General features: G+C 44.2%; 1 protein-coding gene across 10 annotated transcripts; it reads right to left on the bottom strand.

Annotated features, from left to right (window-relative positions):
- Positions 1 to 16,830: 16,830 nt before the first annotated feature.
- On the bottom strand, positions 16,831 to 51,622 carry LOC115553604 (trafficking kinesin-binding protein 1). Of its 10 annotated transcripts, none has more exons than XM_030369996.1 (17): positions 46,174 to 46,797; positions 45,213 to 45,407; positions 34,789 to 34,865; positions 32,748 to 32,864; positions 32,067 to 32,167; positions 31,352 to 31,460; positions 30,847 to 30,925; positions 30,406 to 30,536; positions 30,140 to 30,214; positions 29,514 to 29,651; positions 29,020 to 29,096; positions 28,038 to 28,283; positions 26,551 to 26,891; positions 24,182 to 24,715; positions 23,871 to 23,991; positions 22,112 to 22,223; positions 20,116 to 20,565 (listed from the first exon to the last, which is right to left on the bottom strand). In XM_030369996.1, the coding sequence occupies exons 1-17, from the start codon at positions 46,187 to 46,189 to the stop codon at positions 20,260 to 20,262; spliced, it is 2,775 nt and encodes a 924-aa protein (XP_030225856.1). In that variant the 5' UTR covers positions 46,190 to 46,797; the 3' UTR covers positions 20,116 to 20,259. The 10 variants fall into 10 exon arrangements, with proteins under 10 accessions (XP_030225855.1, XP_030225852.1, XP_030225850.1 ...); XM_030369997.1 differs by having other exon boundaries at positions 22,112 to 22,214; positions 46,174 to 46,794; XM_030369998.1 differs by lacking the exon at positions 23,871 to 23,991 and adding an exon at positions 21,538 to 21,637 and having other exon boundaries at positions 20,337 to 20,565; positions 22,112 to 22,214; positions 46,174 to 46,790.
- Positions 51,623 to 72,089: the final 20,467 nt, after the last annotated feature.

Here is a 72,089-nt window from a genome sequence, read left to right as displayed (position 1 = left end):
GAACCGGAAACAGGATAAAAATCATTCATCTTATGTATCAAATCGTGAGTGAGCGAGCGATTGAATGGGTGAGATACAACAGCGTGAGTCAGCAGCAAATATATGCACCAAGCAAGAGGCGAGTGCCAGCCCTATCTCCAACCACAGGCCTGGGTTTGGACGCTGGTCCGCCAGCCTCGGGAGGAACAGTTGGGGGAATTAGGAGTGCATCTTTGAAGTGATTGATTTTCACACAGTGCTAAAAATCCTTCTCAGACTTTGCATTGGAAGCAACTCGCCTGCAGCTGAGATCCAGTTCCTAAAGCTAGGAAGAGAGTGAATAAAACATTGCTGGTGCTGGGTTTGCAGTCGCCTTCATAGATCGCTGGCTGGTACGGGCAGCTAGGGAAGAACACGCTTTAAGGGTCATACAAATTTCCTCAGGGAAATATATGTATTTATATAATATAATATACATGTATTATGGATGATATTCATAAAACCTTCCAGACAGGAGAAGTATATTCTCCGTCATATACTTTGCTTCACATTGTGCTTGGAGTCAAGGTGCAAGTCAAGTTTCTTTTAGGCCTACATTATGCTTTTGGGTGTTTCAAAGAATATTTCATTTTCATCTGAATGGGAAGATTTGATTTTGTTGGTTTGTTGAAGTTTCCGAATGTATAATACTTGTGTATCTCATTCTCAATATCAAAATATTTGCACCACTACAAATCCCTTTTAGGTATTTTATCGGATAAAGTGTATTAGCCCCCCTTTGAATGTAATGCAACTTGAAAATGTTATGCCAAAAGATTAGCTCTATATCCAACTGAAAGAATTTTGTAGTACGTAGACACAAACACAAGGACACGCGCATACGCTCGATCCACAACCACACACACGGATACAAGGGCACACACACACACACACACACACACACACACACACACACACACACACACACACACACACACACACACACACACACACACACACACACACACACACACACACACACACACACACACACACACTAAAATTGATTTATATATTCCACGGGGCATTTTCTTATCCGTTTCCTACCTCGGTGACGGGGGCAAACAAGTGCCTGACATTTCCAAACAGCGCAGCGCCACCTTGTCTCCGCATGCGGCGGGGGAATCGTGCTCAATCAGACACTAAATTGGCCATCAAATAATAATCCATATTTGTCGCCATGCTCAGCAAACACGGAAAGGAGTGACCTGTCAGCAGTCCCCCGAGGGGAGAACACTTAAAAGTGTGTGATCAGTTGTTTTTACAGACCGTAAAACCCTCCCTGGATGACTTGTAAGATTTATAAATGGATGAGCTCAGTGTTTTGTAATCGCTCGCATTTACAGCTAGTATACATGGATCAATAAATGGCAGAAATATTTTAATTATTAACTTTTTATAATGGTTCCTATTAGAAATTGATTCTGACAGGTTTAATGTATTTGTGGATGCTGTAAATATGTATGTAATAAATCGATATATTTTTAGTGTTGCTGATTACATTACATGCTATAAGATAGGATAGAACATGTTATTAACCTCATACGAGGCCATACAAAACGAATAAATACCAAATGAATCAATACATTGCTCATCAACTAGATGAGTGGAATACAATAACGTGAACTACAGCGTCTGTTGTTGTGTCTTTTTGTCTCTGTACTGTCCATGTCTCCAGTCGGTTTCAATAATGACATCCATTCATAATATGAGCAGCCGACCTGTGACAAACACACACACACACACACACACACACACACACACACACACACACACACACACACACACACACACACACACACACACACACACGCACACACGCACACACACACACACACACACACACACACACACACACACACACACACACATTCACACACACATACACACACACGAACACACACACATACACACACACACACACACACACACACACACACACACACACACACACACACACACACACACACACACACACACACACACACACACGCACACAAACATGCACCCAGGGCACGCACATTGATTGCACTAGCTAATGTGGAAATCACACACGTACACACAAAAACGTGCACACGCATGCTGCAACCTCATGCACACACACACACACACACACACACATCATATAAACATCAATATTATTACTGTCACCCGTAATATAAATAATCACATATCGAATATAAATACACACACGTATAATATTCATATTAATGTCCATGCTGTCACAGAGATACAAACTCTAATATAAATACACACATACATAGTATAAATACACACACTCCAACACGTACACAGAAATACACACAAACACACACACATTCATACTCGCACAAACGGCACATGATATTACCTGCCCTGCTGATTAGTGCCTTAATGACTTCCTGTTGGAGCACAGAGGGGACTCTTGGTAATGGCCATTAGCTGGCTACAGGTGAGTGATGCCATAAATCATCTTTAACCCTGACATGGTTTATTAGGCAGAAAAAAACGGCACTTTGTGTATCACAGCAATGCGCCTGAAGCTAATCCTCTCAGGAATAACTGGGAATGGCAGGATGAAGAATAGACATGGGGCTTTAATACCTGTAGGCAGGGGCATTCGATAAATGAAATAATCGTTTGTTTGAGAATTAGTTTCCGCCGAGTCCCGACGTATTTGGTCGAATGTCCACCGAAGAATCATTTGAGCGAGGGACGTCAGCGACGAGTCCCTTCCCAATTCAGTCATCCCTTCCAAGGGATGACTGAAGTGTCCCTTGTGATCAACTTGATTGATTGATACAACTCTACAGCTCTCCGGCCCCCCCTGCCTTCTCATTGGTCCTAATGAACGACTCACAACGCAGCCTTGAACACAAACAAGAGGTCTCATGCCGACTCAAATATAACCCCTGTTTGGATAAACCTGGGTTGACTTGCCGAAGGTCCAATATAGATTTGGGTTCAGTTCTGTTTGAGGGGAAGCAGGGAGGAAATCTGAAAAAGGAGCGAGGAGGTAGCTTGAGTAACTGCAGAAATGTGGATTATTTTAAACTCTTGAAACTCAGATTTCTGCAATCTCATATAAAATGATGTAAAATTCTGATTACATTGTGTGTGTGCGAGTGTGTGTGTGTGACATCACTTTTGTGGTTATTACTCTTCTAAGGAGCTAAGATCAATTCAAAGACTGGAGACATACCCCCAATTCCTTCATTAGTTCTAAATTAGCTCCTTTCTCACAACCAGGAGGAAATCGAAACCAACTGTCATTTGGGAAATATCAGCTTCTCAAAGAGCAGGTTCAACAGTCAGTACTTCCTGTAGCAGTGGGGAAAAAGCTTTGTGGTACTTTAACATAGATGTAAGGATGAATGGGGTGGTGAGTGAATTCCATAGGCTTCTGCAGTGAGCCAGACGAATATGCAAAACTCCTGTTTTTCTTTTTTTATAAACACACACACACACACACACACACACACACAGACCCACACACACACACACACACACACACACACACACACACACACACACACACACACACACACACACACACACACACACACACACACACACACACCCACGCACACACATACACACACACAAATACAAACATATCGATCTGGACAAATAATTTCTAGAAAGAAACACACACACATACCCATATATATATATATATATATATATATATATATATATATATATATATATATATATATATATATATATATATATATATAAATATATATATACACACAGACAACATCACACTAACACAATATTAGGTTAACACAGTTTTTCCAGCGGCGGTCTTGTGGTATTGGCTGGTTATGAATACAGGATTGGGCATGCAGGTATCTCTCAATCATAGCAGTTCACCCTTGAGAGATTCACCAGCACATAGACACACACCGCAAGCTGAAGATAAGGTATTGAGGTAGAATCTGGGGTTATAACTGTGTTATTACTGTGTTATTACTATTGCATTTAAAAGAAAAACATTTTTGTCTGACATCATGCTGTGTACCGTTGTATTATACAATTAGGTTCCAGCTTGAGAGATTTCACTTCATTGAATAATAACTACGAGTAGAAGAATGTCCTTGTTTTAAATATTTTCAAACACACACACATACAGAAACACACGTGCACACACACACACACACACATACACAAACACACACACACACGCGCACACACAAACACACACACAAACACACTCGCACACACACAATTTAATCAGAATTTTACATCATTTCATATGAATTCAGCAATTTGAAGATGATCAACTTTAATAAAAAGTAAACGCAACATTGTGTCGGTAGAAAGCTGATTTCACAATCCCTTGTATATGATTGCAGTGCAAAACGCAGGGTCCTCTAAGCTGAAACACACATAAACATACACAATTTCAAATACGCACACACACACACACACACACACACACACACACACACACACACACACACACACACACACACACACACACACACACACACACACACACACACACACACACACACACAGACACAGACGTCACCAACACACACACACAAACATACACAAACACTACCACCGTCTTGAAACACACAGGTCTGGTCGGAATTATTTTCTTCACCTTTTCCCAATCTCTGCTTCAAATAACCATCAAACCAGTACAAACATTGCCTCGGGGTTATATATGCCATTAGACAAACAGCAAACAGGGACACACACTGGCTCACCCCCAAACACACACACACACACACACACACACACACACACACACACACACACACCCATACCATCTTCAGACACAGACTCAGTAGGGTCGCAATCATGGAATAGCACCAGGGTCCAGCCGACGTTCCAAGAGAAAGACGGCAAATTGGATCAGGAGAGGGGCTGCCTCGCACTTCTAGGAAAAAGTGAATTTCAGTGTACCATTACTGCCTTACATTAACCGGGTTATGACGGGCCTTTTTAGTAAACTGGTTGCCTTCGCTCTGAGAGACTGGTTACCAGCTACAGCACCTACACCAATAACACACCATGGAACACATGTTGGGTATGTTATGCATGTGAGCTTTCGTCCGGGCTGTGTATTTCTATCTTGAGCTGTCACGCAGCACCTTGACGACAGACTGCCCCCTCTGTGTGTGCCCAGAACAGGGGACTAGAAGGACCCTTGCAGTGCCCCTCGTGGTGAGCTATTGATTCAGTCGGTGGTGTGAGGATTCATCCACACTTGAGTTCAAATGGTTGAGTTAAAATTATTTTAGGGCTTGTTAACACGTTGTGTACGGAGACAGAGATCGGAGACAGAGAGCACAGACACACAGACACACACACACACACACACACACACACACACACACACACACACACACATACACACACAAACAGACATGGGCGCGGGCACACACAAGTGGCACAATAATGTACGCACCCATGCACATCAAACACCATACAGGTGCATGCATACACACACACACACATACACACCACACAGGTCCATGAACACACACACACACACACACACACACACACACACACACACACACACACACACACACACACACACACACACACACACACACACACACACACACACACACACACACACACACACACTAACACTCACACACGTTGTGGAGCCAGGGACGCGGGAAGTGGGGGTGCTTAGGGTGCTGCAGCACCCCCCCCCCCCTGGTTTTCTTTTTATAATTTTATCATACAACATGATTTTTCATTAAAATTATTGACATCCACCCTTTTTATGATATTTATCATATTATCATTTCATTTTATTTAGAACATTGTCTGAGTAGGCTGACGTAGGCTATGACGCACAACGCAGAACTGTCGATAGCTGAATATCGTACTATGCTGATTTACATAAGCATGTTGGTGTTCAACATCTGTTGTAGTGAACATTCTAAAACCGGTGTAAAATGTTGCTGCCATATTAATAGACACGTTGAATGTTATCGTTATGATTCTGGAATCCCGCAGGTAAACTGGTTGGCAAAAAAAGAGCAAAGACGGACGGTTCACTTGACGGAGAAACCGTCACTTTCCTCATATCAGACAACTCGTAACTCTGGATGAAAATGAAGGCTTTCTTTTATTGTCACTTTCCTTTTAAACCTTTAGAAATAACCTCCTGAATCCTTGTTATAACGCGGTGTATAATCCCGGACCGCAACAGCTTGTCGGCATGTTGTTAGTGTGTGCAATTCAGCACAGTATCAGCCGAGTTGACTCTAATTTCCACATTGTTTACTTGCTAACGTTTTCGAATAACAGTGGCTAGTTGGCAGAGTTAGTATTTTTACACACCAGTAAGTGTTTATCAGAGCGGAGCCCTAAATGTGACGTCTCGTCTCTGTAAACATTGGATGTTGCGCAGCATTTATTATGACGTCATAATAAATACAGTGTTACCCTTATGTGTTTTTCATGACGACAGAAAAAAAACGACAGGTTTTTTTACGTTTCATTTGATGAAAAAACGACAGTGTTACCACTCATGTTTTTTCCCATGATGACTGATGAAAAACAACAGTGTTACCCCTTATGTTTTTTTCATGACGACCAATAAAAAAAGGAACCCCTCATGTTTCATTTGATAAAAACAACAGCGCTACCGCCTATGTTTTATTTGATAAATATCGACGGTGTTATGTTTTTGCGGGGACCCGAACATGAGCTGTTTAGAGTGTTAACCTCTGAACTTAACAATGCACCATCAAGACACCGGATAAAGTCATCATTCATGACGACCAATAAAAAACAACAGGGTTACCCCATATGTTTTTTTTTCATGACGACCAATAAAAAACAACAGTGTTACCCCTTATGTTTTCTTTCATGACGACCAATAAAAAACAGCAGTCTTACCCCTTATGTTGTTTTTCATGACGACCAATAAAAAACAACAGTGTTACCCCTTATGTTTTTTTTCATGACGACCAATAAAAAAAGGAACACTGTTACCCCTTACGGTTTTTTTCGTGACTACCAAAGAAAAACGACAGTGTCACCGCTCATGTTTCATTTGATAAAAACGACAGTGTTACCCCCTATGTTTTAATTGATAAAGATCGACAGTGTTTATTTTCTTGAAGACCAAAGAAAAACTCCACGGCACCACTGAGGCGATGACAATACACAATAATCAATCGTCAACAAAGAGGATATACCGTACATGACATTAAAATGTATGTGTGTATTTCTATTATTTCCCTCATGACGACCAATAAAAAACAACAGTGCTACCCCTTATGTTTTTTTTCATGACGACCAATAAAAAAAGGAACAGTGTTACCCCTTATGTTTTTATTCATGACGACCAATAAAAAACAACAGTGTTACCCCTTATGTTTTTTTTCATGACGACCAATAAAAAACAACAGTGTTACCCCTTATGTTTTTTTTCATGACGACCAATAAAAAAAGGAACATTGGTTTTTTTCGTGACTACCAAAGAAAAACGACAGTGTCACCCCTCATGTTTCATTTGATAAAAACGACAGTGTTACCCCCTATGTTTTAATTGATAAAGATCGACAGTGTTACCCCCTATGTTTTATTCGATACATTTCGACAGTGTTACCCTTATGTGTTTTTCATGACGACAGAAAAAAAACGACAGGTTTTTTTACGTTTCATTTGATGAAAAAACGACAGTGTTACCACTCATGTTTTTTCCATGATGACTGATGAAAAACAACAGTGTTACCCCTTATGTTTTTTTTCATGACGACCAATAAAAAAAGGAACCCCTCATGTTTCATTTGATAAAAACAACAGCACTACCGCCTATGTTTTATTTGATAAATATCGACAGTGTTATGTTTTTGCGGGGACCCGAACATGAGCTGTTTAGAGTGTTAACCTCTGAACTTAACAATGCACCATCAAGACACCGGATAAAGTCATCATTCATGACGACCAATAAAAAACAACAGGGTTACCCCATATGTTTTTTTTTCATGACGACCAATAAAAAACAACAGTGTTACCCCTTATGTTTTCTTTCATGACGACCAATAAAAAACAGCAGTCTTACCCCTTATGTTGTTTTTCATGACGACCAATAAAAAACAACAGTGTTACCCCTTATGTTTTTTTTCATGACGACCAATAGAAAAAGGAACACTGTTACCCCTTACGGTTTTTTTCGTGACTACCAAAGAAAAACGACAGTGTCACCCCTCATGTTTCATTTGATAAAAACGACAGTGTTACCCCCTATGTTTTAATTGATAAAGATCGACAGTGTTTATTTTCTTGAAGACCAAAGAAAAACCACAGTGTCACCCCCTATGTTTTATTTGATAATTATCGACAGTGATTTGTGCTTGCGGGTATCCGACCATGAGCTGTTTAGAGTGTTAACCTCTGAACTTAACAATGCACCGTCAAGACATAGGATAATATAATCACAAAGGTTACACTTGACTTTGTAATTCGCTTGAAATAGAGATAAGAGTCTTCCAACAGATGACATCAACCGGACTTAAACCGCAGTCTCCAGGGGGTTAGGCAGAGTAAACTCCACGGCACCACTGAGGCGATGACAATACACAATAATCAATCGTCAACAAAGAGGATATACCGTACATGACATTAAAATGTATGTGTGTATTTCTATTATTTCCCTCATGACGACCAATAAAAAACGACAGTGTTACCCCTTATGTTGTTTTTCATGACGACCAATGAAAAACAACAGTGCTACCCCTTATGTTTTTTTTCATGACGACCAATAAAAAAAGGAACAGTGTTACCCCTTATGTTTTTATTCATGACGACCAATAAAAAACAACAGTGTTACCCCTTATGTTTTTTTTCATGACGACCAATAAAAAACAACAGTGTTACCCCTTATGTTTTTTTTCATGACGACCAATAAAAAAAGGAACATTGGTTTTTTTCGTGACTACCAAAGAAAAACGACAGTGTCACCCCTCATGTTTCATTTGATAAAAACGACAGTGTTACCCCCTATGTTTTAATTGATAAAGATCGACAGTGTTACCCCCTGTGTTTTTTTCATGAAGACCAAAGAAAAACAACAGTGACACCCCCTATGTTCTATTAGATAAATATCGACAGTGATTTGTTTTTGCAGGGATCCGAACATGAGCTGTTTAGAGTGTTAACCTCTGAACTTAACAATGCACCATCAAGACACCCTTTTGTTTTTATTCATGACGACCAATAAAAAACAACAGACAAACGGACTTGAACCCCTGTCTCCAGGGGGGTAGACAGAGTAAACTCCACTGCACCACTGAGGCGATGACAATGCATAATAATCAATCGTCAAAAAAGAGGATATACATGACATTAAAATGTATGTGTGTATTTCTATTATTTCCCTTGTTTTTTTTCATGAAGACCAATAAAAAACAACAGTGTTACCCCTTATGTTTTTTTTCATGACGACCAATAAAAAACAACATTGTTACCCCTTATGTTTTTTTTCATGACGACTAATAAAAAATAACAGTGTTACCCCTTATGTTTTTTTTCATGACGACTAATAAAAAATAACAGTGTTACCCCTTATGTTTTCTTTCATGACGACCAATAAAAAACAGCAGTCTTACCCCTTATGTTTTTTTTCATGACGACCAATAAAAACGACAGTGTTACCCCTTATGTTTTTTTTCATGACGACCAATAAAAAATAACAGTGTTACCCCTTATGTTTTCTTTCATGACGACCAATAAAAAACAGCAGTCTTACCCCTTATGTTTTTTTTCATGACAACCAATAAAAAACGACAGTGTTACCCCTTGTAGTTTTTTTCATGATGACCAAAGAAAAACAACAGTGTTACCCCCTATGTTTTATTTGATAAATATCGACAGTGTTACCCCTTATGTTTATTTCATGACGGCCGATAAAAAACGACAGTTACCTCTCATGTTTTTTCCATGTTGACCAATAAAAAACAACAGTGGTACCCCTGTCGACGTTTATGCAGGGATCCTAACCAGGGCCCCGTTTCCCGATAACGATGGATCTTCGCTCGTACGATCATTCTCCCGATGGATCTTGCGATCCATCGATAATTTCTTTGGAGCGTTTCCCGAAACTCCTCTTAACGTGAACGCGCATTCGCTGCACTCACGACGTCGTAGGATTGTAACTGTCTACTGACACGGTGCTTAAATGGGCTCTGTAGGAGGGGGAGACGCAGGAATGTCGCAGGAAAATTGTGTTAAAAAGGGTTAAAATATATCCCCATCAAGGACAACAGCAGAGTAGCCTACGAAAAAAATAGACTGCAATTATATGAATGCTAAAGACATTAAAACACAATTGATTAGGCTTAAACCGACATATATCAGTCCTAATCCTGAATGCACTGTGCGTTTCACGGCATTTTCCCCCCTGAAATAATTCCATATGACAAAAAATTAAAAATAGCTTGTGTGACAACTACATTTATCTTAATGGGCTGATTTCTGAAACATGCTTTGCGCAGCAAAGAGAGCCGACTTAATCTGATTCCGCATAAGGGTTTCCTTGATTGATAATTTGATTGGCTATAAAAGCCCCTCCGGAAATAGGGTAAGGTATGTATTGATGAGGAATACAACGAAGCCCACCGTCTGGCCCGGTGCATCGTTGAGCGCACGATCGGGAGGTGGAAGTTGCGCTTTAGATGCCTTCACAAGTCAGGCGGAGGGCTCCAGTTTTCGCCGGCCAAGTCATGCGCCGTGATATGTGTGACGGCTATGTTGCACAACATTGCAGCTAAGGCTGGGGTGGCATTGCTTGAACCGGAGGACGCTGAGGACGATGACGACGAGGAAGATCGGTGTGAGGACGGCCTCCCTCATAACTACGCGGCTGGTTTTCATGCGCGTCGAAGAGTGATTGAGACTTTTTTTTAACCCCCTCCACCCTCCCACATGTCACTAAACATTCCCGTCAACGTGACCAATCCCCACCATATCCCAGCCTTTTGCCTGCTCCTTTGCTTGTTTTTTATAATTTATTTTATTTCTTTATTTTTAATTTTTTTAATTGTATTTTATTTTGTACATTATTTTATGCTACGTTTTATGAGTAGCCTATGTCAGTCTGCACAAATCCCCCCACTTTCTCTCACACATTTTGAGTGCCCTGCCTGCGCAAACATTTTCTGGACTGTCCCGTTTTATTTTGGCCATTTTAACATCTTTATTAATAAATTAATTAATAATCTTTATTAATTACCAAACTAAGAACATAAAGGCGCAATGCGTTTTACTAAAACGCATCCAATAGACGGAATGTCCGATGGTGTCGCCACTGAGGCTATAGCTGACGATTCTCTTAGAGTCCTACGAGTACCTACGAGCACCCCTGGAGTACTCGTTAGCTACGAGCGTTTTCAAGACGTTCGTTCCCCACGATGCTTTCGGGAAACGCGGTGAAAACTCTACGATGCCCTTTCGACGCACTTCACGATCCACTTAGGCTAACGACGCTTTCGGGAAACGGGGCCCAGAGCTGTTTAGAGTGTTAACCTCCGAACTTATCAATGCACCATCAAAACACAGAATAAAGTCAAGACAATGGTTATACTTGACTTTATAATTCGCATGAAATAGAGATGAGCCTTCCAACAGAGGTCATCAACCGGACTTGACCCCCGGTTTCCAGTGGACTAGGCAGAGTACACTCCACTGCACCACTGAGGCGATGACAATGATCAATCATCAATAAAGACGATATACATGACATTAAAATGTATGTGTGTATTTCTATTATTTCCCTTATGGTTTTTTCATGACAACTGAAAAAAAACGACAGTGTTACCCCTTATATTTTATTTGACAAAGAGAACAGTGTTACCCCTTATGTTTTTTTTCATGACGAACAATAAAAAACAACAGTGTTACCCCTTATGTTTTTTTCATGACGACCAATAAAAAACAACAGTGTTACCCAGGGACGCGGGAAGTGGGGGTGCTTAGGGTGCTGCAGCGGCCCCTGCCTTTAACTGCAAGTGAGAAAGTTTTCTGAACAAATCAATACTTTTCTTTTTTTTTGCATAATTTTATCATACAACATGATTTTTCATTAAATTATTGACATCCACCCTTTTTATGATATTTATCATATTATCGGTACTATGCTGATTTTACATAAGCATGTTGGTGTTCAACATCTGTTGTAGTGAACATTCTAAAACTGGTCACAAAATAGACACGTTGAATGTTATCGTTTTGATTCTGGAATCCCGCATGTAAACTGGCAAAAAAAGAGCAAAGACGGGCGTTTCACTTGACGGAGAAACCGTCACTTTCCTCATATCAGACAACTCGTAACTCTGGATGAAAATGAAGGCTTTCTATTATTGTCACTTTCCTTTTAAACCTTTAGAAATAACCTCCTGAATCCTTGTTATAACGCTGTGTATAATCCCGAACCGCAACAGCTTGTCGGCATGTTGTGTGTGAAATTCAGCACAGTATCAGCCAAGTTGATTCTAATTTACACATTGTTTGCTTGCTAACGTTTGTGAATAACAGTGGCTAGTTGGCAGAACTCTTTTTACACACCAGTAGAGTGTTTATCAGAGCGGATCCCTGAATGTGACGTCACCCGTCATCTCGTCTCTGTAAACAATGGATGTTGCGCACTATTTATTATGACGTCATTATATAGACTCTCTCAGCAGCACCCCCCCCCTCGGACTGACTTCCCGCGTCCCTGTGTCACTGACTTCCCCCCTCCCTATGTCAGGCCGACCTGATGGGTGTCTTGGCGTCACGATGCCGTTGACGCAGACAGGCTCCTGTTTATAGTGGGGACCAGTAGGTCTCAGCAGGAATGTCTTCATGGTCGCTGCTGCTCCTGGGCCCGCTCCCCTCCACCAACTGCTGCTGTTGGACCCGCCCCCTTCTCCTGCTGCTGTTGGCCCCGCCCCTTACCAACTCATGCTGCTGCACAACTTTCTCGTTAACTTTCTCGGAAAGTTCTTTCTTACTGATCCACGGTGCTTTAAAGACAAAGTCAAGTGCAGGAGTACAATTGTTTGGTGGACAGGTTTAGTTTACCTCTGATAGCTATAAACACAACATTCTCTACTCTTTCAATCACCTGTATGGTCATCTGGGATCCGGGCCGGCAGTCTCTAAAACATGGCTCTTAACAACAAATAGCGGTCAAACAGATGGGATAAACTCTGTGCTTAATGGATATGTTCTTTCGGGAGACTTTTATCCAGAATAACTTAAAGTAAATGATAATAGTGTATATTACAAGGACGCTAAACAGGTAAGGTGCAAGACTTTTGGGACCGACCTCCGAACCTTTCTGCTGGGAATCGAACACCCGATCCACTGTGTTACCCTGGTCCCTGCCAAGGACCACTGGGGAAGAAGCACTCTAGCATGATCATTACGATCCTCTGAATTCTGTTGGCCTCCTAGCATCCGTCGGCTCATGTTGCCGTGCCAACTGGTAGGGCTTTCCTACACAGCAAAGACTTGAAGTTCCCCACGTGACAGTGAAAGCAAGAGCACACGATTCGAATGACGATGAGGAAAGAGAATAAAATGAGGGCGCAGATATTTGTGGAAGAGAGTTGAGAAGATGGTCTCTCCTTGCCTACCGCAGTTTATAGTCCATCATTTTCTCCTTGCGGGTGCGGCTAATATTGGCTGCTATTACAGCCATAACCAGCTCTCGAGGAAAAGTGCACTGAATATTAACTGCACTCATTCCCCCTTATTCTTCCAATACAAACAACAATCATCCTGTTAATCATATCATTTATTTTTCATACTCTAACAACGTCATGTATTCCCGGGATGAAGGAAATACTTCACTAATCATCGAAAAATAATCGTTGTCCTTGTTCCTTTCCTATCCTCCCTCCGTCCCCTCATTTGGAGGGTTATTTAAGATACCTCATTAGGCCTGACTTAGTGAAAGGAAGACATGACAGAGCAGACTAAAAGGGAGGGCAAAGGGAAGAATACGTTGTCCTTCACTACGCTATAATAGTAGTGGAGTGCATGTTTGTCTGTTGCCATGTATTTTTTTAGCTCTCATGTCATGTCTAACCCATGGTGGTTTGGTTGAATGATTGTATTTGTATCTGTATTAATGGAGTCTATTGGCATCATGTTATTGTTGTTATCTGTTCCTGTGCGTAATATTTAATATGTTTTACTTTTCAGCCATCCTGTGTCCATAGCTTAATATCTTGCCAAAGGACTAAGTGGAAAATTATCCTGCTGGCTAACACTGGCACGTTTACAGAAATGTAGATTAATGTGCACTGTCCAAATAAATAAATGAAATAGGAGGCCGTTAGTCCCCAGTGCAGTGTTATGTCGTTGAATTATGATTAGACATGTTTAGATATTGAATGGATGCATACAAAATGGGAGAAAAACAGAGATCTCCTCGATGGGCAGAAGTAGTAGGCTAATGTCAATGTATCTCTTACATTTTTTGCATTGAAAAATTAATGCATTAGTATCTTATCTATAATAGCACAGTTAACATGTTAAGACACTAAGACAATTTCCCCTTCTGTTCCGGATACCGATCATCAAATAGGAATTGTCTGTAGTTTGGATTCTGCCCACCAATAAAACATAATAACTTTTTTATAAATTAAACGATAAATGATCAAATGTATTGTCTCTTACTTGAATTCCTGCCTACGTAGTACCTACGTAGATCACTGAGAAATTTGAGTGAAATACCCAGACAGGACCAGCTGTCTATCAGGTTCACACACACACACACACGCACGCACGCACGCACGCACGCACGCACGCACGCACGCACGCACGCACACACACGCACACATACATACACAAAGACACGCATACCGCACTAAATACTTTTATCTATTTCCACTGCTAGTGACTGAGCCCATCAGAATGTTTTAATTTCCCCTCTAGACCAAGCATACCAGACATCATTTAGCAAAAACACAAAATAAAAAAACAATTATGATAGCTAGTTCTGTAAAACCAGCCGAAGCTGCCTACCCTTCCTGATACGTCTCACTCTCTGACCATTCCCTAACTCTCTCCCCCACTGGCTCTTTTCACTTGTACTTCTACCATATGCTTTTTTCCATTGTGGTTCGACCAGCAAAACGTATTCCAAGAGTCGAGGACCTAGCACAGGCACGTATAGAAACAACCTCTTTCTCTCATCCAATATGCTTTCCTTCATATGTCTTTATCTGTCAAAAAACGGTGTAGGCTATAGGAGCATTAAAGTGATCTCTCTCTCTCTCTCTCTCTCTCTCTCTCTCTCTCTCTCTCTCTCTCTCTCTCTCTCTCTCCCTCCCTCCCTCCCTCCCTCCCTCCCTCCCTCTCTCTCTCTCTCTCTCTCTCTCTCTCTCTCTCTCTCTCTCTCTCTCTCTCTCTCTCTCTCTCTCTCTCTCTCTCTCTCTCTCTCTCTCTCTCTCTCTCTCTCTCTCTCTCTCTCTCTCTCTCTCTCTCTCTATCTATCTATCTATCTATCTATCAGGCATGGCATCTTCTTTAGAGGACCGGTAGTGGGAGTGGAGCCAATTTGTTTTAATGTGGATCCTTTGCTGGATCTTGCCAACATCGGGGACCACTCAGCTCATTATACCTCGTCCCTGAAATCCTTTTTGCTCCACTCTCTCCTTCTCCTCAATCTTGCCCCTATTCTAAGTGAAACGGATGGATTGCTGCATAATTTCACCACTAAAAACAAAAGCATTCAAAATTAGATTTTCAACTCATATGTTGAGTTAAGGGCACTTCCACAAGATTTGTCGTGGATAAAATGGATACATAAAAAAGGAATTTGTACCATGCGATTATGAGGTCTGCAATGAAAACAAGATTGCATCAGACATGAAGTGAATTGAAAGAGGTCTGCAATGTAAACGAGAGTGCTCAGACATGAAGAGTACCGTCTCAACACACAGGCAACCAGTAAATTATATTAAACAGTCCTTATGCAGTCTGCCACTCAGCTTCGACTTTATGGCTAGGGGTAAAGCAGATTTGTGTTCAGAGAGCTTTGCCTTGAGGGAAGCTAAAGGAACCTACAAACCAAGCTAAGTACACCTTCTATTTCAGTACTATTTTAAACACATTGTGGCCTGCCTTCATAGATCCTGACAGAAACTAGTGAGGCAGCCTAGTCCATCCATATAGTGACTTCAGTTTAAATTGTTCTTTGGATGTTTTTTACTTTTTCTGAGTATCTTTTCAAAGAGGCCAACCATGTTCATGTTGTATGCTGTTCATCTGTGACACACTGACATCTTGTGGAGAACGCAGTAACGACAGCATGTTTTATATATTTTTTAGGATTTTAGGTCATATATTCAGGCACGCAAGCCTTTCCTTGTATTAGACAAGACTCTTAAATGTGAGTGAACTAATCATGATCTGGCCACCAGGGTAGGTGTAACATATTAGTCACTAATTATTAGGGGTCATCTATTTTGCACTGGCTATAAATAATGTGAGGGACATAAATAGAGTCCTGCATAGGGCTGAGTCATTTCAGACATACGCAGAGTCCAGTTTAGTGCTGAGTCATTTCAGACAAAAACAGAATCCTGTTTAGTGCTGAGTCATTGAATACATGATACACATGACAAAGGTTTGTGTTATTAAGATTCAGTAATATTTTCTTGACCACTGTTGGAAATTAGCAACCTACGATTTGATATTGAAGTTTATTGTCACAGGAAAGCAAATCTATCGATCACTCTCTCCTGGCGTGCGGGCTGATCTGCTGCATGAAGAACTCATCTGTCCGCAATCTGGACACAATTCTGATATAATCTTGATCCTTTTATTCTGACAAACAAATGAGTCTATAGATCAATATTAATATTTTATTTACAGGCACATTCTCCCTTGAACAACAAGTTCTCTTATATTCCAGATTCAGGCTGAACAACCCATCCTAATACCACTCTTCATTATCCCGTTTTTGTTTATTTTCAAACAAAAAGTTAGGTTGTCTCTAGATTTGTTGCATACAGACCATGTCTGGCATATAGAGCAGTAATAATAATTACAATAATAACAAGCTCTGTTCAGATTCAACACACACATCGCACAAGGGCAACCAACATACACACGCATGGACCTACAGCAAACTGAAAGAGCATACATTCAGCTGATCCAGGTAGTGCAACACACACACACGCGCGCACACACAGAAACATACACAGCTATAACAAAAATCCTCATGTTGTACATTAGCCAGTGTCTGCATCAGAACCCCCCCCCCCCCCCATCCCACTAAAGCTAACAAATCCTAATACTTTTTCATTATTGCATAGCAACAGTTAGTGGCTGCTAGACAATTTGTTAGCTTGTAGTTCGCTTCACCCATTGTCCCAGACATAATGGAGTTCATAATGACACTTGAACTGGATGATGAACGATTACAGCTCCAAACAAAAACAACAACCCAAAAGAGACTCCTTCATCGAAACAAAAGTAGTGCATGATTAACTGTCTCTGTGCTTCTCCGATTAAACTAGGTATAAAAGTATAGTAGTGAGTGATCATTGATTTAAACTGCATTCGATCCTGCGACTTTTAGTCTCGAATCAGCACTGTGTGTAGTTCGCATGAAGCAAAAATAATAATTCAAGGAACAGAAAAAAGAAACCGGTGAAATCCCTTTCTTATCGTACAAAAATAAAGGTATTACCTGTGTGTAGGGCATACTCTGGCTGTTACAGTACTGTTGCATAATTGCATTTCCTTTCAATGCCCTTATATAACAGGAACACCTGGCACAACATTGGCTACACATTGATTCATTTTGCTTTGCACACTCTCTAGTCTCAATCATAAAAATCAGTCAGAAAAATGACAATTTTGTTAAAAATATGGTCTGGAAATATGGGCCTTACCAAAGCATCAGGTCAAACACAAAAAGGCTCCTTCATTATTGTATTGGCCTCATGCTCTCTCTCTCCCTCTCCCTCTCCCTCTCTCCCCCTCTCTCCCTCCCTCTCTCCCCCTCCCTCTCCCTCTCTCCCCCTCTCCCCCTCTCTCCCTCTCTCCCTCTCTCTCTCTCTCTCTCTCCTCAATGACCAATCTGATCAGCTGAGTTACTGTGCAACCGCTAATTCTATCCACCCTCATTCAGTTCTGCGTTCTCTCTGATCGGTGTTCTGTTCTCTTGAAGTGTAACTCAACCCCATTTGTGAGTTTGCTGCCCTCTAATGGTCGATTGAATAGTTAGTTACACTGACAAAAAAAACACACACATTTCTGTGGTTCTTTTTCTGTGTATGTGTTTTTTTTTAGGGGGGGTGGGTGTGTTACTCCAAATAAATTGTTTGCTTGCATAAAAAAGCAGTTAGCGTTAGTTATGACCATAACACTGACAGAATGTAAATGTCTAAAGAGCAGGAAACTCACAAAAATGGTCAAGTCTCTTAAAGGACAACACACAGGGACAGGCAAAGCAGGATTCTGAGGTTGTACTTTTTACCCATGGCCCGATTTGGTCGGAAGTGAACAAAAAGTAACAACAAAAAGCATCAGGCGGGCAAGACAAGATGGGGCGAGGAGACATCCAGCGACAGAGAGAACGAGGGACAGGTCCTTCAGTAGTCCGCGGCTAAAGTGCTAAAACGGAGTGTCAGGCGGACTGGGCCTCATTCCACGACTAAACCTAAGCTCACTTAAAAGCACCAGGGGGATGACTTTTTAATTTCCTAAAAACGGCCTTGTTGTCAAATTCAAATGCAGATTTTTTTTCCTTTTCGAACGACTTCAAAATAGCCCCCTCAAATCAAAACTCGGGGAGTTTGCATGAAAAATAATGACAAAAAACACACACACGGACAGGAGGTAAAATGATACAAGAGAAGATCTCGGAAGGTTAGTTGGCACCACATACTCTGGCTCGCTCCCACCGTCCGATAAGGCATTCAATAGAGAATTCAATAGAGCTTTGTGAGGAGCACGCGGCCCGTGTCCCCGGAAGCTACAGTAGGTTGGCCGTGTCCAGACACAGGACTGCACAACATTCAGTCATCGGCCAGAGGACAGGATTGCGGGATTGCGGGATTAAAACCACAATCACACAGCTTTGTTTTTCGAAAAATAATATACTCTTTTTTTTCTCTATCCACACACTTTTATACAGACCATTTAGAACAGCGGATGATTAACAGTGTCATGTGCACGCCCTATTTAATCCATGGTTTTAAATTAAAATACAGATTTAAAAAATAGGTGCCGGTAAAACAGCATTTCGTTGTTCCTTCCCCCTATGTCATGGAGGTACAGCATGAACCGCAGAACTTAAAGTGACGACTGCTCGATGGGCCCTGGGCTCCACAGTCGGACTTGGTTTGTGGGTGCAGAGGTAACGCTGTCGATCCCAGATCCATCGGGGGCAGGCACTCCTCTGCTTATTGTGCGGTGGAGCGGTGTTGATTGGAGGAGAACTCTCTTTGTGTGTGACGCACGTCTAGCTGGGGGCTGTGAGGACATCCAAGCGGTTGTACTGGGCAATCCGAATCGCTGATCTTGAAATGGGGAACATGGCGTGGTTTTAATCCGTACGGTTCTCGAATGCCCTCCACTCAGTCGTCCGGCCAGGGCTGTCTGTAGGAGACTATTTTTGGTACGACGGCCGCCGCCGCCGTGTGCGTCCGTTCCTCCGGAGGCCGCGTGGGAGCTACGTGCGCCGCGTCCGCGTGCTGCGTGGACAGGGCGTGGCCCAGGAACAGCTCCGCGCTGCTGGGGGGCCCTCCGGGGTCCTTCATGGCCATGCTGGCCCCCACCATGGCGGGGTAGCTGCGGTTCCTCCGGAGCCCCGCGTTCAACACGGGCCCCAGGCCCCCGCCCATGGCGGCGCTGGCCCCCCCCCGCGGAGGCCCCAGGGTGCGGAAGCGCTTGAGTTTGTCGACAAGCCGCAGATTGGTGGCCTCCAGCCGGCTCTGGTACGAGCCGGGCAGGGCGGGCTCCTTCTCGAACTCGGCCAGCACCTCCTTCAGGATGGTCTGGGCCGGCCGCGACGCCAGAAACGTCTCGTAGAACAGCGACTCGTCCGTCGGGCTGAACTGGAAGCCGGCCCCGGGGGGCGGCGGCGGCGTCGGTGCCGGTGGTGGCGCCCCCCGGGGGTGGGAGGACGACATGGACCTGGAGCGGCAGCGGCGGGTCGGCGAGTTGGGCGGCGTGGAGGGGAGGAAGAGGAGGGAGCTGGGGCGCCCCGCCTCTCCCCTGTCCTCGTCCTCCCAGAGCTCCTCCCCTTCCTCCTCAGGCTCCGCCTCCTCAGGCTCCGCCTCCAGCGCCCCCCCGGCGGCCGGAACCCCGCGGTCCCAGCTGCGCGGGTCGTAGACGGAGGCGGAGATGCCGTGCTCCACCAGGAGGCGCACCAGCCCCAGGGAGGTGCTGGTGGTACGGGTGTTGTCCCGGTGGTTGGTGGAGGACTCGGCCTGGGACAGGGAGAGGCGGCGGGGGGTGCAGCAGGGCGTGGTGTAGGAGGGCGTGGCCGGGTCGGAGAACTGGGGTAGCGGCGAAGGGACGGGCGACGCGGCCCCGCCCACGCCAGGGCTGCTCTGATAGGCCGACCTGGGGCTGGGGGGAGGGAGAGGGAGGGGATAAGGTAGGGATGAGGGTGGGTTTGGGGGATTGGGAGGCAGGGGGAAGGGAGGGGAAATGGAGAAGAGGGAATGAAAGTAGGAGAATGATGTAAACGTTAGGTACGTAGCGAAAGAACGACGGCCCAATGAATGAAGGGAAAAGGAAATGAGTGTTTATCAAACCGACCGCATTGGTGAGTTTACTGTTGTATAACATGAGCCACGATAGATGGCACTGCAAAGTAAAAAATCAATTGCTGCTGTTCAGCTCATGATAAGAAGAACAGTTCATTTTGCCTCCTTCATGGTTTTGTACATCATCACTTGCATATTTTTCCGATGGATTTGTCCTCCATGATGCAAGTACAGCTGTGATTTTCACAACTTCCTCTAGAGGGCGGGCAAACTCAAATCCATGCCTAGTGTGTCTATCACACTAGTTCAACGTTTGTTATTTCGTCCATAGCCAGGTTTGATAAGAGATGTTAGAGCACCGTTGTCTTTGTAGAACATGCACTGTTGACTATAATGGGGAGCGCATTTGTATTCTTTTGATAAAAAATATTGTTCACAAAGTATATTTCATAAATGCTTATCTTGACACATAATCTGGTATTTAATTGTAAGTGCAAGTAAATAGCAGTTTAGATTTAAATATTTCTCCTCCCTAATTTACACATATAACAGCCCTTAAAGCAGCAATTGGAGGAACAGCGAACCATAATAATTAATAGTAATAATAACAACACTAAAATAATAATACATTTAGTAGGTTAGACAAATTGCATACCTGCATCCTCCTCACTTGTTAACATAATGTGTCATTACGTTTAATAGGGTGTCTGTGCGTAAAAGTGTCCTTTAGATTAAGGGCCAGTGAGGGAGTGAGTTCAGGCAGGTTAAGCTAGCTCTGGTTAACGTGCTCTAAGCACCCTCACACACAAAGCACACTCTCATGCAGTCTCACCCACACTGCGCACTCCTGTGAGCACGCTCAGTGGGCCTGCTCTACGCCAGCCATCACTACCATGTGATAGAGGCCTCCCTCGTCTTCCTCATCATATGACCTGCCAAAGCCAATCAGACGGCAGCGTCAACAGCGAGTAACGTACAGAATCAGCGGTATTTGGTTGGCATAAGATACAACATCATATCTAATTATTATCACATTTTTAAAAAGGTTTCAATCTAAAAAATAGATTCATCCCCTCTCTTAAGCATTATTGGAACCAAAATCTAGGAGACATTAATCTATGCGGTATTTGGACGTGACTTTCTACCAAATATACCAGTCTTGAATGAAAAAAATCATCGTTATGCTTGCTTTGCTCTCATTATTAAATCAGTGAGTGGTGTCACTGATTCTGCCACTCACAGATTTTAATTTGCCCGGGTCTTCTGAATCATTTAAATTAGCAACAGATCAGACATCAGGTATCACTATATGTATTTAATTATGCGCTCCACATGACCATACCCTCCATTGATGAACAACCTGTGATCCACTACAAGCAGGCGGATGCACTTAGTGCCGTTCTTACCTGGAGGAGACGGAGGTGAGCTGGTCTGAGGGGTGGAGGATCCTGCAGGTGGTGAAGGTGTAGGTGGAGCTGGTTTGGGACATGCACTTCCCTGGGAAGATGGCTGGGGTACCGTTAGAGGGAGGGCCAAAGGGTTAGAGGTTAGTATGGAGACCACAGGCAGCACTGTGAGAACACACTCAGGCCGTGGTCACACTGGGGCTGATGACTGCAATACGTCACCAAGTTCAACTCATCATTATAATTTGCTATCACTTGCTGGATCAGCAAGTGATGATCTAGCCAACTTATGTCTTCCAAAACATGGGTTACCCATGCTGTGTCAGTCAAACAACAAATGCAGGATTGTTTGCAGTAAGCCAGGATCTATACCCAGGGTTTAATTAATTGACTGTCTATATATATATGATCAATTGCTAACCCAGTGATAATTTTTGGCCTGACCACAGCCTTTAAACACCATTAGGACAAAGAGCATTAGGCAAGTCAGAGAAGCACCCCTGTTTGTGTGGTTGTGCTTGTGCATGGTCTGTGTTTCAAGTAATTTCCCAGAGCCCAGATAGCAAGAGATTGCGGTGAGGCTTCGCGAAAGGTAATAGTTCTTGTTTTAGAAGGTAAACCACCGACCACATACAGTATATTGAATAAGCCATCTGAATTAGCGCATTAACATGATCCATTAAACCAGTGCAGGGGTGGAGCAAGATCCTGGAATTATACCATAGAATACCCCCAATATTTAGAAACCAAAAGCAGAGAGTAGACAGATATAGGGGATACATTGTGCATTCAGCCAGAGGAGGGATAGGAAACTTAAGAAAGTGATGTGTTATAACCTAGTAGAGGCTGCAACATTAATCAGATGAATTACATTGAAGAATTGATTAAATTAAACAACAAAGCCCTGTGCTTGTGTATGTGTGTGTGTGTGTGTGTGTGTGTGTGTGTGTGTGTGTGTCTGTGTGTGCGTGAGAGTGTGAAGGTGACTCTATACTTTAGCCACCCTGGGTCCTCTCTAATATTAACCAGGCATGTGATGCAATGTGACCATGTGATCCTGGCAGCTGTGATGGTGTCACCCGAGCTACACAAAAGGTGTTTAGCCCAGATATCTGCCTGTATGGCTGGTGCCTTGCCCCAGAGCAAGCACTTATTATATTCGTTTAACTGCATAACTGTTGGAGGTTTTCTGACTCTTCCACAGATTATCTCTTCCTTGGATCAAGCAAAAAAATATTTTTTTAATAAAATAAATTTGGATCCCTTTAAGAGATTTATATGCTAAACTCGCTGGTGAAGCAGATTTGGGAGGATGTGGAGAACACAGAGGAAGGGGAGGACGCAAAGCATAGGGACGGCGCAAGAGGGAATCGATTTGAAACGGAAATGATTTGCAAGGGAAATGCGAATGGAAAACGAGGTTTCTAAACCAACCCAACACTGGAGGCCGAATGCTAGCAGTATGGTGCCGAGTTGGAGGAAGTGCCAGAGTGAATGAGTGAGAGAAGTGTTTGGACGGAAAACTAGAATCACACCGCGGGGCCGGCACCACCCGCTGGTCACGGTGTTTCCACTGGGTGGAGGGAGGCTTGCCTTGAACACGTGATTTATCAGAGGTGGTGCAGATCCTGAGGGCTGATTCTAGTGTCGCATCACGAGAAGCACATGCACCTCAAAAGGATCCCGAAGGGAATGAACGAATGACAGCTGGAGAGCTGTCTTTCAGAGGTGGAGAGGAGTAATCCAAACGTTGTATTACTTTGACTTATGGCACGATGACGGTGGCAAACAGGGCCGGACAAGGAGTGGGGCGTGGAGGTAGACGTGCACCTGGACATGGAGGTACGTGCACGTGATGAGCATGGAGGTGTGCACGACAGCTGGGTGGGACGGGATTAAACAAAGAACTCAGCAGGGACGGGATTAGCGACATGTCCCCCCCCCCCTGCCTACGCCTCCCCCTCTCCCCCTCCCCGAAGTGCGTGCATGCGTCGTTGGGGGGGAAAGGGAGGCGGGCGGGGGGCGCGAGGTGTCACGAAGGCCCGAGATCCGCGTGTGAGACCCCCTCACCGGGCAAGCCGTCCGGCGCTCCGGCTGGTAGAGCCGGGAAGTCTAAGGGCTCGCCGCCGGCCTTCTCGTTGGCGCACGGCGTCGTCACGGCGACGGAGACAGGAGAGGAGCGGATGGAGCAGGGAGTGCAAGGCAGGCCGTCGAGGGCGGGTCCGTCTTTCCCTCCGAACGCCTCCCCCGATCGCGCGCCCCTCAGCGACTCCAACAGGCTATTGTCCTCGTTGTCGTTGTTGTTGTCGCGACCGCTCCGGTGGACGCCGACGCCGCCGTTGTTCGTGGCGTGGCGGAGGTCGGGCGTGGACGCCCAGGGCAGGCGGGAGACGGGGAGGTCGTCCTCACTGGAGTGGCCCGGGAACGAGCGGAGGGACTCATCGTCCTCCTCGGGTTGGTCCAGCTGCCAGTCCCCGGCCTCCGAAGGGTCCTGGTCCTGGTCCAGGGTGCGGAAGCCCTTGGTGACCACGCCCGGCCGGTGGTCCAGCAGGCCCCCCAGGTGGGGCTGGGCCAGCAGCTGCCACGCGTGGAGGGTGGCCGAGCCTGGTGGGAGGGGCATATGATCGGAGGTCAAAGGTTAAAGGATGTGGGCCATTGCTGTAGGAATCCAACTGGATTCTCGGAGCACAGTGCCGATGTCTTTCAAGAGATTGTGATTCAATGCATGGTGAAACCTTGATATCACCCATGATGCAATGCAGCTTATTTTGTACATATACTTGAAATAATCAGTATAAAACTATTAAACATGCATTGAATTAACTAGTGGGAGTATAGTTGAGGAAGTTATTTACTCTACTCTATTAGTTGGAAATATCAATCAGCCACGGTTTCTAATCAACAATCTTTTTTTTGTCACAATAATTAAAATCATGTTCAATTGTTTAAAATATTAAATTGTTCAAATTAAATCTATCTGAATTGACGCTGTTGGCACCTTATGATAAATCAGTTTGTCAATCGTTCAGTATGTTAACATCATACAAAGTGGGTTATAGATTTGAACGATTCTGTGCGCTTGTTAATGTAAATTGGATGGCAGATAATAATAAAAAAGGAAGAGTAAGGAAAGAAAAAGGAAATAGGAAAAGTTAGTGAACCCTTTTATTCACATAGCTTTATCTAACAAAAGAAGACAACACACACAGGAAAAGAGTGAAGTGAAAAGGAGACAACAAAATGGCAATGGGATAGGGTAGGTAGAAATGTCTGCTATGTTAATGCAAACTAACTGCCCGAATTAGGCAAAACAAGTCGACTAGAATATAGAGCATTTGAGTTCCATTATGATTCAAGTGTCACAAACTATTAAAACTATTCCAGGATCTTCTGAAAAGGCTACAATCCTTTAGTGCTGCAGGATAATGACACGCAAAAGCAGGGAAAATAACATGTTAAGAAACACCAATTGGTTATCTGTACAAATTGGTAGGTCACCTTGTCCTCTGTAAATATTGTGACACGCCATTTTTATTATTTGGTTTCAAATCCCACCAGTAGGGGGTGCCACAGACACCTACTGACATCTCCTTAAAGCCTTATAGTGTGGGGCTAGGATGTGAGAATTGCCCATGGGAGGGATTAGGATGTGAGTATTGTGCTTGGTAGGAGCTAGGATGTGATTATGACACTTGGTGGGAGCTAGGATGTGATTATGGTACTTGGGAGGCGCTAGGGTGTGAGTATTGATCTCGGGAGGGGCTATGATGTTAGTACTGTCCTTTGGAGGGGCTAGGATGTAGGTATTGTTCTCGGGAGAAGCTAGGAATTGAGTAGTGCACTTTGGAGGTGATAGGTTGTGGATATTGTTCTCGTGAGGAGATAGGATGTGAGTAGTCTACTTGGAAGGGGCTTGGACGCCAGTATAAGACTACTTCAGATCTCAAACCAGCAGCGAGGCTGTGTGTGTCTGAAGTAGAAGGAGTGCTGCAGCGCTAACCCTTCCTCGTGCTGCTCCAGCATCTCCAGCAACCCAGTGACCAGGGGGAGCAGGGGGGCTCTGAGCCTGGGCTGAGGGGACAGGGGGGCGGGCTGGGTGGCACCGCTACTCAACACCAGCAGCCTGGAGCTGCCCCGGGACGGGCCGGCCCTTTGCGCGCGCTGCTCACAGATTCGGAGTTCCTTGGCCCCCTGGAAGCCCCGGTGGGGACTACCACTGCGAGCCGGAGGGGAGCTCGGGTTAGAGATCTGCCGGGTCGAGGGCAGCGTGGGGCCGAGGCCTCCCAGGGCTATCTGAAGGGACGGGTCTTGATCGGGCTGCTGCGCTCTCTGTTGGACTTTAGCGCCGTCGTCCCGCGGAGGGGTCTGACCGGGAGTGTTGGGCGTGGCTGTCGGGGCACGGCCGCTCTGAGCGCTTTGATTCCCGGGCGGATATTCACCTTCGAGGGGCTTGACGATCTGCAGCTTCTCGGGCAGGTAGGACCTCGAGGTGAAGGAGTAGCCCGACCACATGCTGCCCAGGGACGGGTGCGTGTACAGCGACAGCAGGCTCTCCGTGGGGGTCCCGGGGTCTCCGCCGCTGCCGTCCTTCTCCTCCCCGTCCTCCCCCTGCTCCTCCTTGGCCAGGTAGGCCAGCTTGCGCTCCCGCTCCTCCTCGAAGAAGCGCCGCTCGGAGACGTAGTTGTCGCGGCGCAGCGAGAGGCGACGGAGGGCCGCCTCCAGGTCCCGCCCCCCCGGGGTCCCCGGGGTGCCGACGGGACGCCGGTTGGAGTCGTCTGACCTGTGGGTGGGGAGGGAGGGAGGGAGGGAGGAAGAGGGAGGGTGGGGGAGAGAGAGAGAGAGAAAAAATACATTTTAATCCAGTCTCAAATTAGGTTCAGTCACAAAATTGTGTTCATCTGGAGATGATACTTATTGTACACCATTGCAAAGAGCATATGGGTTCACTCTAATTAAATAATAAATAAATAATGTGATATAATATAAATTAATAGTTCAAAACACCCTCAGTGAAGACAGGTGTCTCCTTCAGCAACAAAGACTGAGCACTTCTTTCTCACGCTGTACTGTCATCAACAAATGATAAAGTTGGTTTCTGCTGTGTTAGCTAACAACAGAGAAACCCAGCAAGGCAATTGTCTGCCTTGTTGTCATGCAAGATGCCTGGTAATAATAATAATAATAATAATAATAATAATACATTTAATTTAGATGCGCCTTTCAAGACACCCAAGGTCACCTTACAGAGCAATACCAGCTTAGCAGAGGTCTAAACACCCAGCCTACAAACAAAGGTTAAACCTGACCTCTCCGCTTCATGAAACAATAGAGAAAGATCAAGTTAATTAATTACGTGCTGGGTGAGTCACACTTTGATTCGCCAACTGGATATCTTTATTATGATCTATCAACACTAAAAAATGCAGATAACATAGTGTAAGTATGTATGGAAGTATCATGGTTCTTGACAATGCCCTGCCCTAAACAACCCCACTGTCTGATGTTTCACGTGTTACAGACGTGTTCTGTGTGCGTCAATCATGTTCTATTTAAAGGTGACATATTATACCACCAGGTGTGTGATTAGCCGTTACAAGCCGTTTTGTCGTATCATAATCACGATTATTTTGGTCAATATTGAAATCATGATTATTCAAACGATGATTTTTGAGTTTGAAAACATGATGTATTAATTCAGCCTGTCTCTCCCAAAAAACACTTTTAACTGAGAACTTTGAAATTTCGCCTTACAAAAAATACACAAAAGGGTCAAAAAGAACATGTTCAAATCTAAAATAAAGTACAGATATGTATCCAGCTATAAAAAATATATCGGAAAACTTGATTATTTTAGTTTTGTGATCGTTTGACGCTATAATCGGAATCGCGATCAGACTTCGATGAATCGCCCGGCCATACTGCTCACCCGTCGTCGTGCGCCTCCAGGATACCGCCGGCCTTGTTGTCGGGGCAGTACGGCCCGCTGCCCGACTCACTGCCTCCGTACGTGGAGCAGGAGTGCGGCGTGCCCACCCGGCTGGAGCGGCCCGACGTCAGAGAGGACGTCTGGTTGGAGCCCGGGATGTTGAGCGGCGAGGGGGCCAGCGACGAGCGCTGCTGCCGCATCAGGTTCAGGTTCTTCACCGTTTGGAACACCCGCTTGGGGTGCAGCCTGGGACGGGAGAGGGGGGAGGAGGAGCACGGTGGGACGTTATGGACAGGCGGATGTATGTAGACGCTAAAGGGCTGATTGTGGTCCCACGTTCACACAACGCAAAGGGGGTTACGGACCCCTTACGTCCTTGCGGACCCTCCTTGCGTCCACCGCAAGGGCCTGACGTGCGCCTCCCAAAAATGTTCACCTTCAGTCAAGGCGCGCCGCTTATTAAAACCCGACGCAGAACCATAAAAGGATCCGACTGCGTCGAAGCGTCTGCGTGGTCATTGCGTTACGTGAACGACGTGGAACCATAATCAGCCCTTAACACACACGCAAACGGACACACACACACACACGCGGCATGCAAATTAAATGGTATGGGAGATAGGCATCAGGGTGGTTGTTTCTTTCCGGCTGTGCGCCGTGACACGCACATGCTGGGTTAACAAGGCTGGCCAGGTCCTTACTTTGACCTACAAGACACTAGACACATTCCTGAACTTAACCGTGTTTCTTAAATTAACTCTTCAATTAACTTATTTATATAGTAAAAGATGGATACACAAATTCATGAACTTGTAATTAATTCATTAATTCATTTCATTCATTACATTTTCCGTTGACCTCAAATGTAAACAATCATTTCGTAGCATCATAACACTGGAAAACTAAGCCCATCCACGCTGAGAATTTGCCAAACTTGCCAAAAACGTAGCTGTTTTTTTTATATAACGCACGATGGACATACTTTTGTTCTTCAACATCTGGATCATCCATTTGAAGTTCCTTCCTCATAGTTCCCTCTATTTCCGCTGCCAAGGAGTCCTGAATACATAAAAAAAAAAGAATAAATAAAAATGTAAACCGACAAAGGACATTCTTTGCGTGTGTCATGCATTTGATCCAAAGTTGCTACAGGAGGCACTCGAGTGGCCATAGTTAGTTGAAGGTCCCATCACATGACACCAGGTGTGAGTGTGATTAGCCCTACACGCCATTTGGAAGATCTGCCCCCACAAGTGGGCGTGTACACCTAGATGTGGGCTGGATTTATCAGTCTACCAGCCTACCCAGGGGACTGTGGCAAACGTTGCTCATCTATCCGTCACACATCTAGGTCGACACGCCCACGGCTTGTAACGGCTAATCACACTCACACCTGGTGGCATGTCATGGGACCTTTAAACGTCCACAAGGCCTTCCATACGGTAGGGCCCTTGGCTAAGCTAAACCGGTCAGTACCATGGGAAACAGGCCCAGGGAGTGGAAGCGTCGCGGCGTGGTGAGCGGCAGCGTTTTGTTCCTCAGGTTCTTCAGCTCCTCCTGGGCCTCGTGGAGCATCTCCATGCACTCTGCGTACTTATCCTCCAGCTCCCGCAGCTGAGAGAGGCACGCACACACACAAACACACACACACACACACACACACACACACACACACACACACACACACACACAGACACACACACAAAGGAAGACACAGACAGACAGAGTTAATAATTAATTCCAAATCACGATTGTTCCTTTTAAGAAAAAAACTATCAAAGATAGATGCAAAATGGGAATTTTTCCTATTTTTGTAATCATATCGTTACAAATATTATTAAAAATATATATATATCTATGCATTCATATTCATACACAAACATGTACATGTGTAAACATGTACATATACATGTACATATACAAAGTAACATACATGTAACTATATTCATGCTAAATTGGCTGGATAGTGCACTTAGACTAGGTATGAATGTGTCCATATTTTGGCAAATCTGAAACACCAATTGCTATAGCCATGGCGCTACCTTTAGCATCATGTACTCTAATAGAGTCGGCCAACGACACACTACATTCTTTATCAGTACCTCAGCAGTGAGTTGCCTCTGGGCGTCTTTGGCAGCTCCTAGGTGCTGCGTCAGCTCCTCGTTCTCCACAGCATACTAAACACAGCGCACACACACAACAAACATACACAACACACACACAACACAAAATAAACATCATTATTATACCATACCCCTTCCTCTTTACAGTAGTTCAAGGACATTCTCAACCTCGAGATGTTGAGAAAAAAAATACAAAATGTTTAAAAATATTGACAAATATTTTAAAATAACCGGTGTGTACGCACCGACTTGGCCTTCTTCTGGAGGTCCACGATCTGGGACAGGAGGTGTGTGATCTCCTCCTGCTGGCGGGAGGCGTCGTCCGATTTCCTCCCCAGCTCCTCGGCCAGGCTCGACATCTGCATGTTGGCACATCCTGCGCACACACACACATGCGCGAACACACACACACACACACACACACACACACACACACACACACACACACACACACACACACACACACACACACACACACACACACACACACACACACACACACACACACTTTAAAAACTCCTAAAGCCCAAATCCCACTTCCCCATCAAGAATGTTTGCAAACATCTGCGGTCGATAAGTTTTTACAGACAGTAAATGAATAACAACAGTGATTGAATGGTGAATGAATGGCTTATGAATTAGTAATCCAATACGAAATAACAAGTCCTTCCTGGTCCAATACTCACGTAGTTCTTTAACACAGTCATTGACCAGCTGCTGTTCCTTCTCTTCGTAGGAAATGGTCTCCGTCTCCAGATGAGTGGCCTGAATGGACATCATTCACATTATGGAGACCATTCACCTACAAGCCTTCTTACTCATCACTTAAGCCCAGGAGGGCTGCTGTCCTTGAGCAACCACACATTTAGCTCCGCAGGGTTGCAGCTTTCATGGCAGGGTACCCTTTAGCAACACACCTAACCCCCTGCTACCTGTTCCTTATGAACTTGTAGAAGTCTTAGATATATAGTTGTGTGTGGGTGTGTATTTGTGTGAGTGTGAATAGGACTCCATTGTAAAGACCTTTGACTGAAACTTGTTTTTTTTAGGAATTACAATAATAATAGTTATATACCAGAATGAAGAAAGTATTTCTTTTTCTATCCTGAGTTTCACTGATCTAACTGTTCAGCCTGTGATCTGTGTGTGTGCATGCATGAGTGTTTGTGCGTGTGTGTGTGCGTGTTCTACCTCGGATCGCAGAGATATGTTCTCTGCCTCCAGGTCTTTGAGTTTCTTCTGCAGGGAGTCCAGAGGTAAGTAAGTGGGAACGGTGACATTTGGATCGCTCTGCCGTATCCTGGAAACAGCCCAAAAGAGGAAGAAGATATAGAGCAGGAGAAACAGATCGATCAATATCCTAATGATATACACTCCTATTCCCCTATAGCTCGATACGTTTAACATCCAGTCAGAGAAAACTAACCAGAGACCTTTTTGATTATGTCATTTGGATGTTTTGTAGATAGGTCAGTGGGACACAATGAAGGAACACAAAGACAACTCGGCTACTTGCAGTATTAATGCTAATCTATAATTAAAATACTATAACAATTATATACTATAACAAAATATATTAAAAACATAAATCCGATCATTCACATGGGATCTTATACCTATCAACTCGACATTACAGAGATTAATCAATCTACAAATTGTGTCTACAAATCAAATTGATGTGAAATCCTAAATATCCAATTTTGATTCGTGCCAGTATGTAGGGCAACGCACCCCCACTTCACCCTGTTCCCATGTCCCGGTCGTGCTCTTAGAATGACACTATAGGGGACATTGGCATGCTCTTAGATCATATATTCCTCCCTCTCTGTGTCGGGCAGAGAGTGGGGGGAGAGCCAGAGGGGGAGAGAGGTGATGAGGGGGTGAGGGAGGGGAGGGTGGGTCTTACGGTGTGGAGGTGGTGGACTCGCCCTCGCTCTCCTCGGCCACGCTGGTGTAGAACTGCAGCAGCTCATCCTTCATGGAGAGGTCGTGACGCAGCTGGGAGACCTACGCATGTCAGAGAGAGGGGGAGAGAGAGAGAGACAGAGAGAGGGCAGGGAGAGAGAGAGAGAGAGAGAGAGAGAGAGAGAGAGAGAGAGAGAGAGAGAGAGAGAAGGGAGAGAGACAGACAGACAGACAGACAGACAGACAGACAGACAGACAGACAGACAGACAGACAGACAGACAGACAGACAGACAGACAGAGAGAGAGAGAGAGAAAGACCGACAGAGAGAGAGAGAGAGAGAGAGAGAGAAATAAAACAACTTCACATAGGTATTTCACTTCTGATCAGGGTACGTCATTAAATCAGGAGGGAAATCATAATAATAACCCTCCTCACAATTAGTGTCAACGATTGAAAATGATGTGGCATTTGCTACTCATCATTGTGTTGTGTTTTAACGACAGCTCCTCGTCATGAACAGTACACTACAACAACAACGTGTCCCCTTCGCACGAGGTGGAGTATCATTAAACCAGCGGTGAGCCCTGCCAACGGCGTCACTTCCCCAAGCGTCACTGCCGTCAGCGCAACAGCTCTGGCGTTACATAAGAGCCTGTGGAGAGCTGCTGTTCCAGGCTTACCTCCTCTCGAATGTGCTCCACCTGCTCCTCCAACACGCCGTTCCGGTCGCTCAGCGTCTTGTTTTTCTTCAGCAGCGATTGGCCGATGCGAGCGGCCAGCTCAAGGTCTCGTTCTTTCTGCACAGGCAGAGGGAAATAACACACCGGTCAGCGTTAAGGGAACAGCAAGTTACAAGCATGAGGAGAATTCCCTTCAAAACGGAGTTTGTGGATTGTTGCCATTGCAATTAAACCTCAGCGACAGCGCCACCTCTGGTGAAACACATTATCGCAGTTTACATTCTGTGTATCTTTTTTTACAAATTTGTAATAGTGGGACCAGAACGTATATGAAAAACTCCAAGGATCCAAGATTGAAGAAAGAGGGACAAAATAATGGAATCACTCTATCAAACAACGTTTTTTGTTTGGTCAACACTACAGCAAACAAGGCTGAATGTGAGCACAATATGTAACACAAAGACACCCACTGATATGTAATTAAAGCTCACAGTGGGCTCACAAAGGACTGCGGAAATATTTCTGTCATCCTGGGACAAAAGACTAGAGGCGTTCTGCTCGAATTACAGGTATGCTAAGCACACTCAGGAAGGCTCCAGCTACGTCCAATTGTACTGTACTGTACATTAACAATGCAGTACAAAATGACTATAGGGTTTTCCTGCATCGAATAGTATTTTTGAACTTTATGATATTTATTTATATTTTCAATATTGGTCAACTCAATGAAATAGTAAGTCATTGAAACATGAATTAACATCGACATATTAGTTAATTCATGGGTTTAAGATTTAGCCGATCTATGCTAAAAATCCCTTCGCAACCCACCTATGGGTCGCAGCCCACCATTGGGTTGCGACCCACCAGTTGAGAATCACTATAATTGTGTGCTGTATTGTTTTATATAAATACTTCCACGATAATTATAATTCAGAAGCAATGTGTTCAGGATCTACAATGCCCAGAAGCATTTGAACCATTGTTATCTAATTAGTTTGTTAACCACTCATGACTGCATAACATATATCGAATCAAAATTCGAGTCTTGTGAGGAGTTCTTTAATTCCCACACACATAGGAACGAGCGATATGTCACGTACACCACAGTCCCCAGTGCCACTGAAGGAGACTGCTGTACCAGGATATGATGCAGATCATGTTTCATGTGTCCTAGTTTCATTTGCATGTGTGTCTGTGTTTCTGTTATTCAATGAATACAACAGAATACAGCAGGACCGCAACATCCATGCAGTTAAATTAAAGACCAACAGATCAAAGAAGCGGGATAAAGTCAGAGTAAATATGAGGTTGGTTATCCAGGAAGCTGACCTTAAAAGGACACCATGCATCAGGATGTCTAGATGGAGTAGCTGGCCATCACGCGGGACACATTTGAATGTCAAATTCAGTTTTATGATATGGTTTTATCGACCATGTTGTTTTGAATGGTCAGCATTGTAGCTGAACAGAGCAGCCTGTGTCCAAATGCTTAGAGTGGCAATCTCAAAGTTTCTTTTTTTGGCGAGCCCTTTTGCGATGAACTCCAAATGATGAAATCCAAATAGTGCGACCACCGACACCCAGTTTATTAACATTCATAATACTGAAATAATGCAAAGGCTTTCATCTGTGAGCTTTAGGTTTATATATATACCTGTTCTGTACGTCTTACTGGGAGGACAGTCTGCCCCTCCACCCTGGCAAATCTGTCCAAGAACCAAATCAACATCACCTTCACTGATCCAATTAGCAACATTTCTCACCATTGAAAGTAATTCCTAGGCATCGCAAACAGACTCCATATCTCCAGGTAGCCCCACCACTGGGCCCTCCACCCTACCATGAGCAGCATACAGCGTAAAATACCATAGTGAAACACAGTCTGCTGGGTATGGCCTCTCACCATATCCTCTTAACCAGGAATGAATGACAAGGTAAAGAAAACAGATCTGTCGTTTTTAGTGTTATGCTCATGGTAACACATTGTGCTCCATGTTTTGTTTGTTTGTTGCGTGCGTGCGTGTGTTTCTTGCCAACGTACCTCTTCCAGTAGCCTAGTGACGGCGTCTATGTCGCTATACGTCTTGGTCATCTGGCCCACTCTATCAGCACACAACACTAGAGAGAGAGAAAGAGAGAGAGAGAGAAAGAGAGAGAGAGAGAGAGAGAGAGAGAGAGAGAGAGAGAGAGAGAGAGAGAGAGAGAGAGAGAGAGAGAGAGAGAGAGAGAGAGAGAGAGAGAGAGAGAGAGAGAGAGAGAGAGAGAGAGAGAGAGAGAGAGAGAGAGAGAGAGAGAGACCATGCAGGATGTTATTAATATTTTTTTTAAAAACACAAACCATCAAAAAACATTTATGTGCATAATTTGAATTGTATGTCATTAAGTCATATACCATTCATACCCAGGTAATGTATGATTTGGACGTTTTCTTTCTCTTTGCTAGTAAGACAGGCTGGTAAAGTTGAACTGAGGCGAGTGACACACCCACACACACACACACAGACACACCCCTCTTGCTAGATGTATGTACAATGGCAAAATAAAGGAAAACGGGTAGGTAAAAGCGGTCACAGACTGACATTTGACAATGCTAGGAGGTAAATCCAAGAAAAAAGAAGAAGAAATAGGTAGTATTTCATATTCGTGACTATTTTGGTGGTCAGCAATGCATTTTGCGATCAAATCTTTAATGCATAAAGTTGTTTTCATGTGTCAACATGTGGCACAAACCAAGCCATAGGGGCCCAACAGTGATTTTATCCACACCTATAAGCCTATTAGAGCAAATATAATGCCCCACATGAGATTGCCTGTTATGTAATATCCGTCTATGTTCATCATAGGCCAGCAATTGACTTGAAGTTTCTTGAAACAAAGCATGTTGAAGGGCAGGCAGTCTATCTGGCTATATCCTAGTAAAATAAAAAGTAATCACACATATTGCGAATCCCTATTTCTCCCACATTATTAAAAAATGGCATAAATAGCACACAGGGTGGAGAGAATGTAAAGCAGAGCTGTACCATGCAAATCATTTCAATGTTATCTATTAAAGAGATGATAGTAGATAGATTAAACAGGCGATTTGTAACTTTTGATAACCCAAAATGTTTCTGCTTTGAATAATTTAAAAATCTTTAGCAACTGGATCATTATTATTTTCCAGGTCCTTGCAGAGTATGCTCCATGTGCCTCCAATAGCTTCATGCTAACTACTTCAAAACACAAATGAGCTCCCAAGGGCCCAACACAGTCTAGTGGGGCGATGGGGAAAAATAGGTGTCACATTAAGCGCCAAGATGAGAAACCATAATTGGAAGGGCATATTTTCAATCATAATTCATTGGAACAAGGTATTGCAATGGGCTAATATAATCTTTTTACAAAACTAACAAGAGGATTAATTATTTTGAATTATTGACCAACCCTTCAGTCACGACATATTCATTATCTTGACCATAAGCCCACATTCAAATTCGATTTGACAGCCTCACTTAACCCAATCCCTTATTCTCAGACGAGAAGGTAGGTAATTCAAAAAACCCAAGGGGAAGAGTTGGGAACCTTCAGGGATACCAGCATGTTGCAACAGAATAGAAAACATAAAAAAAATCGCTGGATCTTTTTGGTCAAGTTCTTTGCTGAAAGCAACATTTACATGTGTTGACTACTTGTGAAAAATACACTGAATACAATTTGGAGTAAGGTTTGTTATTATTAAAGTGTCCATGAAAGTTGTGATGATGATGCAGATGCAAATAAAACAGTTTATCGCCTTGCAACCTACACACACACGCACACACACACCCACGCACACACATGTACGCCAGCACTTATCTCTCCGGGGTGTGTTAAGGGGTGACATATATTTACATGCAAACTAAATGGAGGGATCATTAACAGGAAACACACAAGCATATCCGCCTGTTTGTCGCTACCCTTGAACAACATATTTTGCATGAAGTGCATCCACACACATGAATGCATCGTTTCACTAATATGATAATAAAAGATAAACAGACATAAGGACGTCGGCCCACACCCGTTTGGACAGAACCATAATCTTCTTTCAAAAAGTGAATTGGAATACCAGCTCTTGATTGAGTCTGGAATACTGTTCAAGGTAAACAACAAGAGTAAGTGGAAGCCTGGGAGTTGCATAGACTATTCTGTGTCAAATTGAGCGTAAATCCATGTGTGTTGAAGAATGCACAAGAAGGTAATGGCCATGTGGATGTTGGAGAATGGGCGAGCTATACTGGCTTAATACACTGTTTTCTAGCTACCGAGTTTGTTCCATTCTCACCAAACTCGTAATTGACGATATTTTAGGCGTCAAGTGTTTATTTGCTCTCAAATCAAGGTCAATTCAATTTCTAACAATTGAATAAGGGTTTGCTTTGTTTGAAACTGTTGATTATATTGGAAATTATTGGAAATTCTCACGTTAAATCTTTTGAAGGAAGGAGGAAGCCGTTTTCTTCCTTGCCAATCTCTTGATCAGCCCGAAGGTGATAAAGAATAGAGGGAGGTGCAGCACCAAATTCCTCAATCTGCACGTCTCCCTGTTGCCACCCGATGCTGCAATGAACATGTAAAATTCCAACAAGCCCCTCTGAGGCCGCTTATCGTGGAAAAGTAACTTATTTTTCACCCGCTTTTCATTAGCTGAAAGATGCCCAATAAAACCTGAGGTTTAGAGTTACAGGCTGCTCGGTGTCTCTGTTGGCTCCTAAGCAACAGCGACAAGAAACAAGTTCAAGGACCGTGCTCAGACATATAGGGTCGCATAATACCGAGAGGGTACTTCTCCTTGCAAATAGTGCCACTGACGGTCCTATGTCAATGCAATGGACTCCCAGTAACTGTTATCAGCCCTGTACTGTTTTAACACATCCGCCTTAAACTTTACATGTGCAACACAATTGGCCTCATTGCTTGTGAGACAAGGCCTAGCCCATGTTTGAACACGTGAAACAAGCAGGTAAGTGTACCGTATCTTCCAAGTGTGTACACTTGAACTACATGTTCTGTCCAGCACCGACCTGCATACGGCAGCAAAATAAGAAGCGATGATAACAGTACAGTGCCGTACACAGAATCCTATTTTAAGAGCAGCAATGCGACCAGAATGAACAGGGCAAGACAACTTATCCCTGGAATATGAGAAGCAATTTCTCAAGATAGTTTTTTACATGCAGGCTACCTTCGCACAAAACTTGTTCCTCTTCCTCCTCCTCCTCTTCTGTCTTTCCATTTTGGGGCAGACAAACATACTCCTCATCTCCGCCTTCTTCTTCTTCTTCTTCTTCTTCTTCATCTGCCTCCTCTTCTTCCAGCTCATCCCTCTTATAAGAGCGCTCCAGGCGGTCTTCAGTGCCAGGAGAAGTGGGCATCGTCATGCAAACTAATTGGCAATGCTGCTAACAGCTAATCCATACTGTACAACGTAAGGACTCCAGTCCCAGTCATTGTGGCTGTTTGTGTGTTTACAAGGGTGTATGTCTGTTTCAAGTATGTTTGAGCCATCAAGAGGTGGCTTGTAGGTCATTCTACAACCTTTACAAATACTGTGCCTCACCCTGTGACTCCTTTCAAGTATATCCAAATGGTCAAGCAGCTCTGCTAAGTTGAGTTTCATTCAGTGTATGTTTGTATCGTGTTTGTCGTCTTATGTGGTGGTGGTCAGACTACAGACTCACTTTGCTCCTCCCACTCTCTTTGCTGATTGGCCACACATCAGTCTAATGAACTCTAATGCGGGTAACAGGGGGAAACTGTTAATGAGGCTCCAGTCTTGTGAGAAGTATTTAATAACTAGTTTTAAATAAGGCCACTCTGAAGGAGAAATTCACAGATTTATTAAAGATTCACACCCTTGAATTATGAAATATCTATAGATCTAACTTAAAGTGTGTAAAACTCCATGTCCATTCCCCTCACACCACCCTCTGAATGAAGTCGACATGGTACAGCCCAGGGAGGAACTTTAACAGTTGTTAGCAGAGCCAACCTATACAGACACCTGTGCCTAGGGGGCGGAGTCTAAGGCACAGGCACTTTCCTCCCATTTGTATTGGCAAAGGCACAGTCCGATGAATCCTCTATGGCAACAAGGTGAGCGGAAAACAAGCATGAGTCAAAACACGATAGGCAGCGTACACAGTGTACACCTGCTCCCTTCAGGGAGGGGCTCGGGCCAGCGTCACCACTGCCCGTTGAGGACGGTAGGACAGGTGATACGCCTGTTGTATTCAAAGAGAAGGAAGGAGCATGCACTGCATGGAGGGGGACAAAGGTGAAGCATAGCCCGGGACAATGGAGTATTGTGGTGCATTGTTCTTAGTCTGTTGTCGTTCGGTGAGCGATGTGTGCTGTGTCTTGCTACAGCGATTATATTTCCTATTCGTGGTTCTCTTTAATGTTCAACATCACATTACTGTGTCAATAAAACCACAGATTCAATGTAGCCATGTGCGTTTAAGCTCAAAGCTGTGCATATGAAGCATAACGGTAACGTTTGACCAGTGAGCATGTGTTGCTAGCTAAAGGTAAAAGTCCAAAACTCCTTATGGCAGAGAGATACTGTAATGTCTTTAGGTGGTCCAGAAGTAGGCTAGCTTGAAGTTACTCTTAATGACGTTAGTAAGTCACCAAAAAGTTTGATTGAAACAGAAATGCCTGTTTGCAAAGGCGATATGGTATGCTGTACATCTTTACTGTTTATGTAGGACCCAGTCACATGGGATCAGGCAGGGCTAATAATACACCTCAACAATAGCCGATACACAATTCATGTAATTGGTTGGAAAAAAACTGATGCCAACTAGGGACTTTCCTGCCATGGTGTTGTGGTTACACTTCAAACAAAGCAAGACACAGTGACCCAACCCCTCAGCCATTGCTTTACACATCAGTCCCTTTGACTTCCTACGCTGCCCAGTGAAGGGAGTAATTAAAGACCCATTAAAACATCGCCATAGTGCCTGTCAGTGCCTTTACTTTGGCTTCTCTGGATTACTTTTAAGCCGAAAGCTAAGCTTCCTGATAGCGGCCATGTGGACACTGGAAAGCCCCTCCCCCTCTCCTTGAAAATAATACCATAATAACAGCAATCAATATCATTCTTAGTACCATCGTTATACATTCCTTAGTAGACAAGTTAAAACATATACACAAATAGTGGACAAGAGCAGGGTTAGAGGAGCATGCAAATCAATGGGCTAAATATATGACAACCTAGTTCCAACGCCCCCCTGCCCCTCCCACATCTCCTATCATCCCAAAATAACACCAGCCAGCAGCTGCCTGCTATTCCCCTCTCTGTCCTCCACTAGGGCATCCACACGATTCCCAGAGGCAACGCAGCCCCCGGCCACGACAGATGTTGGATTATGTCAACATTAAGCCAACCAATGAAACTCCCTCCTGTGGTCAGGAATGCACCTCTCCTCTTCCAGATCTCTCCTCTATAGCTCAGTGAAAATTGTGTAACGTCATCATTGGTAAAGTCAAAGCAACATGCCGGTAACCGAGTCATCCATCATTCATCCGTTGAACACCTCCAATACATAATGGAGAACATTATATTATATATTATTGATAACTTTAAAAATAATTCCCGAAACTTATTTCCATCCATCCGACAATCAATTTAATAAATGGCCAAATTTATTTGATGATGACTATGATATAATACAATACAAACCTGATGATATAAATTTGAAAAAATTAAAGAAATTAAGAGCAAATTAGGGAAAGTTGCAGCGCCTAAAACCTTTATCCTACTCACTGAGCAGAAGAGAGATGGGGGACAGGGAAGATGAACAGCACCAATAGAGTTAAGAAGTTGGCCAGCCGGGGGGTGATGTTGACATGACATTAATTTACGTAAAAACTCAAAAAATACTCTGTGTTAGGCATTAATAAAAAGTTATGACTGACTATAATGAAGACCAAGCAAACAACTACATTGCAATATGATGTTGAGTGAACTCTAGGACTAAAACAAGTGGTGTCAAACACACAGGGCGATAGCCAGGTCCTCTGGAGCAGTTTGGGAAAGGTGTATTACTCAGGGACACCTCAAAGCATTTAACAAGCAACCGTTCTCCAGACATTCCCCTCCAGCTCCTGGGCCAATGACGTGATGAATAAACCACAAACCTTATAAAGCGCCCACTATGATTTAACATACTACTGGTCATGAAGCCTCATCTATCCAACTACAAAGGTCCCTGATGCGCAGAACAAACACTATAACCAAACAACTGAAGTGTCGGACGCCCCATTCCTAGAAAGGTTTGATCGGAACCAATTATGCTTGCAGGGAAATCCTATAGCAAGGTGTATAACTGTGTTGTAACTTAGTGTGGTAACGACCATGTTTTGGAAGATCCAGCATCACACACACAATACGCGAGTCTGATCTGCTGTATGTTTGCAATGTGCAATGTTTCGTATGCATGCTGTATTCATTTGATTTCATAGATCTATCAGACACATTCATACACCAGTGTTGAAGCAAAGTTTGGTATATCTTGCTCTGGTAAATTAAGGGTACAACTGAAGTTTGAATATGGCAATTTCACAAGAACAATAAGCTCAGGTCTTGTGAACATTTTGACAACAGGAATGCCAATGTCAGTATATGTCCCATCGATGACTTGATGAGGTCGTAATCGCCAGCATATACATGCAAGTATCATTCCTACAGAGCTCCATGACAATCAACAACCCCGGCAGAGTCACATCATTCCAGTTAGACTCTAAACACCTTGCAGTTCGTTTCCACCAGGCAAACACCAGGTTGGAGTTTCACCTCCTGAAGAAGAACCATTTCCTTTGCCCTTACCATCAGTGGACTCCTCATAGTACCAGTCACACTCGTAGTAATCCGCCTTGGCGAACCGCTGCCCATGCGCCTGACCCCGCCTGTTCATGGTCACTGGTTTGGATGGGCGCTATGCTGGTTCCAGCTCCAACATGGCACTCAGCAGTATCCCTGCCTGCTGCAGTCGGAACATCCCCCTCCCCTTCCACCGGACGTCTCTGGGGCTCCGTCCTTCTGGTGGCGCCAATTAGCCAGCTGATCCTTCGTGGGAACCTCACCAATCCCAACATGCTTTGCAGCTACCAGCTGGTAGACGCGGGGTCCGTCCCACATGCATCACTGTGCAACGGTGCCATCATAGTGTATGCCCTTCTTTTGCGAGGCACCCTTTGGACGGCAGTGAACGCTGCATATTAATCCCGGTAACATACGAATGCTGCTACGTCCACACTCGGCGCGGTAATTGAGGTCATTATGGGCTGTCACAGGGCGCAGATATCCTCGATAACCTCACAGTCGGTTCACCTGTCCACTTGCCTTCCCCTCTTCAGACGCAAGCTGGCCTCAGACAACATCAGCCGCTGTTACATTAACCATTCCAGTGTTTTCTCTGCTCTTCAGAAGAATGTGTTGGTCCAACTCATCAGTCCTTACATCCGTCTGTGATTCATATTGTGGTCCAGCTTTTCTTTTTCCCCAGCAGTGAATCCTCTCCTCTGAGGTTGCAATCGGTACATCAGTTGAGCTATCAAGGGATGTGAGCTCTTTCATAACACCCTGCACAGTGCCTCACACATGGACCGTCGCATCCCTAACAGTGACTCAATAACTGTAGAGAGTCAGAGAGAGAGAGAGAGAGAGAGAGAGAGAGGGGGGTGGGTGGGTTCAGCAGTCACGGGTTTTGCAGTAGAAATGATGCTGTTCATGACTAAGAGGGGTGGGCGGGTTTAGAAAGCACACACAGCCAATAGGAGTTGGCTGTGGGTCTGACCGGTGACAGTCTGGCTCTGCCTTCCTTTCGCATGTTTGCTTCACAAACCCCTCCCCCTTTTAACTCCCCTACCTCGTCCTTGTGCATGGTTGCTATGGCGATAGGCTCTGACTCCAGCATGGCTGAAAGCCGTTGCCAGCACACAAAAGGTTGCGTTGGCAGAAGTGATGCAACACAGGATTGCACTCACGTTCACTTCCCTAACAGGCACATGATCAAAGGCATGCATGCAGTGCATCCTATATGGCTGGAAAATGTCTGTAGTTCATAAGAGAATGTGTTAATTGCAGTTATGTATGTTATTGGCTTGAAAAGGTAAAATGTGCTGAATAGCCCATTAAAGGAGAACTATGGCTACCACTTGCCAGCAAAAGCTAATAATCTAGCTGCAGCCAAGCCCTGGGTTGTGCATACTTTAAAGATGTCCGGCAGGCCTATATGATTGAAAATGTATTTAACAAATTGAAATGCATATTTTATGCATATGTTGTTTTATAAGCCATGAAGCGATAATGGCTGATACTAACTAAGGATACACTGCCCATTTAAGTTTTCCGCCACTTACAACAGAAGCAGTAAAGCCTGGGTTTGGAAACAGCTTGTGCAACTCCTTGACTGCATTAACCACAATTTCAACATCACATTCAAAAATAGATTTAGGGAGCGGTAAGCAGTATTGGTATTTAACATGGTTACAATACACAAAAAACAAAAATATATATATATACATTTTGTAATACTAGTACTATACTCTTCTGTTCCGTATGCTGACACGCCCTGCCATGTGGCCGTGACATCATCACAACACGCTACATGGATAAAATGCTGCTCTCTGATTGGTTTGCTTGACTCTCCTCTTGTCTCCCTCCCCCTTCTATCTGTTCCCTGATGCCATTCATATTGGGTGTGTGTACGTTGTGAATGATTTATATACGTCTGTGTCATACGTACAGTGTGTGAGCGTACGTGCGTTCATGCATGTGTGTAGCCTATATGATACCCTTGTCTCTTTCAAGAAACCTTAGGGGACACTGAGATATTTAAAGAGTCAAGGTGCTTGTTCACTTCACGGTTCACACGTAGCTTTCGTCGTATCTAATATCAGAGACCAGTCACATGGGTTTTTCCAGTAGTTCGCTTTACAGTGAGGCTCACGTTGTCACCTGACCTCGAGATGTCCGACCACTCTTCCTCAACATAAATCAACCCGTGTCCATTAGGCACTATTCACACTGCCCTAGTTGACCCAAGGGATTTTGTGTTTAGTGGTACACATGTGTATGGGTTAAAATAAATATGGTAGTTTACACAAATGTTGAGACTTATACCTCAAAATGAGGAAAGTTCAGATATGACATCTAACCTTTCTTGCATGTGACACCACCATAGCTCTCAAATAGGACCTCATCAGAAAAAAGCATCAACGCAAGATACTGAGTGATTCTCGACCTAAGTTTCATATCGTAGGCCAGCTCCCAGTGTAAATTAAAGTGTCATTTATCAAATCAAAAAAATCATAACAGTTACACAAAATGTGAATTGTACCAAGAGTACAAATTACACAGAGTGGAAAAAAATTCTGCGTGAGTACATGTACTGGCCCAAAAGGAAGCTGAGAGATTCATTGTTATTGTTGACTGAACAACTCACTGTACAGTACACATTGTCTAGTTTTGTGTCGTGGCCTTTGCATTTGCTGAAGGCATGTGTGATGTTGACAATAGGGTCGTTGAGGTCAACATACTTCCCCCAACTAAAAGCTATATTTAGACTTAATTATAGCAGAAACTGCTTTCTCACCTTTTTTCCTTACCCTGTGCAAGCAGATCTTGGAATGCACTCAGAGCTGAATAATTACTCGGACAAACAGTTTTTTCACATTCTTGTGTGTGTGCATCTGTTTTACAGCATGTTTATATACCATCACCTCATGTAAGGACAAGTGAGCGGACAGCTCATGAGGTTGAGGACAAGAACACACATGCATTTGAATTGCAAGCACAAACAGACAGACACTCGCTCACCTACATAAACCAATATACCACACAGAAGCTTCATCTTGCCAACTGGCATAGAACACAAGTTAATGTGATAAAGAATGTGATACAGAGTGAGATGTGAGTGAGAGAGAGTGAGACAGAGAGAGACAGAGAGGGACCTAGAAGGTCTCTCGCTCACTCACAGCAGTGTTTGCTGTGGCAACTGTGGGCGGCTGCCACGTGATGTGGACTATCTCTCCCTCTCACCGTTACCCTACACCTTCACCGTCTCAAGGTGAGTGTCATTCTTGTAATTGTAGCCCCCTCACCTTTAATCCTCAACTATTTCACCTAGTTAAAGTCCATGCTTGTATGACAGAAACAATAATGTTCACTGTTCGGTCATTTACCAAACTTTTTAGTCATCAAGCAGACACTTGGATGCAAAGGACATTAGAGATTGAACCCAGTCCCCTTTTAAAACCCTGACCGCTCCGCTATGTGAGTGGCCAGTCCGTGATATAGTTCTCAATCAATCAAGCATCTAGAGCCGGTTTGGATTTTCAGGTCTTCCGAGGGCAGAATCAGTATGTAGCATCGGTTTAAACCCAGCAGTATGGCTTTGTACGGAGCACAGGTGTTTAAAACGTAAAGTCACTTACAGAAGTACTTGAGGGTTTCCTCTATCTGTTCGGTAGTGAGTGGCAGGGCGGTGTCAGGGGTGGTGAGCGGCGTGTGCAGCCAATCATCTTGTTCATAGCCGAAGATGGTGTCCGCCCTCAGCCGGTAGACTGGCAGCTGCTCCTCCAATAGGCTGATGATCTCGAGCTCGGGCAAGTCAGTATTGTTACACACATCTGAAAAAAAGAAAAGAAGAAAAATCGGGTGGGTCAGTGAAATAGTCTTTAACTGCTTGCATTAAAATACCAATTAGGCGTAAAACAGTTTCAGTTTTTACTTTGTTGTGCCGACTGAAGAAGTAATTGACGTTGCTCTATAATTAATTGTTCTGTTAATATTGTCCGTGATCACTCTTTCCCCTTGTAAGCTTGAACAAAATGTTCCATAATTTTTTGGCTCTACTCATCAGCGTCATCATAGTCATCCCACATTGTACAACACGTCAATCAAACACATTTCACTGGGAAGACCTGAATCGTCTCCTATTGGAGAGCCAGAAGGCGTGTTGCTTTGGGGCAGACTATGGTACAAGACACCCCCAGGTGGAGCATGGGAGAACTACCCATGTATTTTCCTTTTAAAGCTTATAATTAACACCATTGTATTATGTACAATATAATCATGCTGTAGTCATAACTAAACTATATATATATATATATATATATAGTAGAATATGTATTCCTTCAAATCTTTTGTAATATAAATCATACCAGACCCACTGTGTGAAGCACAAGGTTAGTACAATCCTTACCATGCGAAACAAAACCAGCTACAAGCTACAACAAATAAAAAAAGGTTTCTATGGAAACCACCTTTCCGACCTAAACCGCTGTTTCTCCTGGGAACTCCTTAAAGGGGTTCCACTAAAACTGTGGAGTTGGGATAAAAGCTAGGAGTGCCGTGACTCAAGCAGTGTGGTGGAAAATGAAGTCATCCTCTTACCCAACTCTTCAGCCATGAGAACCTCCCTGTGACACTCATCTGTGTAGTACCTTCAAAAGCGATGCTCCCTGCTCCCATATAGCCTTTACTCGATGAATAAAAGTCCCTTATCTAGTTCATAACACCGTCTGCCGGTAGATGTTCACCACTTGTTGCCGCACTGCATGCAAGATTGCGAGACAAAAATGTTCTTTCTTCGCAAACCCCCTCATCAATCACATACTCAAGCTTGGTTTCAATGAAGTTCTTTTAAAAAAAAAAGCGTTGTTTTTAAAGTTGTTAGCTAGCACGCTAGGCTACACATGCCACTTCCTTAGTTGGGCGGCGTTAGCAGACACACAAAGCGCGAGATTATACTTGTATGTGTCTCTCTCTGCCCCCGTCTCTCTCCCTGCCCCTTTCCCTCTGTTGGTCCATCTGTTCCGTCTATCTGTCTCTAACAATGCTGTCTCTCATACTGATCTAAATCCGGACCCAATGACTGACTGTGCTGAGATAGGGAAATGCATACACACACAAAGACATGCGAATGTACACACACACACACACACACACACACACACACACACACACACACACACACACACACACACACACACACACACACACACACACACACACACACACACACACACAGACTACTAAGTATTCGAGGAGAAGAATATAATGTCTACGACAGCAAATACTCAAGAAGATTACTTTTCAACAGCGTCTTTTTAAACGCCACTGTAACAACAGGGTGATTAGGTAGCTGAGTCCAGATTTTGGTTAGAGGCCGGTGTTTGGAAAAGGCAGTGGGGGAAACTGGGTGAACCCGTCCAGATTTTGCATAGCACTACGATTGTTAAGTGCATGTATGTTTACATAATTGTGAGTTTCGTTTCTACTGACCGAGAACAGCACATGCCCATTGGCACACCCAAATGTTAAAAGTCTAATTGAGCTAACAAAAATGAGAGCAAGAACGCGGGTGGGTAATATGTGGTCTTTCCCCTAAGAGTATTTTGATTACACTTCAATCCAGGTTGGAGCACATTTCGTCTATGAGGTTGGATAGCAAATACGGTAAATAATTATTGATTCTTCCAATCAGATGGGTTAAGGCATGGAGAAACGCTAAGGCATGGAGAAACACTGTCCTACTCTAGATCTTAAAAGAAGCATTAGTTGCTAATAGTAACTGTTGTTGCTTATACATAAGGGTGCAGTCACTCAAGAAATTAAAGTTCCCAAGGCAATACATGCTTCCTTCACTTCCCTTCTATTGTATCTACATGACAAGGGAAGGCAAGTAAGAAAAGATATTTCCAGCAGCAGATAAAAACATTCTAGCAAAATGGGAAATGACTTAATCCTGAGTAGGTTACTTTGCACTGTGTGTATGTGTATCTGGATTTGAACAAAACTAAAAGATCAAGACAATCTGAATAAGGATAAACAAACAGAACACATGTACAATGTCAGCTGTTTTGGACTTAACCAAACAATCCTCAAATGACCTCAATCTTTTCCCAAACACAAAACAAAAAAACAAAACAAACAAAAAACAACTACAAACTCAGACCGTCTCATGAAAGTTAAAGTTAAGCACCAATTAAATAACTGAGAGGTATAAAGACAGATGCACGACGCTGATCAGCTTTTAAAGCAGTAAACCTTATGAGTAGGACAAGTTCAAGATCAAGTGTAATTATAGACTGGAACAAACGTTTGGTACAAGACCTAGCTCGACCGGTGGTCCACTAGGCCAAGTCTGTGTGCCTTCGAGGTAGTTTGTTATGCATACGGTTTATCGTGATCATCCACGTGGGCTCAAAGACCACATTCTCCCAAAAACATGTTTTCGCGCTAGATTGAGTCGAAAAGGAATACATAGACAGAGCAGAGGTCATGACCTGGGTTTATACCTAAGTATACGCCCTCTTATTGGAACCTCCATCAGAACCATTTAAGACCCAATGTAACTAATAATAATAATCATACGAGTAGACTAAGAGTAACATTGATCAACTTCAGCAATAGATCATGAGATTAATTTAACTTTTGCCAACCGTGACACTGTAGTCCCTGGAGAACTGTTTTCAACCTTTCCAAGAGCTTATTTGAACTACAGAATGACCTCATCAACCACCCATGATAGTTTGTTAAAAGGTCGTAGCTGAGACAGAGAGACACAAAAGAGGCACATGCAGAGCATTTATAATCCCATGTGTATACTAGCGCCAAGCTAACAAACCTCCATGCTAAGTTCCATACTCACTCATTGTGGCTTCTGCCCAGACAAAGCAACAGCCTCGCCAGTCTTCCAGTTACATTTTCATTTGCTCCAGAGAAGAAGCAAAGTTGCTCATAACATGGCAGGAAAATGTAGAAAGAGGCATACAGCTAAATGTATCGGTTAACATACAAGGCAGCTGGAGCCTTAGAGCGGCTGAGACACTGACACAGCGAGAGAAAGAGTAGGAGAAGAGACCCAGGCCAAACTAGTTGGCCATGCCTGACATGCCGATGACGATACTCACATGGGCCGCCCAGTTTGGCCACCCCCCCCCAACCCCCCTCTCTCTTTCTCTCTCCCTTTCTTACATCCACACAGACACACACACATATACACACATACTCACAGCTGGAACTCTCCCAACACAGCTACACAAACTTTACTGTTCTCTCTCCCTCTCTCCCCCTCTCTCTCCCTCCCTCTTCTTCCAGCCATCTCCCTGTTCTCTACGGTTGTCTAAACACAAGTAACGGCTGGCCCGAAGGCACAGTTAACTGTTTCATAATCCGCCTTTCAAGAACTGGAAGTACTTGAAAAAGAGCCTCCGATCCAGCCACTAAAACTTCCTGTTGCATTCTCCCAAAAACAAGTGATTTAAGATAACTTGTGCCACGCAACACAATGATACCCAACTGTTTGGACATTGTAAAGTGTCATATGTGTTTTAAAGGAAACTGCCACAAAAGGAAACCCTCAATCAGCACATTGAACAATATCAGGTGTGGCATCTTGGATATTCATACCTCAGGTTATGCCAAGTTCAATTTTAGATCCAATTCTACATGTAGAAATGCCTGTTAGTGACTGCAAGAGCAACAGGTGATGATATATTGTGGCTTTGAAGGCCTTCAAGGTACACTGGTGCAACAAATGCCATATCGAGGCGATGATGCATGGAATTTTTCCAGTAGACATTGGGAAACGGAAAGACCATGGCCATAAATGTATGCACACATAGAGAGAGACTTCAATCTTACTCTTCTGCTCTTTGGCATTCTAATGACTGTGACTTGGTATGAGGAGCCTTGAATAAACACTATGGCGATGAGCCTGGATGGCTGAGTCGATCCACAAATATGCCATCCCTTACATCAGCATTTAAACTACACAATTTGTGTTGTTTAATAATTTAGTAGACGCTTTTAAAAAAAAAAGCATTGAATACGACAGGTAGGATCACAAGGATGTGCACAAGTACCCTCCAAAGGATTTCAGATGGGAAGTCAAACACTAGAATATCCTTGCCCCGTATTCATGCGCTTCTTTGGAAACTCTCGAGACTTTGCTGTGCGGAAATCCAAAGAGACATCATTATTTTCTTAGACGCTGAAACCATCTTGACAAATAATCATTCCACTGTGGAAGGCACTTAGTTTGGTTGAACGATGTCTTCACCAGGTCTGCATGCTTTATGTACTGAGTTGAAGCCACAACACAGCAGGCAGGTGTACCCATTTAAGTGGCCATGGAGTGAGATTCACTCCTTTTGTCAATATTACCTATGCTCATCCTGAGTTCAGCAGAGATACAAGATTATGCGGCGGCAATGCAGCACACTTATGCATTTATTGTGCCATATGTCCACTACAGGGTAACATTAGGCCTTTCAGTCAGGTTAGGCTGAGGGCTAGGGTTCCCTGTTTCGCGGGTTATGTTAATGTATAATGCAAGTTGCATGAGACATTAGGGAATGAGTAAAAGACAGAAAGGCTGATTAGGTAATTCAAACTCTGACTCAATCTGAATTTCTGCCAATAACACTGAAGGCCTGTACTATACTGATCTAGGACAAAATAATGTCAAAACAATTGCATGAAATTCTCTGCAAAAAAACAAAGAAAGTCTTCCCCAAGCACACACGCACACACACACACACACACACGCACACGCACACACACACACACACACACACACACACACACACACACACACAGTGTGTTGCATTTATTAGAACTCTTCTCTCCCAACTGTACTACTGACCCAATTCTTTATTTTACCACTGAATGGTAGAACCACAGAAAATTTTCCCCTAACCCCCTATCATCATTAATCTCAGAATTAATCCATTATACTTTTCAGAACGCACAAACACATATGCACTCGCAAAGACAAAGATGAGAGAGTCTAAAGAATATAGTATTGTAGCGAGCGGTCAGGGAATTGATCGCCACAGTATAAATTAAACTTTACTGTTGTAGGAACAAATAGATACCAGCAGATGGCCCTAATTACTTAATAACATATCAGTAACTTATGTTACGCTATCCATGTCTTGTCAAATAAGCCTTCATTACAGGAATACCCAGAATATACGCTGACCATCTAAAAGTGTTGTACATTTACGAATTATAATATACTAAACCACAATTGAGAGTTTAAAGGCACCCTTATAATAAAAATAACAATAAACAAAACAATAATTTAAGGCCATCTCCAGCCAAATCTTGAGGTAGAGGGAATTACATTTGAGAAAAAAGGAGAAAAAAGAGAACCCTAGGAAGACTTGTATCCTATGTGCATTGAAAACAAAATGTACATTTGTATCCAATGTGGATGATGTGGGATGTTCCCAAGAGTTCTGCCAAGAACTCTCGGGGGAGGAAGTAAATATAAATGGGGTCACAGGGAAAGGTCAGTTTCTCACAACACACACACACACACACACACACACACACACACACACACACACACACACACACACAAACACACACACATGCGTGTGTGGTTTGGGGGTGTGTGTCTACTGTCCACACAACAGTCGTATACTGTGTCTGGGAAAGGAATATGTCTCGGCACATTCCATGCAATAACATTAGGAATAACACCCCCCTAATTTTAATGTTGTTCAACGCACCAATCAACTTAACGCAATTAATTAATTGATTCACTGACAACCTCGCCCGAATATCAGAACCGTAATACATAAGCTGGGTGTCGGTGAACAAGGAGACAGTGTTTGACCTTACCTGTAATCGTTTCAGCGTCTCTGTACTGGGCTGTGCACTCCGGGGGCGTGGCCTCAGCGACATACTGCTCTTCGCAGCTGGCCGTGCTGAGCCCTGGACTAGAGAGCCAGAGCCTGTGTTTGCAGAACCGCTCAGGGGGCGGGGTCGATGAGCCAGACCAGGTGGGTTGAGGCGGAGCGTGCAGGTCCAGCTTGGCACCGATTGGTCACTGATCGACAGCAGGACTAGCCATTTATGAAAGTCAGAGGGTCAGTGAGTGTTTCCCGTTATATCCTTCTTGGAACAAGAAGCTGTTCCAGAAGTCACTCGTCCAGAAGTCACACATCTGAAAAGAGGAAAAGAAGTCTAGTGAATGATCAGTCACTTGTTAAACACTAACACGTGTCATGTCCTACTGTATGGTTTGATCCATGCCCACATGACAAGCTGTGGTCAACAAACTACAAACTGCGGGTCGTAGGGGGACACAGTGGGTCACTCACGGGATCATGGCCACAATACACTTCAATTGCATATTTGAAGGCTGAAAAGGGGAATACTGTAACCATGAACAGCACCTCTAGAAAAACAATAATATTTTTTGACATTGTAAGGAGATGTAATGCTTATTAGGCATCAAATATTTAGTTGGTCGTGGGCCAAAAGTAGTGTCAGCCCCCCAAAGCTTATGATTAGATGAAACAGTAAAACCTTTACCTTTAACCATTGCATTATAGCAGCCGGTACCAAATCATTCTTGAGACATTATACACCAGTGCCATGTAGACTAGGGTTTACTACACCATTTTACAACACCACCACCATCGCCAACAAACACAATTATTACAATGCTCTCACAAGTACAGGATGGGATAGGTGAGCAAATGTGTTTTGATAATTTACCGAGGACTTTTTGAAAAATGAATATGAATATGCTTCCTGTAACGTTGGTCATTATAGAGTTTGCTATTATCTAACTCAGTGGTTTTGAACCTTTGACATGAGGTGGACCATTATATTGTCATCTAGACCTTTAATGGACCACCTCAAACAGTAAAAATAGATAAATACACATACAGTGACTGAGCAAAGAGTGACAGTCCCCAAGACTTGCTAGAAGACAAAATGAGTGGAAAATGCTGTTTATGGTCCAAGTGTGTTTATTTAGCAAACACAAAGCAACACAAAACAGAAATCAAAAACATACCAGTGGAAAATTTAGGACGGAAACCACAAGGCAGGTACCACCTACAGTACCCTCATGCAAGTTGAAAAACCCTGATCCAACGATCCATTGTGTTTATCAAAAAATAAGTGCATTCAATGTCAAGGAAGGGCTTCCTGGCATTCTGTGTGTGTGTGTGTGTGTGTGTGTGTGTGTGTGTGTGTGTGTGTGTGTGTGTGTGTGTGTGTGTGTGTGTGTGTGTGTGTGTGTGTGTGTGTGTGTGTGTGTGTGTGTGTGTGTGCGTGCGTGTGTGCGTGCGTGCGAGTGAGAGAGGCTAATGGAGTATTTGTTGGTATGTTGAGTGAGTTATTTCAGAGTGACTGAATATGACCACAACATGTTGTCATATTGTATACAGAGACAAAACCAAGAATGTTTTAAAACCAGTGTTATCCAAGACAGTCTCTCACGACCATAGGAGTTAGCACACTGTAAAGTATGTCTAAAACAGTTGTTGTTACTGGGAATAACAGAAACAATTAAGAACAAAACGCAAAGGCATTCATTACCAGCATTTCCTTCACACCAAGAACAATCTAGCCCAAAATCTAACTTTGGCAGGTTCTATGAGGTTTTATGAGGTTAACATTATCTCGAATAGTCTTTCACTTTCAGGAATCTGAACTTTGAACACAATAATTGGTTTAGATTAATCAGTGTGTTGTACCTTTCCTTACCCTAGTTTCGTGGAAATAGTAATCGTACTGAATTCCTTGTTGTGTAGATACCTATAACTGCCTTGCAGCCTTGCTTGCAGCCTTGCAGACATGACAACTTCACCCGTAAGATATAACAAATTAATTTGGTGTCTCTTGCCATGGCTGACTTCAGCCATGGCCAATCCTAAAATCTCCACGATGGTCACTTCCCCTCAATTTGGTTCCTTTGTTTATACTGCCGATGATGTGAAAGTTTCCGCTAAGAGTCATGTACACCCATTGTAACATTGGCTATATGCTTGTTAAATCGCTGCCTGTATCTTCCCATTATCATGCTTTTATATTAGTACCAAGTAGAGGAAGGTCAGACAAAATGTATTAATGTACAATTGATCTAATGAGTCTCTCAATATCCTGTTAATTTCAAGTACGTATGCGATCAATATAGGATCAATAACGTGCCGTGCACTCAGCAGAAACATGGCCTAAGTAGGCTAGGTAAAAACATTGAAGAGGGCACTACTGACTCAAATCATCTATCAGAATTAGCTTAGGTATCCTAAATACTTCAGTTTAGGATTCAGAGAGGACTCCTCATTTTGATTTGTCAAAGGATAGATTACATATATTTGTAGTAATCGAATTACAGTTTGAAAATGCATTGACTAATTGACGGCTTATTAACATACTCTAGTATTTTTGAATGAAAAACATGAATACAATTTCAGAGTAAAAGATAGGTTGAAGAGGATGTGACGATGATGGGATAGAGAGTGGTAACCGGATAGGAGAGGTCAAGGATAGGAGGCAGCCGTGATGGGTTAAAAGCCTTTGTGTGATCTCAAGGGATGGAGTGCCCTTTGAACTATGGATTCTATATTGACAAGTAAATGCTTCATTCATCTCACAAGTCAGACTTTACATTCATATATTTAGTCTAATGGCAGACAAGCTCAAATCTGGGTGAACTGGGTGTTTCAATTTCTTTAGATTCATATCTATTTTGAACAATGTTGTTTATCTAATCCTAATTAGTTTGCAATTGTTGGTTTCCGACCCAGGTTAGATGCAGGCACTCTGCCCAGAAGTTCAGCCATAACATAATAGTAGTAACGTAATCTTGACATAATTTAGACTACGAGTCCTCCCCTCTAAAGGCCTAAAAAACAGATGATTGCCAATGAATCGTTGGATTGCTTAAAGACATTTAAACATGAGAGATTGCCAATTTGACAGATTAAGTTAATGTCAAGTCATTTTTCCCCCACACAATGAATCCTAGAGTGGATTAGTCTGCTGGCACCAAATAATAGGTTGACATATGCACTCCTAAATCGTTCACCATGCCAAAGGGGGTACTCTAAGCTATGAGTCAATATCCCAATACAGAGTACATCCAAGAGCATGTTTGTAGAAATACTGGATAAACAACACATAACACAATATTGTGGACCAAATTCGTCCTCAGGGATGGAAGGGGGTGAAGACTTCAGTATAGTAACCACATTACTCAGCAGCTTGTAATTAATGATTGTATTGGGTCTCCGGTCAGATAGCTAAGGCAATGCATTGCCACACTGAACGTGCAACTCAATGCATCCACGTTGTAATAGCCAGACAACGACTGAGAGATTCAATGGGAACCTAGCCTCCATTGGTTAAAATGGACAAATCATCTCACTCCTTTGTTTTCTCCTGTTACTTCTCTGGTATATGTAAAGCAGTAAGTTCAGAATCATATTTCATGTTTTCTTGAAGATTTGTTTCCTGTGTGTGGGTGTTCAGCTTTTCAATAACCAGTTGACTTTAATCTAATAAGACACAAAAAAATACATAAAATGCAAAAGCCATGCAAAAAAAGGTTTATAACGAAATAATACTTCAACATGTTTTTGGGAGTAACGTTGATCTACTCAAGGAAAAGGGAAGTTGGACACACACAGTATACATTTCAAAACTTCGCATGAGACCGAAATGTTAAAATAAAGAGGAAAATCAAAGGTGTAACGTTATTACTAATAACTAAAGTGTCATACACTAAAAGTAACGTTAGTGTTTTTTTCTAGCAAGCCGGTGTCATTTCCACCTGCTGTGTGCCCCTACAGTACGCAACTGCCAAACTAATACCTATAGCATAATTCACATGGGATGGATATATCTGTAAAGGGCATCTTACCAATTCAGCAGTCACAACAGGAGTCAGGAGTCTATGCGTTCAAAATAGTCCTTTGGAAATAAATGTAGGACGAAGTCCAGGATAGATGCAGCGTCCGACACGTTCCGCACAGGCGTAGTTAATTTGATCTTTGATCCACAAGTAGTTAAAAGTATTCAAGAGAGTACTTATGAGTAATTAATTATCACTGAAAACGATAGAGAAAAAGAGGAAACTCACGTGTACATCAAGCCACAAGTACGAAGTATAGAAAGACACGCGTTTCTATCAGATACACTTCGGAAAATCCGTTACATCATTTGTAGGCTGGCTGGAGTCATATGGGACACAGGCCAACGGACAAAACCCGGAAGTGTTGTTTATCAACGGGGCTCAATCATGGACATAAAAAGAAGGCTCAATCCGTTTTTGTTCTGAACGCAGCCCGTTCTTTCGCACAAACAAAGCCATTGGAAACACGTCTAAAAGCACTGATGAATGCATATGCAACCCAGTTCCTGTTAGCGACTCTTGTTCTGAAGGAGCAGAACGGAAGTGTCTGCGTGTGGGTAGCTGTTTTGACTCTGTGTTGTGAGCGCTGGATTTAAAGTGGATCGCCCCGTTCAGTGAATGGAGTTAACCGATTCTTCTTTTATATATTACCCAAGTATAGGTAACAATAAAACGCTCGGTTACACATATATTTTTATTTTCACATATGTTAAAGTAATTATCACCTACAAAACTAATCCTATATTGATGAAAGCCCCCACCCCCACCCCCACCCCTAAGGTTTATTAGCTCACGTTAGCCATCAATCTAAAGCCACAAATATTATCTGATCAACCTTTGTACATTAGATTATTATTCATAGATTAGAAAACAAAAGGATATCGTTAATACTTGGGAATAACATGGGAATGAATGAAAAAGACAGCGTTTACAGGAAGTGCGTCATTATTGCGCATCTAGGACGAGTCAATCTGGCGCATGGACATATTATAGACATTTAACAAAACAAATAGGCTATATATAATATCTAAAATACATTATTCGAATACGCCCCAAATTACAACTAATATATCACTCTATAACGAAGAACTTTGTACATAATATACCTTATTAGGCTTAAAGACATTTAACAAAACAAATACAAAAAACCCTAACCCTAACAAATACATGATCTGAAAACGCCCCAAATTACAAATAATATATTTTATTGATACTGATAGACCAACGATTTCATCATTTTAAACTGCACTTCAATATAAAAATATAAAAATAATATTAGCAATAAAGAGCTGTAGGTAGCTTTCGCCAGAGAGCATGGCTTTCTGGTACTTCAACCGTCGCAAAAAAAACGTTAATAACATGCAGATTAACTGATTAACGACTGCCCATAGACTTTGAGCGACCAAGCCAGCCAGCAACCACAGCGACTGAAAGCAGCAAGACGAGCGACCAACACAGCGACCAATGCGACCTACCGCCTCACCTCCTTCTTGGTCCTGGGCCGAGGGGAGGCGGCGACCGCCGCGGTCTTACCGACCTGCGGCTGGACCTTCCCCCCCCCCCCCCAGGTGGTACCCCAGATACTGAATCTCCCTCCGCCCGATCACGCATTTCCTCGGGTTGGCCGTGAACCCCGCCCGTCTCAGCGACTGAAGGACGGCCGCCAACCGCTGCATATGCTGCCCCCACATGTCACCATAGATGACGATGTCATCGATGTAGGCGGCAGCGTACGCAGCGTGGGGCCGTAACACCCGGTCCATCAGCCGCTGAAACGTGGCCGGGGCCCCGAACAACCCGAACGGAAGCACCTTGAACTGATACAGACCGAGCGGAGTGGAGAAGGCCGTTTTTTCCCGGGCTGCTGGAGACAACGGAATTTGCCAGTAGCCCTTCGTGCAGTCCATAGTCATATAGTAGGTGGCCATGCCAAGCCGGTCCACCAGCTCGTCGATCCGAGGCATTGGGTAGGCATCGAACTTCGACACCGCGTTCACCCTATGGTAATCCACACAGAACCGGACAGACCCGTCCGGCTTCCCCACAAGTACAGCTGGGCTGCACCAGTCACTGTGGGACTCCTCGACCACGCCGAACTCTAACATTGTGGCCAATTCGCACCACACCACGTCTTGCTTGAGGACGGGCAATCTGTAGGGGGGTGTACGCATCGTTAACCCGGGTTGCGTCCCGATGTCATGAGTGATTAACGGGGTGTGACCGGGCAGAGGCGAAAACCCGTCGGCGAACTGGCGTTGCAGCCTGGCAACGTCCTCCACCTGACTCACCGAGAGATCCTCCCATCGACCGGCCGGAGTGGTGGGGCCTGGAGCAGGGACTTCCGGACCGAGCTCCTCTCTCTCCGGTAGCGTCGTCGTGAACGCGTCAGGGACCGCATCGTTCCAACTCTTAAGGAGATTGATGTGGTATATCTGTTTGTTTTCGCCCCTGTCTCGCAGCTGTACAAGGACCTTGTCCCCCGGTGTGAGATTGCGTAATCTAGTCCCTCTGTCGTACAGGCGTCTCTGACTTTCCTGGGCTCGGTACAAGTGCTCACGTGACAATACCCCTAGTGAGTCCATGACGTACTGTACTTCGTTTTTGCTGTCACTGGACCCCTCCTCCCAGTTTTCTTTAATGAGGTCCAGGACGCCCCTGGGCTTGCGCCCATAGAGCAACTCAAATGGGGAGAACCCTGTGGAAGCCTGAGGCACTTCCCGCACTGCAAACAACAGAGGGTCTAGCCATTGATGCCAATTTCGAGCATCCTCGTGTACGAATTTACGGATCATGGACTTTAACGTCTGGTTAAACCTCTCACACAAGCCTTCCATGACTGGGTGATAGACGCTCGTGCGGATGGCCTTGACCTTCAATAACCCGTAGAGCTCCCTAATCATGCGTGACATGAAATTGGTTCTTTGGTTAGTGAGAATCTGTTTCGGATTCCCACTCGCGATATGACATGAAACAACGCCTGCGCAACACTCTTCGGGGAGATGTCGTGCAACGGAATTGCTTCGGGGTATGGGGTTGCGTAGTCGATCAGGACTAACACAAATCGATACCCCTGTGCGGAACGTTCGAATGGCCCGATAATGTCCATGCCAATGCTGTCGAAGGAGGCTTCTAACAGGGGGAGGGGCCGCAAGTGAGCCCTGGGGACGGCAGGGGGATTCACCAACTGACACTCGGGATAGGAGGTGCACCACCTGCGCACCTCCGCCCGTATCCCTAGCCAATAGAACCGAGCCAATATCCGGTTGAGTGTTTTATCGTACCCCAAATGGTCCGCCATTGGGTTATAATGCGCCGCCTGTAAAACCATTTCCCGGCGGCTCCTCGGTACCAGCAATTGGGTGACAATCTCCTCACTCTGGGTGTCACGAGTCACGACCCTCCCGATAAAGCGTATCCCTAACTACCACAAAGTATGGGTAAGTCAGCACTGCGTCTGGCTGTACCCGAGTACCATTAACGGCTATCACCTGGTCGTAGGCTGAGCATAGGGGAGCGTCACGAGACTGCTCGAGGGGGAAATCCTCGGCGCTGGGACCTCAGGTTGAGGATCCCCCGCCGCCCCCGGTCCCTAAACAGCGTTGGACGCTCCTGCATCGGCACAGAACACAGCACCCGACTTACATGTCCCTACCTGTCGTGTCCGCACCCCCTTAGTCCCCCTAACAGCCTGTGGAAACCCAGTCCAATCCAACCCTAGAATCAGGGGATGCGTGAGGCTTGAACTAACCGCCGCCTTGACTCGATGCTTTTTCCCCCCATAACAAATTTCGATGGGGACCAAGAGATACTCGTGAACATCCCCGTGTATACACCTTAGCAGAACGCTCAATGCCTCCACCAATGCCTCGGATCGCACCAGGCACTGATGGATCATGGTCTGCATGCAGCCCGAATAAGACAGCGCCTGGTACGTACTCCGTTATATCCTCACCGGGATACTGTATGCCTCGCCAGGACCGTGGGGAGGAGACGGGGCACCGGTTACGCGGACGACCTGACCCACCTCCATCATAGGGCACTCCCGCCGAAAGTGGCCAGGCCGTCCGTACCGCCAACACCCCTCCCCTGCCGTCTGAGCGCCCATCTGCAGAGAGGCGGGAGATGGCGATTCACGTTCCTGCTCTGAACCGGAGGCCCCCCATTTTGCCCTCGGCGCCGGGGTTAGTCGGTCCCGCTGCAGGGAGGCTGCACCGGTGTTGGTAGTCGCTAGGCCGTCGAAGGGGGGGCCAGGTGGCTCTCCGCTAGGTCGACCGCCGCCACAAGGCCCTCGGGCCGGTGGTACCGGACCCAGGCGGAGGTTCTGATTTGCTTTTATTATTTACTTGTACTTTACTTGCAATACAAGTACATATAATATCAGAAAAATCCCAAATTAATATCAGATAGTGGAAGACTTTTACTCAAGTCGTATTCTATTGGGTGCCTTTTACCAGGGCCCTTTTCTACTTTTACTCAAGTATGGCATTCAGGTTCTTCTACCACCACCTGGTATTGTTTGTGTGTGCGCACGCTCACAAACATGTGTGTCATAGAGTGTGTGTCTGCCATTAAGTATAGATACTTATACATCTATAAACAGACGTAAGAGGACGAAGATTTCGGCCAACATTTTTATTTGATGTTATTTACATGAATTGTCAGTTGGGCCCAGGTGAATTGAGACAAAGTATGTACGTCCAACATTGGATGGGACCCGAGCAAGTCCACATCGATGTGACATCACACTGGAGTGACACCACAGCTTGGTCAGGTGAATTCAAACAAAGCATTACACAACTCAGTGTGATGTAACACCGATGAGGACTTGGTTGAGTCCCATCAGATGTTTGACTACTTTGTTTAAATTCACCCGGGCTCAGACAAAGCTGGGGTTTCACTCCTGTGTGATGTCACATCGATGTGGACTTGGTCGGGTGCCATCAGATGTTTGACGTACATACGTTGTCTGTACAATGGTGCCGTAATACATTTTATGGTGCTGTTATTTTTTTTTAATTATTTTTTTTTTATTTTACTTTTTACAGGACAAACGCCCCTCACTGGAACCGGGCAGCAAACGTTGACAGGTCCTTCATCCTGAGGTTCAGCCACTGGTTGAACCGAGGCCTGAGGCCCTTCCCCTCAGCCTGCTGTGTGGCTTCCCCTTCCTCCTCAGCCTCAATGCTGAGATCTTGCTGTTCAGGGGTGTTTGGAGGGGCGTCGTGGCGATGCCAGTCTTGGTTTCTGCCCAGGCCATCTTAATTCGTCTGAAGGGGTTCCGGCGTGAAGGGCGGCCCAAAGGCTTCACATCCTCCTGATCCGGCAGGGCGGTGGTAAGTGTTCAACCCTCTGTTTTCTGAGTCCCCTCAACCGGACCCGGTCTTTTCTTGGGGGGCCTGTCTGCTGTCAGAGACGGTGAGAGAGCCGCTCAGTCAGTGTTTCGTGAATATGGTGACACCAAAATCTGAAAAGATAACACACACACACACACACACACACACACACACACACACACACACACACACACACACACACACACACACACACACACACACACACACACACACACACACACACACATCAGGGATCTGGCTTGGGTCCGGGGCAGGGAAGGGGCTCCGGCCTGAAGGGCGGCCCGAAGGCTTCTCCTCTTCAAGCCGGGAGGTGGTTGCTGGTTCCACCCTCTACTTTTTGAGTCCCTTCACCCGGACCCTCACGTTCCCAATGACCTGGGCCAGGTCCTTCCTGGGGGGCTGGTCTGCTTTCGGAGGCAGCCAGGCCACTAAGGGGCCTGAGTCTTCTCCCTGGTCTTGGGGTTCTGTCAGAAATTTAAAAAACTGTATTCAGTCATGACCATATGGCTGTTGTGTGTTTGTTGCTGCTATGGGTTCTATTTTAGTGACGGTTAATGTGAGAGTCGGTCAGTCAATGTTTCCGGATTATGCTGACGTATAAAACTCAAAAGATAAATGCAAACCAGAAGCACACTATCTCTCACACACACACACACACACCAGGCTCATCGGGGGTCTGGCCTTGGTCCGGGGCGGTCTGGCCTCGGTCCGGGGCGGTCTGGCCAGGGAAGGGGTTCCAGCCTGAAGGGCGGCCCAAAGGCTTCTGCTCTTCAAGCCGGGAGGTGGTTGCTGGTTCAACCTTCAGCTTTTTGAGTCCCTTCACCTGGAATTTCAGGTTCCCCATGACCTGGGCTAGCTCCTTTGTGGGGGGCCCGTCTGGTAAACACACACACAAGCAGGTAAACACACACACACTCAAGCAGCTAAACACACACAAAAGCAGGTAGACACACAAACAAGCAGGTAAACACAACAATGCAGCCAGCTCACCAGGTACATTGGGGAGCACGAGCTGTTATGACCTGAAATGGTAATATATATATATATTTATTAGGGGTGGGCCGTTATCGGCGTTAGCGGCTTTCCTTGGGGCGGGACCATTTAGCTCTAAACCTATTGGTTGCTCTCGGCTGACGTACATTCCAATCACATGTGCCGTTCACCGGGCTGTGCGTGATTGACAGTGCTCTGCCGATGACAAGAATGTGATTGGAATGTACGTCAGCCGAGAGCAACCATTAGGTTTAGAGCTAAATGGTCCCGCCCCCAGGAACGTTATTTTTTTTCTTCAGACTTTGACTGTCAGGAGTTTCAAAACGAATGCGCGACAGAACACTGCCAATATTCACGCGACTCAAAGCTTGAGCCTGTGTGGTCAAATCTCTGAAAAGTCAGTGCTGAAAAGTCAGTTCTGAAAAAATACATTGCGATGGCGTAAACGTACACCTTTACAAGTTTTTAAAAATCTAGTTGTTGTTTGGTCTTGTTTGGACCCATCACGTGACTGAACTAACCAATCAGAAGCTAGAATTTAGACTGAGGTAAACGTGACGGAATCAGAGGCAGATTCAACAGAATATCCTGACTGTGTTAAATATGTCAACATGTAAATAGTAATAATTGTGTAACATAAATATGTAAATGATTAACTGACTAAACATTGTAAGTACATATTCAACCTTTCAAAACTTATTTCTCAATGTATGAATACCTGTTTGCAGAATCCCATTTACAAGGTTTCAAAACCGGGAAACAATGAAATACACTGTTAGAACAGTGCCAGATTTGAAACTCTGCAAATGCGCTGGTGAAATTGTTTGAACTTTGAAAACATGTTTGTGAAAAAAAAAATACTTTGAAAATGTGTTGGTGAAAATGATGAAGAAGATAAAATAAAACACAAAATCATGTTTCCAATTCAGATCTGGCGAAAAGAAGTATACTTCAAGGACCCGGATGTCATACTCAAAACAGGCTAATCGTGAAGTGTGGATGGACACTTTCCGTACTCAACGGCAGCCATCTTAGCTACGTAGCGGAAGAGGCGGAGCCAGGCTGAGCCAAAGTCGGCGCATTTTCCACATAGCCTGCATTAATAGAGTCATTTTGTAGTTTTTATAGCTTTTTATAGCTGCTAGGCGTAAAGAGTTCACGGTTCAAAGCGGGATGTTTATTGCGGGGGAGGAGCCACGGCGGCAGTCATGATCGTAATTTCCGGTTAGTGCACCACGGAGTACTCGATTTGGAATAGCACTCGCATCCAATAGTATCTGTCTGCGTCCTGCAAGACGGAGGCGTAACTTGTAGTAGGAGGCGTAACTTGTACTAGGAGGCGTAACTTGTTCTTTTCTAAATCGCGGTAAACAAAAAGCGTTGTAAATCACGGTTCACACGAGATCTTCATTGATATTCATGACAGTAAGTACATTTAAGGCCTAATATTTTAGGTCCGAGTTGCGGTCATTTATGTACCCGCGCACCACTGCTACATACAGATCACTTCGGCGATTTAGAAAAGTACTAGACACGCCTCCGACTACAAGTTACGCCTCCGACTACATGTTACGCCTCCTAGTGCAAGTTACGCCTCCTCCGACTACAAGTTACGCCTCCTACTACAAGATACGCCTCCGTCTTGCAGGACGCAGACAGATCCAACTCCTCGCATCTGAAAAATTAACGTAGTAGATAATACGGATAGTATACTTCCTTTAACTATACTCATGGAAGTACGGGTATTGGAACACGGCACGTCATTTTAATAACGCTCGTTCGGCCTTCGATTCGGCCTACACGGTCTAGGTAGGCCACACCTTCGTAGGATGCGTCCCCTGAATTGGGACACAGCCTTTTCGCTCGGTTCTCCGTATCAAAATTAGGGATAGAACCGAGCGAAAAGACTACAAGGCTTCCGGTTTCGGTCCAGTTTCCGTTTCATTTACAAAATGCCAAATAAAACACGACAGAAACCGTATTTCGCTACAATACTTGATAAGGAACATCAACGAACACCACTAACCATTCGATGAGTTTCACAGCTGAAAAACGAACGTTTAGGGGTATTTTGTACGCCCAGATAGACAACCATTGTGAAGCAGCCAGGGGCGATTCGAAATTAGCCTACTCGCGACAGGACCAATATTCAAAATGTCGGTGTTAAATACTCTATTTCATCCTAAACACCCAGAAAGGGGGCTTAATGTTCGAAATACCGGAATTGTCCTTCAACACTGGACACAAAATCGGCTAGACCGCATGTGACTGATAAAACTAGTTATAGCATACTGCACCTGCAGCCACGCTAACTTTCTTCAGTGTCGCCACCAAAAGATTTACAGAGAACAAAAACATGGTTATTTTTTTTAGTATCCTAACTTTAGTTATTTTAATCGGGGAAAAACTGCAGCCCTCCGCCCACTTACAGCCCAGCACGGACCCATGTGGCTTAATTCTAACTTTAAATTAACTTATGAACAGTAACATATCTTGCGTCAAACCATCAAAATACATGCAGACTTGTATATTATCAAATTTAAAACAGAACTGTAATAACTTACCTGTGGAATGACTGCTACAGCCAAAGTCTGAAAGCACTCGCCCTGCATATCGTCAGATACGGGGGCGAGTTCTGAGGCGCCATTACCGTAATGGCTAGTATACAGGTACAGCAAAAGACTGGATCGGCTGGCTTGACCGTCGTTCTCGATGGGTCGGCTGGCTTAACCGCATTGGAAGGCGGGGCAGGCATGGGAATCCCCTTGATGGCCGCCGCCTCACCCATGATCTCCCCGAAGAGATCGGCCATCCGGCGCGGTTTCTCGCGTTGGACGACGGTGGCGGTTGTAACCCGGGAGCGGGAAAAACCGGACGCCGAGTCACCGAAGACGTCGTCCAGGGAGGCGTCGTCGTCGACGTTACCGCCATCGTCGTCCAGGTGACATCACACAGGAGTGAAACCCAAAACTTGTCTGAGCCCGGGAGAATTTAAACAAAGTAGTGAAACATCTGATGGGACTCAACCAAGTCCTCATCGGTGTTATATCACACTGAGGTGTGTAATGCCTTGTTTAAATTCATCTGCGCTTGGACCAAGCTGCGGTTTCCCTCCAATGTGATGTCACATCGATGTGGACTTGGTCGGGTCCATCCGTTGTTGGACGTACACACTTTGTTTCTATTCACCTGGGCCCAACTGACAATTCATGTATATAAAATCAAATAAAAATATGTTTGCCCAAATCTTCGTCCTCTTGTGTCTGTTTATAGATGTATACGTATTTTTATACTTGGTGGCAGACACACACATGTGTGAGCGTGCGCACACACAAACAACAGCAGTTGGTGGAAGAAGAACCTGAAAGCCATACCTGAGTAAAAGTAGATATCTTCCCAGAAAATGACCCCGGTAAAGTTAAAAGTCACCCAGTAGAATACGACTTTAATAAAAGTCTTGCCTGATATTAATTGTACTTAAGTATTAAAGGTAATTTTCTGATATTATATGTACTTAAGTATTGAAAGTAAAAGTACCAGTAAAAAATACTGTTAATAAAAAAAGCGTTTTTATTTTATTTATGTGAACTTTCAAAATATATAAAAACATAACATCAATTTCCTCACCTTCCTTCACACACACACACACACACACACACACACACACACACACACACACACACACACACACACACACACACACACACACACACACACACACACACACACACACACAATTTATGTTTAGTACATGAGCTAAACTAAAACAAAATAACTAAAAGAACATCAATAGGGGCGTAGCCATTTTCTGGGGTTGGCAATAGTGATTTGTGTGAATTAATTCAGAAGATTATGATCGCCTTTTCTTTGTATGGATTATGCATAAATACGGCATATGGAATGATATATCTTCAGAGTTAACCAGATTTTTGGGAGATAGGCTATATAGACCTCTACACTGGGCCTACCTTTTCGACGTTTTGGGGGGTATGCTCAACTGGGAGATTTTTTTTGCATCTGAGAAACAATAAAGTGCTACATTGATCGATTTGATTAAAATACTATGTAGTTTGTACCAATTTTTGGATTTGATTGATGCAATTTGCTGCACTGTCATTGTGAGAGACATCGGCCGACACAATTCATCTGGCAATAAAAAAAGGTCCATTCAAATTGGCATACTTATTCTGTGAGCCAAATATCATGAAAATCTCCAGCAAGAGCAATCATGTACAAATAATGTACAAATAATTTCATTGTTGTGTCATTGTCTGGAATATGTCAACATATAGGCTATATTTTCAGGTTATAACATAGGTTTTCATGGCCTTTACATGGATTTAAACTCAATTTGACTGCCAGCCAAAAGTGGAAATTTTCAACGGCTCGCAATCTTGCTAAAGAATCCTGCTTCCCCCAAGTGTTTTATGCACGTATAACAGCTCTATGAGATTAGATAAGGGGATCCCAAACGGGACACTTGTTGTGAACAATAACATACATAGAAATAATAATACAAAAAAATTCGAGACACAACAATATGCTTTGTGTTTCTATGAGATAAGTATTTAACTGCAAACGAGACACACATTAGGGTGAAACTAAGTGGTATAATCTTTTGTAATTTTTGCTTGAATAACACTGTTTCTGGCTGCCTTCTTTAACCAGTTTTGTTACGTTTGCTTATTTGTCATATATATATATATATATATATATATATATATATATATATATATATATATATATATGTGTGTGTATGGTAGTAATGTCTGATTTACAGTGGTGGAATCAACCTTTAAGAGCCACTAGGAGGCGACATAAGATTAGAAACAGCAGGGTTATTCCAAATACACTGTCAATGTTGAACAGTTTGGAATATCACGATGTTGATTCCAGTGTTGTGAAAATCTGTAATTATTCATCGTTGTCATCACCATCCCCCTCCGATAGCACACCTGACCTTAACATGACCTCTGGATGAAATGTCCCCACTGCGTCTGGTCTGCATGGCTCCATCCCAGTGAAGGCATGCATGCCGATTGGCTGGGAGATGCCAATCACGGGATTAGTCTTGTTATTTTGTTAGCCAGGCGCTGACAGTAGAACATGATTAAATGAAGAGATTATGCAAGGCAAATTCGTTGCTGATATCATTAAACTTTCATCGCAGGCCTGGGTTTAAAGCCCTAAATTGCTTATTAGCTCAGCTTTTTTCCCCCTGACTGTTAGCCTATCAACACTTCAAATGAGGGAGATATCAGAGATCTCCGGCCCCCCACCACTTCTCCTCCTCCCCTCCTGCTCCTCCTCCTCCTCCTCCTCTCCCTCCTCCATCTACTTCTTCCTACTCCCTCTCCTTCTTCCTCATCTCCTCTCCCATTCCTCCTCTTTTCCTCCTCTCCTCCTCCTCTCTTTCTTCCTCCTACTCTCTCCTCTTCCTCTACAGCAGGGGTGGATCCCCTGTATAGCTCACCACAACAAAAAAAAAAAAAACCTGAACAAAATATACCAGGATTTATATAACCGACACAGCTGTAACTTTAACACTCGCTTTTAAAAAAACTCAGACAGGCAGACACGTACACACACAGACACACACAGACACGTACAAAAATCATCACTGAGTCGCAACAAAATAATGTGTGGCCTGCAGCCAGATATGGAGTGGCAGAAAAAACTAACTATTGCATCTTTGTGTGTGTGTGTGTGTCTGCGCGTGTGCGTGTGTGTGTGTGCGTGTGTGTGTGTGTGTGTGTGTGTGTGTGTGTGTGTGTGTGTGTGTGTGTTTGTGCCTGCCTGTGCTGAATTTTATTTTAGAGTTGTATTTAGAAACTTATGTTAAAGTTACAGCTGTGTATTTTATATCAACCATTTTATATGGTCATGCAGCTGTGAACAGGATGTTTATGAGCTGTAGTCTCCTCACCCCTACAGTCTCCTAACCTCTCCTCACCCCTAGTCTCCTAACCCCTAGTAGCATCATTCTGCCATCTTCCCACCCAACTGACATGAAACTCAGGCTAGCAACATGTAGCTAATGATCGGTTTAGCAACATGAAGCTAAACCTCAGGTTAGCAACATGAAGCTAAACCTCAGGTTATCAACATGAAGCTAAACCTCAGATAAGGAGCATGAGGCTAGACCTCAGGTTAGCAACATGAAGCTAGGCCTCAGGTTAGCAACATGAAGCTAAGTCTCAGGTGAGCAACAAGAAGCTAGACCTCATGATTTCAACATGAAGTTAAACCTCAGGTTAGCAAAGGAAATGGTAGGCCATAAAAGCAGAGGCATCTCTCCGTCTTTACCCATGGCGGGTCGCATGCAATCAAACTTTTTGTGTCATATTTTCTCAAGCTATGATAACACCAGTGTGTCTGTGTGTGTGGTGGTACATCATCTGACTGAATCCACTGCACTGTGGTATGGTGAGGCCCTGACATGCAAGTGCACAACGCACATGGACGCCTTACCCGGCCTAACCATACCATCTACAAGACCCAAATCCGAGAGCCATCTTTATAATTGATTTGTGTGTGTTTTTATGAGAGAGTGCGTTTCTTTCGGCTGCCTGTAATGTGGTTCTATTCCATTCGGCTGGTTTATAACTGTCTGGGGAGATGCCAGCTGGTGTGAACTTGTGTACGAAGTCTCATAAACAAACACAAACACACAAACACACACACACCCATACACACACACACACACACACACACACACACACACACACACACACACACACACACACACACACACACACACACACACACACACACACACACACACACACACACACACATATTGGCAGGCCTCGAGGTTATGTGCATAGGTTTGATTTCTCCTGCTGCACGACCTCATCAAAGGCAGATAGGAATAATCCAGACCTTGCCTCCTGTGTGTGTTTGCATGTGTGTGTGTGTGTGTGTGTGTGTGTGTGTGTGTGTGTGTGTGTGTGTGCGTGTGCGTGGGTGTGTTTGCCCCGGCTTCATTGGCGGTTCAAGGGGTGGGGCCACAGGGGCCCTGGCCCCCGCTGAAATCTGATTGGCCCCTGACGTGCCCCTGTTCCGTCAAACAATTGACGGGCTGAACTACCGGAGAATTCAACGATCACAGGTGCACTTCCACACCCAAACTATTGGCGGCAGTAATGTGTCAATGCAACTTAGGAGACGAAGCAGACCTGCAGAGGTCCCTCCCCCCCCCCCCCCCCGTCAAGAACTCAGCGCAAGCCCCTGAATGTAGCATGTGGCCCCTGTTTCAGAAAAATCCTAGAACCGCCACTGCCCGGCTTACCTCATCGTTCAATCTCCAACCCTCTTCTCCAACTGAACCCTTCTTCCTGTTCAGCTGAGTGGTACTTCCTGTTCAGCAGAGTGGTGTTTCCTGTTCATACTTCCATTACCTCAACAGTAGCTGAAAATGCAAAAAAGACCTGATGCAAAGACCTGATGCAAAAAAAAAAAAAAAAAAAAAGACCTGATGCAAAAAAAATGCAGATGGCAGATATAAATGATAATCATTTTATCTATAATCTGGCTATATGGATTTATCCTAAGAATCAGGAGACGGAAAGGTCAATACTGAAGCCAATTATCTGCAGAGGAAGGGACCGGCCAGCCCAGGATATTGTTTTATTACAGAGAGATCTGAAAATGGCATGACTTCAGCGGGGCTTTCTGAAGCAACCGACAATTGTTCACATGATTTCCAATAGATTTGCACTGTTAAGCCTAAACCAGAGGTTAATGTACAGTTATCTATGAAGGCCTCTTGTCCTTCCTTCCTGTCGTCTCTCTGTAACACTGATGATCGTTTTAAAGGCCAGGTCGCTATCGAAAAAGATCTTGCATGATGTGTAAATTATTTTCCGATATTTTGCTGTTGTCGACGGGGGGGGGGACGGGGGGGGGTGGCTGTGGTGTCAAGTGGCCACTGGGCCCCCTTTTTCTTGCCTCATGATAGGCCTCTGATCTTTGTAAGCCCCTCAAAAAAAATCACATTGTCTTGGGTTGACGCTGGGCCTATCATGAGCCAGTATTAAAAAAATTTACAAATATTTTTTTTACTGCAGCTCATGATAGGCCCCCAGATCATCGTAGGCCCTGGGGCTTCAGCCCAGGTAAGCCTGTGCATAAAGGCGGCCTTGATCAACCAGTCTGATCTGTTAAAATAAAGGTATTTTAAAATGTATTCAAAATGGATAAACTGAGTAAAACCACAGTTGAGAGGACTAGTGAAAAAACTAAGAAAAAACCCAAATAAAAGCAAATAAAAGGCTGAACATTTTCTCCCCATCGACTTCATGGCCCTGATGTAAGATATTCAGCCTTCTCTGCCAAACTAACCCACCGGTGTTCTGGTGCCGCTTGGTTAGCCGAGTCGTTTTTCCTGCCCAGGTGTAGTGTGATGTGAGGGGAGGAGGCGTCTGATAATGGCTTAGATCGGCTTGAATCATCAACCGAGAACATCTCTTTGTAAACGCGGCGACACAGCGAGCCAGGACGCTGTCTCTCATGCCGTCTGGACGTCATCCAGATATGACGGTCCGAGGCGTCCCTGCCAGACTCTGTGGGTAGTCTCCCTCCTCGCCAGGAGACTCTCTCTTCTCGTAAGGAGCGGTATATTGTTCCTCTCTTCTCCTGTGTGTATGTGTGTGTGTATGTGTTGCCCACCGCAACCTGGTTTAGCACGCTCTCATATCCCTTTGTTGTACTCTCCACAGCTGTGTCTTGTTACCCACCGAAATAATCCACAATTTATCATTCTTTTGCAGAGAGAGTGTGCATGTCCACAAGCCTAACTAGAAAGATCTGCGTTGCACACGTCACACATTTGATCATGAGTAGGATTCCTGTCCTCGCTGAAGCCAAGATCTTAATCTGTCCCTTCAGGTTTTTACTTGCCAAATACACTGCAAATTACAGCATTATAGTCTGTGTTAAAGTCATTATAACCTCTATATGCTACTAATATAGTAGTATATAAACCTACATCAACCAATATCATCAAAAATTTGATATTCAAAATGAAACATGCAAATTACGTAAGGCGATTCTTAAACCAAAACATAAGAATGATAACTAAAATGTGAGCTCTGTAGAACTTTGGAATCTTTCTTTTTTAAGCACAAGAAGTAATCAGATACATTAATTTAACATCATGTAACTCTTTGTGAGCTTCTTGTTATTAGACCCATAGAAAAAAAAGCGGAGAAAAGAAGCACAATGTGTCACATAACACAGCCCTTGGGGGTGTTTGTCTATGGGCGTATATGTGTGGGTGCGTATGTATGTGTGTGTCTTTATGAGTGTAGGTTTGGTTGTGTGTGTGTGTGTGGGCGTGAACGTGTGTGTGTCTGTGTGTCTATGGCCCATGGTTTATGTGTGGGCGTCTATAGGCGTGGGTGTGGTAGTGCATGTGGGTGTGTGAGTGTGAACGTGAGTGTGTGGGTATTCTACACCATGGGAATATGTCCTCGCCCATTGTGTGCACGTCAACAGATCCTGTCATCATTTACTTAAGACAAAAGCGTCACAGACAGCAGCCCCAGCACACCTCCCAACGAGACAATGAGCATCGTGTTCCATCTTCACGTGACGCTGTAACCTCAGCCCTGCTCTCTCCACCTGGCCATCGCTGGGAGAGCAATGGCCCGTCCCTCCCACCTCCACCTCCATCTCCACCCACAGCTCACCAGCATTGCGGTTTGCAGCTGGCGGACACGTCTTTCTACAAATGTGTAACTGTGCACTGAGGCTGGCCAAGCTCTTTATGAAGAACTTGCCTTCAGCGTTACATCTTAAGTTTACACAGACATCTGCCGACATATCCATTGATATACATATACAGATGCAAATAAAAACACCTTCGCTGAGAATCCCAAATGGATTGATTCAATTACATCTAATTTACTTTTGGTTGTTGTTGTTGTTGTTGTTGTTGTTGTTGTTGTTGTTGTTGTTGCTGTTGCTGTTGCTGTTGTTGGTTTGATCACCCCTTGTTGGGTTCACTAACATGGTGTGGTGGGGGAGAAACCCATACTGCGACTATGCAGTATTGTTTGGAACGAGCTTGTCTGAAACACCACATGCCTAGTGTTCATGACTCCGGTCGCTTTTTTTACTGAGGGTCTACTGCTATGTTCCGACGAATCCTTATCTCATGAAAGTGTAAACTGGTCATTAATAAATCACTTTTTCTTTACGCCTTCATGTCAATGTTGCCTTCATGGCGCTGATGGCTGCGGCTGAGGGAACTCTATCACGGCAGCGAGCCGTCACACTAACACCGCAGTGTG

Source organism: Gadus morhua, chromosome 11, assembly GCF_902167405.1.
Source record: "Gadus morhua chromosome 11, gadMor3.0, whole genome shotgun sequence".
Classification (NCBI taxonomy): Eukaryota; Metazoa; Chordata; class Actinopteri; order Gadiformes; family Gadidae; genus Gadus; species Gadus morhua.
The sequence above is the reverse complement of the archived record's forward strand: the minus strand, read 5'-3'. Positions and strand labels throughout refer to the sequence as shown.

Bases quoted from the DNA above. Each gene is read 5' to 3' on its own strand.
- LOC115553604 (XM_030369990.1), bottom strand. The intron at 30,215-30,405 runs GTGCGTACACAC...CGCTGTGTTTAG, and splicing joins TCCAGAAGAAGGCCAAGTCG to TATGCTGTGGAGAACGAGGA. The intron at 24,716-26,550 runs GTGAATATCCGC...CCCTCCCACCAG, and splicing joins GATCGTCAAGCCCCTCGAAG to GCTCGGCCACCCTCCACGCG.